Source organism: Oncorhynchus gorbuscha, linkage group LG11 (assembly GCF_021184085.1).
Source record: "Oncorhynchus gorbuscha isolate QuinsamMale2020 ecotype Even-year linkage group LG11, OgorEven_v1.0, whole genome shotgun sequence".
NCBI lineage: Eukaryota > Metazoa > Chordata > Actinopteri > Salmoniformes > Salmonidae > Oncorhynchus > Oncorhynchus gorbuscha.
The window spans coordinates 34,961,021-35,033,109 of NC_060183.1; the positions used below are offsets into that span (position 1 = coordinate 34,961,021).

General features: G+C 43.9%; 1 protein-coding gene across 2 annotated transcripts; it reads right to left on the reverse strand.

Moving 5' to 3' along the window:
- Positions 1 to 11,139: 11,139 nt before the first annotated feature.
- LOC124048545 (zinc finger and BTB domain-containing protein 7C-like) lies at positions 11,140 to 50,672 on the reverse strand. 2 transcript variants are annotated; one of them, XM_046369439.1, is made up of 3 exons: positions 50,477 to 50,672; positions 17,088 to 18,471; positions 11,140 to 15,199 (listed from the first exon to the last, which is right to left on the reverse strand). In XM_046369439.1, the coding sequence occupies exons 2-3, from the start codon at positions 18,449 to 18,451 to the stop codon at positions 14,518 to 14,520; spliced, it is 2,046 nt and encodes a 681-aa protein (XP_046225395.1). In that variant the 5' UTR covers positions 18,452 to 18,471; positions 50,477 to 50,672; the 3' UTR covers positions 11,140 to 14,517. The 2 variants fall into 2 exon arrangements, with proteins under 2 accessions (XP_046225395.1, XP_046225393.1); XM_046369437.1 differs by lacking the exon at positions 50,477 to 50,672 and adding an exon at positions 23,115 to 24,140.
- Between the last annotated feature and the right edge of the window lie 21,417 nt (positions 50,673 to 72,089).

Sequence of the window (72,089 nt, forward strand, 5' to 3'; positions counted from 1 at the left end):
TTACGTTACGTTGCGTTAAAAGAACGACAATAGCTGGCTAGCTAACCTAGAAAATCGCTCTAGACTACACAATTATCTTTGATACACAGACGGTTATGTAGCTAGCTATGTACCTAGCTACGATCAAACAAATCAAACCGTTGTGCTGTAAAGAAATGAAATGAAAAATGTGATACTACCTGTGGAGCGAAGCGGAATGCGACCGGGTTGTTGAGTGCGGAAGTTCTATTCAGTAGACGTTGGCTAGCTGTTGGCTAGCTAGCAGTGTCTCCTACGTTAAGGACGACAAATAGCTGGCTAGCTAACCTCGGTAAATTAAGATAATCACTCTAAGACTACACGCTCTAAACTACACAATTATCTTGGATACGAAGACAGCAAAGACAACTATGTAGCTATCTAACACTACACTAATCAAGTCGTTCAGTTGAGTGTAATAGTTTCTACAGTGCTGCTATTATATATATGCAGGCTACCCTGGGAGCACTTGATTAAGTGTATCATGCAGCCCTTACAAATCAAAAACGTCTAACACATTGTCTAACACATTTTATATTTTATTACTGGGCCGCTAACCTCGCGTTGTTACGTTTCTGTTGGATGACGTACTCCCGGCATCCAGCTGGCTTAGTATGGAGCGTGAGGAGTGTCACCCCTTCTCTATTGGCGCTGTGATTTTGTCGCCTGTCACTCTGGAGATGTCACTTTATTGTAACAATCCTATTATACATAGCACAGTCCGAATCTGGAAGCAAATTAAAGTCCACTTTGAGCTTAGACCAATGTCATTCATGCTCCCTGTCGCCAGGAATCCCTCCTTTGCCCCTTCTAACCTTGATAACACCTTTGAGCGATGGGGAGAGTTGGGGATAAGTACCATAGGGGATTTATACATAGAAGGGACCTTTGCTTCCTTTGAGTTGCTGAGGGAAACATATAATCTTCCCAGAAGTATTTTTTTCAGATAACTACAAATTAGAGACTACGTTAGAAAACACCTCCCAACATTTGGGAATGCTAAACCTTCCATGTTTGACGGATGCATAAAAATATGCCCCACCTCAGATAAACTGATATCGCGTCTATATGATGCTTTTCAATCTGTTAGCACACCTTCTACTGATGCCATCAAGGCAAAATGGGAGGAAGAACTAGGGACTGACATCTCGGTGGCAGACTGGGAAGAGAGCTTGTAGTATATCCACACATGCTCCATTAATTCCAGACATCGTCTCATACAATTCAAGGTATTACACAGATTACACTATTCCAAAACGAAACTGCATAGGATATTTCCTGACACATACTCCACTGCTTAGCCCTATGCTCTAGCTTAGCATGGTTATTGGTGTGGAATTTTTAGGATCCTCTCTGAAGTTTTGGAGACTTCAATAGATCCAGACCCGCTTCTGATAATCCTGGGAGTATCTGAGTCCCAAGATTCTGATTAACCAACCCCCAAAAACAACTAATCTCGTATGGTCTCATCTCTGCAAAAAAACAAATCTTGTTGTTTTGGAAAAGGAGGGAAGCGCCCTCTACCAAATTATGGCTCAGTGAATTGGCAAACACTGTACACTTAGAAAGAATTAGATATATTCTGAACAATAAATTATCAACTTTTGATCAAATCTGTCAGCCTTTCCTCTCCTACTTGGACGAGTCGGCGCTGTGAATTTGTACTTATTAACGCACTCTCAATTGTAATATTTTAATCTACCTTTGGGCAGCATGTGCTGGCCCTGCCACCCGAGCAGTTGGGAGGGGGGGGGGAATAGGGGATGGGGGAGGGCATCTTCCCTCTTTCTTTCTACGTGTCCTTGTTTTGTATTATTTGTTCTGCACCCAGAACTCTGGGTCTTGTTGTTCCTGTATGCTCTTTTATGTTTAGATAAGAATTGTATACCTGTCATGTATACCTATATACCATTCTTGTGTGTGTTTAATAAAAATATTAGAAAAAAAATAATAAAAAATTCTGCAGAAATGCAAAATTGACTGGCCTGATGAACACAGGATGGCCTGGCAGTGATAGTTGCTCCTGTCCATCGCTCGTTGTGTTGACTTCATCATGTCCATTCTTTGATGTTTTTTCACTGTTGAATCATATTGCAAGTGCACGTGCATTTGCAATATGGTTCAATGGGCATTTACCAGAAGAAATTTGACATGCTCAAAAATCCTGCAGAAATGCAAAATTGACTGGCCAGATGAACTCGGGATGGCCTGGCAGTGATAGTTGCTCCTTTCCATCGCTCGTTGTGTTGACTTCATCATGTCCATTTTGTGATGTTTTTTCACTGTTGAATCATATTGCAAATGCACGTGCATTGTTGTGCAACTGGTAACCCAAAAATAAAAATATGGTGATTTCATTATGTCCAATTGTTTATGTTTTCTTACTTTTGCAAAGTCACTGTGCATTTGCAATATGGTTCAATGGGCAGGTACCATCACGAATTTGTCATGCTATAACAATCCTGCAGGAATGTGAAATTGACTGGCCCGATGAACTCGAGATGGCTGGGCAGTGATTCTGGTTCATCTCAATGGCTCGTTAGGGTTGATTTCAGAATGTCACTTTGGTGATGGTACCTCACTGTTTAAACATATTGCAAATGGACAAGAGTCACCAGCAAGTCACCGTCCATCAGTCAATTAGATATCATTCTGACACCAAACTGATACAAACTGACACTAAACCCACTTTTTCCAACTCGTTCAGTAGCCAACTATCACATACTTCAGAGCTGGCCCAAAATTCACAACGCCTTCGGTTCAAACCATAAAAAAAACATAAAACACGTAGTTACGTTCTAGCTGCGGGCCCATTTCTTATGTTATGTGTAGGCCTAGCTGAGGCGACCCCGAATCCCATGTTTCGGCTCGATCGGTCATTTGGTGTCCGAGCAAAACCCTAATTGGTGCTGAAAATCCACTTTTTTCCATGACTTGCTACAGGGTCCTTGAATGAGCTATCGGACAGAAACGTTGGGGTCTGTCTATATGGGCCGAGACGGTCGCAATGCACCTAGTCTTGCGACTCTGGGACATTTCTAAATGTCGTCATTTTCGTGATGCAAAAATGAATTGAAGTCATTGCAAATGTACGAGGCTTTTTCTCGGTCCAAGAACCTTCTAGAGCCACGTAACTCACCACGCACTATCGACCTGAGGTCTAGAACAGGATTCTAAAGTTTCGGAACTCTAGGTCTGACCGTTCTTTAAAAGTTCCAACAAGGTTAACTAATGCAGGCAGTGTATGTCTCTACGCACCCCAATACGTCCCTCATTACAAGCTGTATGTGTGTGTGATTTAGTTTTCCTTTGAAATTTTATGTGAAAATGACTGATTTACAGTTCATGGGGGTTGCCTAATCACACATATGAAGTTTTGGACAGATTTGACTTTTTTAACCCCTGGAAACCCCTTCAGGTTGGCACAGGAAGCTATAAGTCAACACGTATCCTCATTGGGGTATGCATTTACAGAATCCTGAGTTTTAAGTCCTTACGTCAAGAACTGACTGATTTACACAGGGTTGAATGCACTATGTCTATCTATGTCTATACCTAGTCACACATATGAAGTTTAGGAAAGATGTGACTTTTTAACCCTTCAACACAGACAGTGTGACCCAATTAAAGGCACTTCCGGTTGGCACAGGAAGCTATAAATAAACTCATATCCTGATTGGGGTATGCCTTTACAGAATCCTGAGTTTTAAGTCTTTACGTTAAGAACTGAGTTATTTACCGAGGGTTTTGTGAGTGTGTGTTATTTCAGAAAATAATAGAAAATCACAGAAATCTCGCAGAGCTCCGCAGCACACTTTAAAAAGATTCGTATGTTGGAGAAAAAAACACGATGTACGATTTCTCTTAAATGACGATAGATAAATGGCTGGTTCTTTTTTTATTGACACCGGAGGCTCCTTGACTTTGACGTGATGTGGAAAAATAATTTCTCTATTTTCATTTTGGACCTTTAATCCCAGAGAAATGGCCATAACTCAAAAACCGTTGAGGCCTAGACGCCATCTTGTTCGGGGCCAACTGCCCATTATGCCAAACCTATGCTCACCAAGTTTCGGCTTCAAAATATTTTCCGTTTTCGAGATAAGTCCCCGTCGTGATTCGTGATGTTTTGTCCAATTGCAATATGATTGCTTATGCCCTCTTGTGGGATTTTCCGGGACAGTGGAAAAATGACCAAAATTTGATATTTTATAAAACGGAAACCGAATGTCCGACAAAGTTCATTTGATGACTTCCCGGTAGGCCGGCCCTGCCGCTCGGCCCGACGCCGCCCGCAAATTTTACAAACGTTTTCGGACGTCTAGTAAGGGACCGTACATTTGCAATATGGACTTTCTCACTAACCATACAGCAAATGTCAAAATGTTCCCTTAAGGTATGTAAGCAAACCCATACATCTCAACACAGCCAGCATGCTTCCTCCAATCAGTCTACATTAGAGGCAGCATGTTCTACCAGTTGCTGCTAGTTGAGGCAGGCCCACAACAATGGCCTAAATGAAATGGCCAGCACCTTATGTTCCCTGTACTCTATTTTTATTTTTCCTTTATTTAACCATGCAAGTCAGTTAAGAACAAATTCTTGTTTTCAATGACGGCCCAGCAACAGTGGGTTAACTGCCTGTTCAGGGGCAGAACGACAGATTTGTACCTTGTCAGCTCAGGGGTTTGAACTTGCAACCTTCCGGTTACTAGTCCAACGCTCTAACCTACCCCGCCGCCACATATATATATATGGTTAGAGCGTCAGTCTCTCTATATATATACCCCTGCTGTACCCCTGCTGTCTCTGGCTCCACACCTCCACATCTATATATATATATTATTCAGCCCCCTTAAGTTAATACTTTGTAGCGCCACCTTTTGCTGCGATTACAGCTGTAAGTCGCTTGGGGTATGTCTCTAGCAGTTTTGCACATCGAGATCCATATACACCTCCACATCTATATATATATATATATATATATATATATATATATATATATCTATATATACGCCCAATTTTTCAGTTTTTGATTTGTTAAAAAAGTTTGAAATATCCAATAAATGTCGTTCCACTTCATGACTGTGTCCCACTTGTTGTTGATTCTTCACAAAAAAATACAGTTGTATATCTTTATGTTTGAAGCCTGAAATGTCGCAAAAGGTCGCAAAGTTCAAGGGGGCCGAATACTTTCGCAAGGCACTGTATTGTCTATTTTTAGCTGAATTTAAAACAATAGCTGTTGATGACTTCACAAATGCTATATAGGCCTTAATAATATCATTGATGATTTATGACATTTCATTTGCTCGGTTAAACCTACCCTTTGGAATGACTTCGATAGCAACGTTGAATATATTTCATTTTTAAGAGATCTATCAATAATCATTCTCATGATAGCACATTTGTGGTCGTCAGTGACAAATATCAAAGCTGGGCATGGTTAAAAACATGTAAAGGAGACCAAATGGATAGCTGTAGATATATTAACTCTCCAGTAGGAGGTGCTGCCCAACCTATGGTATTTTCTCTTGAAGTGGATATAATGTTGAAGATCTCACATTGTTTCAAATTTACTAATTGACATTTCACCCTCAAAACAAAAATTGAAGACTTTTCCACATAGATTCCAAGTCACAATACGTTGAAAAATTACTTTGAAACAACGTTGATTCAACCAGTTTGTGCCCAGTCAGTATTCACAATTTCAATCTCAAGCTATCCAACAAACTCACCAACTCACCAAGCTTCTAAATCACACATGCATAGTACTAGGATAATTCTCTGATCCTTTGATTGGCTGGACGACATATCAGTTCATACTGTAAAAGCTTTGATTGGTTGAAAGACGTCCTCCGGAAATCGTCATAATTATGGAAGCGAGTGAGGAGCACAAGCCTTCTAGGTTTTGTATTGAAGTCAATGTAGCCAGAGTAGGACAGAAAATAGCTGTGTTCTGGCTACACCATGATGCTACCCTAGAGGATTGCAAAACACTGTGCTTTAATCAGGTATTTGATTGCTTGAAAATATTTAGTATTGTTTTCTCTAAAAAAGTATAACTTTTACATTTTTCTGAGATTCACTGTGTAGGATAGCCCACCCCTGTCACAGCTACACAGAACAAAAATATAAATGCATCTATAAGGAAATTCTTTAGACCCTAATCTATCGATTTCACATGACTGGGAATAGACAGATATGCATTTGTTGGTCCCAGATACCTTACAAAAAGTAGGGGCATGGATTAGAAAACCAGTCAATATCTGGTGTGGATATTGGCAGGAACTGGAACAACGCTGCCGTACACGTTGATCCAGAGCATTCCAAACATGCTCAATGGGTGACATCTGAGTATGCAGGCCATGGAAAAACTGAGGCATTTTCAGCTTCCATAAATTGTGTACAAATCCTTTTGACATGGGGCCGTGCATTATCATGCTGAAACACGAGCGATGGTGGCGGAAGAATGGCACGACAATGGGCTTCAGGATCTCGTCACGGTATCTCTGTGCATTCAAATTGCCATCGATAAAATGCAGATATGTTTGTTGTCCGTAGTTTAAGCCTTCCCATACCACAACCCCGCTGCCACAATGAGGCACTCTGTTAACAATGTTGACATCAGCAAACCGCTTGCACACACAACACCATACACACTGTCTGCCATCTGCCTGGTACAGTTGAAACCGGGATTCATCCATAAAGAGCACACTTCTCAAGCGTGCGAGTGGCCATCGAAGGTGACCATTTTCCCACTGAAGTTGGTTATGATGCCGAACTGCAGTCAGGTCATGATTCTGGTGACGACGATGAGCACACAGATGAGCTTCCCTGAGACCGTTTCTGACAGTTTGTGCCGAAATTATTTGGTTGTGCAAACCCACAGATTCATCAAATGTCTGGGTGGCTAGTCTCAGACGATCTCGCAGGTGAAGAAGCCAGATGTGGAGGTCCTGGGCTGGTGTGGTTACACGTGGTCTGCGGTTGTGAGACCGGCTGGATGTACTGCCAAATTCTCTAAAACAACTTTGGAGGCAGCTTAAGTTAGAAAAATCGACATTCAATTTTATGGCAACAGCTCTGGTCAACATTCCTGCAGTCAGCATGCCAATTGCACGCTCCCTCAAAACTTGAGACATCTGTGGCATTGAGGTGTGTGACAAAACTGCACATTTTAGAGTGCCATTTTATTGTCCCCAGCACAAGGTGCAGCTGTGTAATGATGATAATAATCCTGCTGTTTAATCAGCTTCTTGATATGCCACACCTGTCAGATGGATGGATTATCTTGGAAAAGGAGAAATGCTCACTAACAGTGACGTAAACAAATTTGAGAGAAATAAGCTTTTTGTTTGTATGGACATTTTTGGGGATCTTTTTCCAGTTCATGAAACATGGGACCAACACTTTACATGTTGCATTTACATTTTGTCCAGTATACTTTAGGATCTTTATTCACTCACTGTAAATAATAATAAGGAAATAGGTACCATGATCATGACTGGGAACCGGCCTCAAGGCTAACACAGACTCTCCCTGCTCAAAATAACAATCTACTGCACATACAGTTTTTGTGCTCTAGGTTCAGACAGCCTCACAGCAACATGTACCGTACTGGCATTCCTATAGTACCTGTTTAGTTTCATAGTGAAAATACAGAAGTCTCCTTTGGGACCACGTTTCTGCAACGGCAACTTAAATATAAGACACTGACATACATGTGGTTCCCCATAAAATGTTTTAAAGATGGGACTGTCAATGTAAAGACCCATGTCTTCACGGGTCTTTAGTGGGACAACAGTGGGACAACAGAAAATGATCTTCAAGTTCTGATATTGCTTATTCATACATTATTGTTAGTCAATTGACAACTTTTTTCATTTGTTTTTTTCTTTGCATCACTTATTCATGGCTTTACAGTGTGTTTCCTATGCCCTATGACCCTCAAACTCAACTCTGGACCTTGAAGCCAGTTCCACTGAATTTGTTCATTGTTCAACTCTAATCAAGGAGTGATAGTATAACACCCTCTAAAGGGGCAAAACTGCATCACAGTGGAGAGGTTGTGCGACAAACCTGTGCATTGAAACTGTAGTATAGTCAATCACCCAGTAGACGGCAGTGGAGAGATACAGATGAATAAAGTCAAGACAGTGAGAGGAAAATGTCTGTGTCTGTAAAAACATTGCTAGCCTCCCAACTTTGTGCTTGTCCACCAGGAAGACAAAACCAGACAGTGGACTGTAACTGATTGCCAAAAGTAGTTTTATTTCATAAATTTTCAACTGAACCAAAATTGTTTTTTAATTAAAAAACTTAGCTCTTCCTTCTCTTTTTCAATGTGGCTATTTTGATTCCACACACCCTATCTCTTTGCCAAAAGGTCCAAGATCTCTACGTTTTGAGGAGGCGAGGAGAGAGACTGTGAGGAATTGAGGAAAGATAAATTATGACCCACTGCTTCATGACAGGGAAGTATGCAGAACCTTCGGCTCCAAGGCCATTCTTTATTTTATATATTTTTTCTCATGCTGCGGTTGGGAGTGGGTGTTCAAACAGACGACTTTGGGATGAACATATTTTTGTTGTCCTGAAGATTATTTGGAAAGACCTTTCTGATTTCTATGCGTTAGACTACCTATTGTATTATATGCACATCTTTGTCTCATTATTCACACACTCTCAGAATTTGCTTCTTCAGCCTACCCCTCCTCTTCCAACTGGGTTTGCGAGATCACGTGCGCTATGTTGCCTATATTTGTGGTCTCAATGAAATAGCCTATGCATGGGCAGAGGATGACTTGGCAGTTATCTTTACAAGGAAATGTTATTAAATATGATTAGACCAGTGGTGTAGTGGAGGGTATACGCAGGCATACAACCTAGGCCTATAGCCTACCCACTTATTTTCTTCTGGGCATTGCGTATACTCACTTCTTAATCCCCACTGATCACACCAAAGTAGTTTAGTGGAGGTACAGGATTTTGGCTATAGACTAGTTTCAAGTAAGGTAAGACTTGCCTCCATAATATGAAGTAAAACATCCAGGTTTCAAACAATTAAGGAATAGAACAAATTTAGCAATACTAATGATAGGCCTAACCTTCTTCTGGTAAACCTTCTCTATTAAATGTTAACTACAATAGCTATAAAGTAGCCTATGCCTACCTGTCAGAATGATAACATGATTATTTGCATCACTACAGTTGCTATTTCATTTTCATACACCAACGCATGTGCTACAGAGGGTCTGAATGCTTATGTAAATAAAGTATTTATGTTTGTATAATCTTTTGGGAAAAAAATTTAAAAGCCTGTTTTTGCTTTGTCATTATGGGGTATTGTGGGTAGATTGATCTATTTAATCAATTGTAGAATAAGTCTGTAAAGTAACAAAATGTGGAAAAGGTGAAGGGGTCTGAATACTTTCTGAATGCACTGTAGCCCTGGACAACCATACCTCATTCAGTTCATTGAAGGCTAGTTGAATAGTTGACAAGTTGACTCAGGTGTGCTTGTCCAGGGTTACAATAAAAATGTGTACTGTTGGGGGTACTCGAGGATCAAGATTGGGAAACACTGATTTAGAAAATCAAATTTGGAAAAAAGTGTGACTTTGAAAGTGAAAATCTGTAAAAATTAAGAAAATATTTTCACATGTATCTGTTTCAATGGTAGGCCTACTATTAGCCTACTTGCACAGTATAGCTCGGGTTGGCCTGATGTGAAAGACCAATATGGGATTTAACATTTTAGGTAATTCAGAGTGTTTGTCACTGTTTCTCACACAGCACATTTCCTAAGCTGGGAGTTTGGAAATATTTAAGATTTTTTTTAGTATTCCCACTTCTCCAGGCTGCAATACACCACTGGATTGGACTATAGTTCAGTTAGTTTAGTTTAGTTTAGTTTACTACAGTGGCTGTAAATGAATATTGACAATGGAAAGAAAAGGAGGGCGCTCAACCAACGTGATTCGAGGTGCAAAAAAATAAGATAATCGTTGCAAAGTAAAAGGCCCTTTTCATTTTCATTCAATATTGGTTACCCATTTATTTGTCTCTGCCTGCAAATCATCCTCCTAAAAGGTAGGCTATATCCTATGAGCAAAATGTAGCTCAAAAGAAAGTGCAAGTGTCCTCTCTCATCATTCTTGTTGCTTCAAGTTCAGTAGCCCACCAATTCAACCTGATCAACCACCCTACTTTTGTTTTTGCCTTAAGTAACCATCTGTCATATGTAACCATACCAAACATAACATAACATCATACTAATTTGAGTGTCCCGTATGTACCTGCCCTATGTGGCCATACTGTGAGATCAGGTCTTAATTAAATAGAGTCTATAGCCTATGAAGATAACAAGGCAGTTATCTTTCCAACACATTTTTCTTCATAAATATTATTAGTCGTTTAGTTTACTACATTGCCTATGAATAAATATTGATCCCCCATATTTGTCTCCGTCTGAAAATCAGCCCACTCCTAAAAGGTAGCCAAAGAGAAAATGCAAGTCTACAACTCAGCTCTCAAACTGTGTCTATAATGGGACACGTGAGAATCTATGGTAATGTAACCTGTTTCTTAGGTTATCTTTGAGCATTTTAATATTGCCTATAGGCCACAAAATGGTTGCGACAATGGCTGCCAAGTGAGCTGTGTCACATATGCCTAAAATAACATTGCGGAACTGCGGTTGGTTTCTGGACCAGTCCTTGCGGTAGCAGTTAGGAGTCAGACAGAAAGCCAGTGGGTTTGGGCCTGCTGCGGTTGTGGGCGGAGCGATGAATTAAGTCAATCTGAAGTGGCCATACAGCATTTACTGCAAAGCAGCCTCCACAGACATCAGGATTTTCATACTTCTTGACCTTAGATGAGCAGAACAGCTATTGAGAAGGAAGTTGTCAAGGAACTCATGTGTTTGTAGAGGAGGTACAGTCCCAACCTACTTTCAAACCAATAATGGAGCTATATGGAGCACTCTGCATTGTTAAAGCCAATGTATGCTTGATCCGCAAATGTGGTCAGTGGCTCCATATGGAGGCATAAAGAGGCCAAATTAAGCTCTGTACTGCATTGCGGTGCGTTCTGTAATAAGTGCGCTGAGAGTCGGGAAGCAAGTTCAGGGAGTGACTGTTTTAATAAATAAAAGAAACAATGAACACGAAACACAAACAAAGCGCTGACATGAAAACAGAGTCAATAACACCTGAGGAAAGAACCAAGGGGAGTGACAGATACAGGGAGGATCATGAGGCGCAGGTGCACGAGATGATGGTGCCAGGTGTGCGGGATAATCAGCAGCCTGATGACCGAGAGACCGAAGAGGGAGTATAAATGACAGACTCCCAAATTTTGTAACAATGTGTAGGGCTCCATATACCCCCACATTGACATGTAGGTGGGGGCGGGAGGTCCTGTATGAACACAAACTCACTTCCTTCACAACAGCTCAGATCAACAGCTCTGCGCTGTTCTGCAAAGCACAAGAAGTATGAATGCCATAACTTCTGCAGAGCCCGTATCATCGTAAATGCTGCACTGCCAATGCAGATGTTAGATTGACCATGCAGCTCCTCTAATAAAGTTTGAGAGGCGCACAGGGATGCAGTATGGAGGTTGATTTGGTTTCTGCATGCTGGCGGAGGCTCCACAATTGCATCACACCCTCCATACTAAGCCTCTGGCCACATTTTTGGATCAATTATAAATTGGCTTTTAATCAGTCCTGCACAGACCTCTATAGGGAGTCACAGTTACATGCATATACAGTGAGATCACTCCAGGTTCAAGTCGAAATGTGATGTTTTTGAAGGTCCTCAAGACATAAGGAAACTCCCTGCAAAACCTTCCACTAGGGGCAAAAAGCTGGAATGGAACCCAGGTCTATAAAACAGGACTCTGCTGCTTAAGGGTTGGGCTACAGAAACAACTCTAGGGTTAACTTCAGGCATCCATTCTGATTGATTAACAACCCAGGCATTGATTCTGTTTGGTTAAATTAAGGATTAAGTTTTGGGATAGGATTAATTAACTTCAGGCATTAATTCCGATAGGTTAAGAATTCAGGCATTAATTCTAATTGGTTAACAAGTCAGGCATCCATTCCGATTGGTTAAATTAAGGATAGGATGGGATAGGATTAAAACATATAAACTCCAAGGTTCACTTTAGGCATTTATTAAGACTTGCCTTTCCAACTCAATGGTGAGCACTATTACCATCAAGTAGGCTTGGGTTTTTCTAGGACTCACTGTCCCAGTGACAGGCAGTGCGGTGTCAACGAACACATCAAAATTTGGAGAAACATGGACAAACATCTAATTTTGCAGTGAGACAATAAGAGCTTCATAGTATTTTTATTTATTTATTTATTATTTATTTTTTATTCTGTGCTATTGACTTGTTTATTGTTTACTCCATGTGTAACTCTGTGTTGTTGTCTGTTCACACTGCTTTGCTTTATCTTGGCCAGGTCGCAGTTGTAAATGAGAACTTGTTCTCAACTATCCTACCTGGTTAAATAACGGTGAAATAAAAAAATACAAATATAAGGGATGAACTTCTATTTGCACAGTCAAATAAATTCAGACGAAGAAGACCAGCTGTAAAGAACATTAACTAAAGTGTTCAACACAATACTGTTTTACAGCATTATAAACGTTTAATGCAAGTATATTTTTATCCAACAATCAAATAACATTCTTTAAATGTCAAAATTCCATAGCCCTAATTTATTTGGAAAAGTATACATTTATGTAAAATCTTTACAATGTCAAGGCATCCAATTTATTTGATGTTTCATGGTGATATTATCATCACCAGTTTATTTTGATAGCAACGTCGAGGTGTTGTGTATGCTTTTATGAAGACAGTGATTATAATATTGATGTTTGAATACAAGCTATAGCTCAATAGATGATTGAGGATGTTGAGTGTCGTTCTCTAAAATGGCATCCAAACCATATTTCCAGTTATGAAAGATTTGCACCAAAAGCGCGCTCTCTCACGCTCACTGGGCACACACACACACACACACACACACACACACACACACACACACACACACACACACACACACACACACACACACACACACACACACACACACACACACACACACACACACACACACACACACACACACACACACACACACACACACACACACAACCAGAATTTAAACTCCCAGACCCACGGGAGTACAACATTTAGTGTCTTTATAAAACAACATATTTGCAAAATATAGCCAAGGCTAATTTAAATATGCATAAATACCAAGAAAATAGTTTCCCATTTCAATTCAAATAATTGTGAATAACAACATTTACACACAGATCAGAAAGCAAACTGTATATGAAAATAGGGTAGAAACCCTTTTTAAATGTCTTACTGCAGCAATCAAATCACCAGCAGGTGACATAGCTAAAGCAATAATCTTTCTGTTTCACAAATTATTTACACAACATGGTCTTTAGAAGAAACACAGAACATACTGTATGCAATGTAACACAAGGCTTATTCAAGTTTGTGCAATATCAAACTCCACATCTTTGGAGGGGTTATCAACTATAAAAAACAACAACAAATATAATACAACAATAATCAACATAACTATGGTCAAATTATTTAAAACATTTGTATATATTTACAATAGTGCAGACAAAATCTGAGAACAATGCATTACAAGGGTAAAAACAAGTTTTCGATGTAGATTATTTTTGTCAAGTGAATAATTTCTCATGGTTTTGAATGTTCTTCGGTGGCTTACTACCCTGTTTATTAGCACTGTACCCAAAGTCTGAAACTTTGGGTACATTTGGAATCCGTAGTTTGTAGCTTATGAGTTTATTCATTTATTGACTGGGAATTTAGGAAACAACGTATTGCCATATGTTAGGGTAGGGTAGCTTAGTGGGGTAGCAGGGTAGCCTAGTGGTTAGAGCATTGGACTAGTAACCAGAAGGTTGTAAGTTCAAACCCCCAATGGTACAAATCTGTCTTTGAATAGGCAGTTAACCCACTGTTCCTAGGCTGTCATTGAAAATAAGTATTTGTTTTTAAACTGACTTGCCTAGTTAAAAAAAGGTTTAATTAATTACACTATGAATTACACGTTTACATTAATAATCCAAAAATAAACAGTTATTTCATGTCCTGAGAGTATAATGTTTTTCAATTTAGTACTTTTGGAACATATAAAATGTATTTGTCCAGTTTTACTTCTCCAAATTAAAAGTTTTATCAAAATCCTTGCGATTGTAAAGATGGCAGCTCAAAAGATTTTGATCTGAGATGTTTAACATCAACTGTTTTCCAAGTATTTACCCTGTTTTCTATATACTTATGTTCCCAGACATCACTCCCCTTAAATCTCTAAACAGCAGGTTGGAAATCTACCAGACAGAGAACTCTCTGTGTTCTGTGCGATTCTTAGAACTCTGAAATGAAGTGTCAGTTAGCTATCATTTGGAAGTGTCAGTTGGAAAATGTTTAGTTTGCCGGTTCAGGGATATTAGGGGTGTGGTTCTCCAGTCTCATGGTCCAGGGGTCAGGGATGTAAAATGGAGGGTGGGTAAGGACTTCCTCCCCAGGCCCTGCCAGGGCAAAGGTGAACACGCCCCTCTGTCTCTCCATCTCCACCTCGTCCAACACTTGCTTCCTGTCTGACCGGTGCCGAGCCTCCCGACTCTCCCTGCTCTCTCTGCTCTCTCTGCTGTCACTGTCCAAGTCCTTATAACTCAGCTTCTTACCACCCAGACCCAGGTCCTGTCTTTCTCTCTCCCCAAGGCTCAGACTTTGACCTCTAACTCCCCCATGGGAGGGCAGAAGCCGGCATCCGCCCGACCTCTCAGTCAGCATCTTGCCGCCCTCGTGGTGATTGGCCGAGCATGGAGGGCCCTGCAGGAAGTTGTTGACTGAGCGCCAAGCGGCCGGCTTGCGGCCCCGTCGAGGGCGTGAGATGCGGCAGCTCTGCCTCTTGATGTGGCGGTGCAGGTGGTCTGAACGTGTGAAGCTCTTGTAGCAGTGCTCACACTGGTAGGGCCGCACCCCTGTGTGGATACGCAGGTGGTTCTTTAGGTCATAGTTATGAACAAACTTGGAGTTACAGTGAAGACAGATATAGGGGCGCTCGCCTGTGTGCTTTCGCATGTGGATCTTCAGTTTGTCTTGCCTGGAAAGACAAAAAATGAGTTATATTCTGTGTTTTGAAAAATGTAAGAGATGAAAGCATAGGTATACTTTGGGGTACTGGATGGAAGGTGAAATTATCGTGCCATAACAGTGGCAGGAAATGAGAAACCATTAAAGGGGGTTTCCAGTTTCCACCTTTTAGGTCTCAACTCTCAAGTGGTATTCAGATGAGAGGATGAAAATAATTAGCCTGAACCACAAAAACACATTGTTCCCTTACCCTAATAACATTGCCCTTAAAAGATCTCAAACGCCGGTGTCAACATGATTGCTACACTCTTATAAAAAAGGTGCTATCTAAAACAAAAAGGGTCCTTTGGCTGAAGAACTATTTTTGGTTCCAGGTAGAACTTTTTTGGGTTCCTTATAGAACCCTTTCCATAGAGGGTTCCACGTAGAACCCACAAGGGTTCTACCTGGACCCAAAAAGGGTGCTCCTATGGGGACACCCGAAGAACACTTTTGAAAGCCTTTTATCTAAGGGTGTATATACAAGTAACATTGATTAAAAGATGATTGGGAAGCACTTTGTTTTACACATCCATATTTTGTATAGTCTATAGGGCTAATAAGACCTATTACTGTGCGAGGAATGTGCAGTGTCCGAAATCTGTCTTGCCTACAACCTACTGAAATAATACTGTGTATTAATCGCACTTCATACTTAAGCAGTAAGCAACAAGTATCAACATACTAGACTCATACTGAGAATGCATCAACTGATGCGGAATTTCCCACCATTCGTTCATTTTGATACAGCCCGTCCTCTTATCTCATTATCAGCTGCAGTCAAACACGTGGGTCTGAAAGACGATTCTCTTCCTCAATCGCATGCAGTGAATTCTACTAGATGAAAATCCGAAATGAGTATGAAATCCTGGCATTTAAAGCATATTGAATTTTCAAAGATTCACATACAGTGCCTTCAGAAAATACTGTTTAACATGATTGTTTTATGACTGCCTCATCTCAGTCAAGCAGTACATTTCAAACACAGATTCAATCACAAAGACCAGGGAGTGTTTTCCAATGCTGCTATTGGTCGATGGGTAAAGATAATGATAAAAACAGACATTGAATATCCCTTTGAGCATGGTGAAGTTTTTAAGATACACTTGTCCTTCCTAACTCAGTTGCCAGAGAGGAAGGAAATCACGCAAGGATTTCACTATGAGGCCAATGGTGAAGTTAATGGCTGTGATAGGAGAAAACTGAGGATGGATCAACAATGTTGTAGTTACTCCACAATACTAATCTAATTGACAGCGTGAAAAGAAGGAATTCTCTACAGCAAAAACAATATTCAAAAAAACAAGGCACTAAACCTAAACACCAACACACAAGGCCAAATCTACAAAGGAGTTGCTTACCAAGAAGACAGTGAATGTTCCTGATTGGCTAAGTTACAGTTTTGACTTAGATATACTTGAAAATCTATGGCAAGACTCAAGCAATGCTCAACAGCCAATGTGACAGAGCTTGAAGTATTTTTAAAACATCAATCCAGGTGTGAAAAGAGACTTACCCTGAAAGACTCACAGCAGTCATTGCTGCCAAAGATAATTCTAACATGTATTGACTCAGGGGTGTGAATACTTATGTAAATTATATATTTCTGTATTTCATTATCAATAAATGCAACAATTTCTAAAAACATGGTTTCACTGTCATTATTGTGTAGATAGATGAAATAAATGTAATCAATGTTGAGTTTGTAAGAACAAAAGGTGGAATAAGTCAAGGGGTATGGATACTTTCTGAAGTCACTGTATTTATACTATACATTGTTTTATTTTCTTAACCCAGAAAGCTACAATTTAAAACACAAGTATGGATATTTAGACACAGTGTATATGAATTTGTCATACCTGGTGAATCGCACCTCACAGATGGTGCACATGTATGGTTTCTCTCCTGTGTGGGTCCTCATGTGTCTGGGTAGTTTCCCTGCCCCCTGGATCACCTTGTTACATATAGGACACTGCTGGGAGGCTTTAGGCTTCATCTTCCGCTCTTCCTCCAGCTGCCAGGGAGGGAACAGCGCCCCCAGGTGGCTTGACGTGCTCAGGAAGCCCATGTAGGAGCGGAAGTCTGCCTCGTCCTTTATCTGGCCCAGATGGAGGTGAGACCCCTCGGACCGTACCACCCCCATCTCAACTCCCATCCCCGATAGGCCGGAATTCAGGAAGTTTTTCAGGAAGTCCCCATGCAGCATGCTGGGCGGGACTTCCTCCTTTAGCTCCTCCTTGATGATCTCTCGTTTCACAACTAGGTCTAGGGGTCTGTTGTCCAGCTGGGGCGGGTAGGAGGGGCGGGGAGTCTGGGCATGGTGGTTGGGGTCTAGAACCTTTTGGAGGAAACCTGGGAAATCTGCGGCCCACATGGGAGGGTAGAAGCCAGGGAGCAGAGGGGAAAAGTTAGCCCTCCTGTCCAGGACTGATGGCATTTTAGGGTATAGCCCTTCCTGTAGCAGGGATTCAATGGAAAAGTCTTTGAGGGCTCGGCTCTCCATGCTCTCATGCTCCTGCCGGGGTTTCTCACACTGAGAGTCTGTGTCCCGACACTTCCTCTCATTCTGCTGCAGCTCGTACTGCTGCTGGTACTGGGAGGTATTGGGTGGACTGAGAGCTGCTCCTCTCTCTGACCCGACCTGGTCCTGACTCTCTGACGACCTCATTGACCTCTCACTGGCATTATCCTCCTCGTTATCCTCCTGCTCGTCCTTCCTTGACTCATCATCCTCCTCCATGTCTTTATCCTCCTCTTCATCATCTTCCTCCTCTTCTTCTACATCCTCCTCCTCTTCCTCCTCTCCTCCTCCACCTCCACCTCCTCCCTCACCAGAGTCCATAATCTCCAGACACACGTTTATGATGCAGGGAATTTCCAGCATCTGAGCCGCTCGAAGGATCTCCTTTACGTTGGACGCCGTCACAGTCAGCGTGGATGTGTAAGCAAACTCCAAGATTGCAGTCAGCGACTCGGGGGCCACAAAGTCTATCTCAAACACCCCATGCTGGTCCCTTCCGTCAGAGGCCACGGTGAAGAGCTTCTTGAAGTACTGGCTGCAGGCGGCAAGGACCGAGCGGTGGGTACGGTACTCATGGTCTTGTACAACGAGGACTACATCACAGAGTAACCCGGAGCGGCGCTGCTCGTTGAGACAGCACAGAACGTCACTGCTGTGGTTGGGGAACGGAATCCCGATCAGGTCATCCTCTGTGTGGGCCATCCTCTCCTCTCCTTCTCTTACTTATTTACAACACATGGAGAGAAACACAATATCATTTATTTTCAATCAAATGTATTGCTTAAGCCCTTTTAACATCAACAGTTGTCACAAACTGCTTTACCCAGCCTAGATCGCAAAATAATCAGAAGCACAGTGCCAAGCAAGTGTTATTTCTATGGAGGTAGACATTTAATTTTATTAAACCAGGCAAGTTCATTTATAAATTAGTGATACAACAAAATCCCTTTGCAGAGCTGCACAGACCATAGTTGATGAAATATGAATATTCTTTAGATTAGAGTGAAGTGTTGAATGCTATCCTATGGAGGATCTTGTGAAAACGTGTTAATTCTCTAAGATGTGCTAAAAATGTTTTTGGCCGTTTTCTCGCCCTGTCTATGAATAGAGTAGCTGTCCGCTCCTCAGCGGTTACTGCAGGCATGTGGATAGATACTTTCAGATGGCTTCTTACCACAACCGCATTGTTGACTGGATCCAAATCGTCCACAGCTTCTGTTACGTTACAGTATAAAGCCAGAGTAAATAAGCTATGAGTTAATAATATCCATCTGCAGTCTAAAGTCCTGTCTAAGCCGGGGGGAAGATATTTTTTTTATTATGCTAATTGTGCTGATCAGTTACCAATTAAACATGTAATATTCTCGATCTTGTTGCTAGGGAACAGTTTCTATGATTATCATACAGAAACAGTATCTATACACAGTGGAAGATACCTATAGAAGAAGACCTAGGTTAGAGACCCCCTCTTTTTACACTGCTGCTCCTCTCTGTTTATCATATATGCATAGTCACTTTAACTATACATTCATGTACATGCTACCTCAATTGGGCCAACCAACCAGTGCTCCCGCACATTGGCTATCTGCATTGTGTCCCGCCACCCACCACCCGCCAACCCCTCTTTTACGCTACTGCTACTCTCTGTTCATCATATATGCATAGTCACTTTAACCATATCTGCATGCACATACTACCTCAATCTCTGTATGAACTTGAGTAAAAATTACTTGAAGAAGTAGAAAAATTACAGAAATTCTCCAAATGCCTTTTCTACTTTAAGTGGAATCACATTTCCGGAGCGTTTTGTACGTATAAAAATGTTTTTTTTGTCAGTTTTACTTTTCAGAAATAATTTAAATAAATACCCGATGAGAGAGAGCGAGAGAGAGAGGAGGGTGGGGGGAGACAGAGAAGGAGAGGGCAAGAGATATAGAGAGCCCAAAAGTTCCCTAACAGGTTGCACAAACATTAACGCTGTGAAGGACTAGGAGCCCATCCCTGGAAAACCCAGCCAAGTCAAACAATTGGTGCGGAGCTTAGAACAAGAGAGGGGCCAGGGCGGGCCAGGAGGGAGTCCATGGTTGGTCTCCAGAAGTATCCTAAATGGCACCCTATTCCCTATATAGTGCACTGCTTTTGACCAGAGCCCTATGGGCCCAGGTCAAAAGTAGTGCTAAGGAATAGGATGCCATTTGGGATGTAGCTATCTCCCCCACCCTGGGATCTTGTGCTGCAGGCTAGGCAGCAGCCAGCGCGCCTCTCTCTCTCTCTCTCTCTCTCTCTCTCTCTCTCTCTCTCTCTCTCTCTCTCTCTCTCTCTCTCTCTCTCTCTCTCTCTCTCTCTCTCTCTCTCTCTCTCTCTCTCTCTCTCTCTCTCTCTCTCTCTCTCTCTCTCTCTCTCTCTCTCTCTCTCTCTCTCTCTCTCTCTCTCTCTCTCTCTCTCTCTCTCTCTCTCTCTCTCTCACACCAGGGCTAATTACTATGTACTGGAGAGGATCTGAGGAGGATGTGCCACATGGACAGAGAGGGGAGGAGGGCACTGTTTATCCAAAGCAAGGTCCTGGATGGATCACTGTTTCATCACCCTTTCCCTCTCTCCCTCCCCTCAAAACAGTCAGGGTGGGGACTCCACTTGTAAACCTTTGTCAAAGGGCCTGATAACCCCTTATTTTTTTGTAATTTGCTCTGGCAGTCTCTCCCTGTTCTGTCTGTCAGCCCATGGAAAGACAACTTTGATCCTGTGTTAATACTAAATAGAACCCATAGACCACATCAAAGCTGTTCCACTTTGCTTTGTTAAAGAGTCCCAGATAATGCACCTATTAGAAACAACTATGTACAAAAGACTGTCGCTATTGTTTTGGATTAAAACATTTACTTTTACTTGATTCAATTCACGGTATATATTTGATAGTGAGCAGGAAGAACTTCATTTTATTTCTGACTTGTGTAACTCTTCTGCTTGGCTGGTTATTGCTTGTAATGATTTGTCTGCTGGGTGATGTTCTCAAATAATCGCATGGTATGCTTTCGCCGCCTTTTTGAAATCTAACACCGTGGTTGCATTCGCAAGAAGTCTATCTTTAAACCCATGTGTAACACTTGTATGTTTTCTGAATTTTTATAATCAGTATTTCTGTTTTTGAATTTGGCGCTCTGCAATTTCACTGGATGTTGGTCAGGTGTGATGTTACCGTCCTACGTACCCTAGAGGTTAATACACTGCAGAAGGATAAATGGCACAATGAGAGAGCAGGTTGGCCTGTCCACAGCTCCTCTTCTCCGACCCCTCACAGTGAGTGACTATTGCCCACTACCACTTGCCCACCCCAACTCTGTGTTACCACAACCAACACTGTGTCCTTGCTTGCCTCCAGTCCTGTGGTAGGCAGTGTCATCATTAGAGGCTGCCAGGGGCCAGACAGTGGCTAACTAGGGGGCTAACAGTAACACAGCCTCTCTCTCTCTGTCTCCAACCCCCACACCACCACGTCTGATTAGTGAACCCAGGCCCACCAAGGGCCATTGTCTGGGGAAATGCTGACCTGGGGCGTTAGACTAGTAACCGGAAGGTTGCAAGTTCAAATCCCCGAGCTGACAAGGTACAAATCTGTCGTTCTGCCCCTGAACAGGCAGTTAACCCACTGTTCCTAGGCCGTCATTGAAAATAAGAATTTGTTCTTAACTGACTTGCCTAGTTAAATAAAGGTAAAGCATTCAGAGCCAAATGAACAGCGTATAGTTATTTAAATTGAGTTGTTATGGATAGAAATAGCTCCACTGTCTGGGGGGGAACACTAGTTTAGAAAAACCTTATTCTACAGCCTGTTGTTTAGAATTAGATGCTTGTCATAACACCCATAGCGTGGCTCTAAAGACCCACACTGTGATATGTACAGATCTTTTCATCATTAAATTAATGATACAGTATACCCATTGATTCTTAAAGAAAATGATGAATGCCATTACTTTGCCACATGTTAAAGAAAATGGCCCTGGTATCTTTAAAGAAGCTTAAATTGTGATAACATGCCATTTCAATCTACACAGAATGTAGAGGAAAATCATTTCGAACTACTGTCTTGTTCATTATAATAGGGGAAAAGTACACCTGTAACAGTGAGTGATTACATTTAATAGACCGAGATTGAAAAGTAGTGAATTATTATGGGAGACAAATTATTACCTATAAGCCAATCGTACAGCAGTTTATTTTCGGGCCATCACTCAGTCTCCAGGGGAGCCTGAAGGTTCACACCATTATCTAGCTTAGACAGTACAGGTATTGTTTTTGTGGTTTATTAGGTCTCAGAGGTCAACCTTTGGTTTATTGATTCCATTTCGAAACATTCCATTATTGATTCTATTCCAATAACACTTTACAATAAGGCTATCTTTATAAAGGGTTCATAATTAGTTAATTGGCTGGCTATTATTAATTTATAGATACATTATATATCTATAATAAACAGACATGAATTTATATTCTTATGATTACGGGCTGTTCCTTTTTAATTCATGAGTTTAATTTAGACCACTGATGTTTTGAATTAAATTGTTGATGATCCCCAGCAGACTTTATAGTTTGGGAGAATTGTTGGTGTCTTCTTGACAACCACTTTTATCAAGCTCACCACCTCTGCTCATCTCATAGTTTTAGATATTTATACAAATGAATAATAATAATAATACATATCAGTAAAAGTCAGATAGCAGATGAGGCGGATACAGACATTTTTCTTACAAAATATATTTTCATTTTCATATTTGCTACTCTGTAAAACGAATCTATACAGCTAATTTTACTTGAACGTCTATTAGTACCCCCAAAATGTTTTAACTAGACAACAAGCAACCATTGTGAAACAAACAAGCCTAATCCTTATATTTTGTAAGCGGATGAGGCAAGAGTTTCATGAGATAATAAACAACAAGAGTGTCACAAACAATAGTCTTCTATACCACAGGTTCTCAATCTGTCAACACTCCAACTTTAACTTTAGTTCAAAAAACATGTATTTTGTTTCATGAATTACTTCAGAATCAGTAATAAGAGAACTAGTAATGTTTCATGAATTACTGCGGAATCAGTAATAAGACCACTGCATTTTCATGAGACTGCGTCTCATGGTGCTTTCCAAATAATTCAGAGTCATCAAATTACCATATCCACACACAGAGCTAAGTCTCTGTCAGAGTACACAAACACATACACACTGAACAGGTGCACTGTGCACATGTACTGTAGCACAGTTAGACTGATACACTGTAAGCACTAAGCAGACACACTCACATAAAATGACACATATAAAGATGAAGAATTTTCAGAATTCCAAACTATAATCCTCATAATCATGGCCTACCTTCTTAATTACTTCCTTTCCTTTTTCGTTTATTATTCCAAGTCTACCAGTGATGTCCAGTGACCTGCCACATTGCTGCTTCAGAGTAGAGTACCCAAAGATGATAGTCAGTCCGTCCTTCAGTCAGTCAGTCAGTCAGTCAGTCAGTCGGTCGGTCAGTCAGTACATTCACAGTCACAACTACCTCGCATCGGATGCCCATTCACAAAAACAGGGAATATCCACTCTTCCAACACCAATACAAAGATAAGGAACTGCTAGTAGAGTGGAACGGTAGAACATCGGAGCGGAGAGAAGTGTGGGTGTCCCTGTCAGGTTTAAACAGGCTGGTGAGCAAAGCAATAGTGGAGTTGAGCAAGAGAAGGCAGGCTTGTCAGATTCACAGTAGGGAGGGAGAGCAGAGCAGCACTACTGCAATGTGGAGATGTCGGGTTTTATAGCAGGGTGGGTAGCTAAAAGATAATAATACCCCAGCCCTCCTCCACAACACAAGTTAAGCACACTATGTAATAAGCTCATGGCTCAGACACCCTCTGATTTAGGTCAGACAAAATGACATTTTTGTTTTGTTACAGTACATTTCAGTATGGAGGGATGGAGGGAGTGGGGTGAAGCTGCTAGGGCTTGTTTAGGGAGAGAGAGGATAAAAAAGAAATAAGAAAAAACTAAAATATGTATTCTTTTTTTAAAGACTTCAAACTAGCCACTTAAGAATTCAACCGAGGAGAGATCAGAGATGAAGTGACAACGTTGCTGTTGATGAACAACTTTAAGATTTAAGATTAAAACCAAAAAACTAATGTTTTATTTGGTCGAATTGGACATGATACAGTACAGTATTGTAGCCCTTCAATGGCCTAAATTTCAACTCGGACAAATGTCTGCCATTCGATTCTTTCACACACTTAAAGGATATTGCTTACTTGTAGCTCCGTTTTTACCACAAACTCAGTCTGAGCTCAGTGTGGGCTGGGAGACAGACTGCTAATCTGAGTTTATAATCTGGAGCAGCTCTCCATTCTATTCTTTAACAACCTGTCTGTTTCCTGTTGATTCATGTCTAGTCAAATGTTGCTGCATCCTTCACCTGAATGTCTTGGATGGTTTTTACAATTTGTAATAATATTCTATTTTATTTTAATAAAAATAGAGATACATTTGTACAAGACTAAATCGAAAATAAAAACAAACCATTTGAATTTAGATATCGACAGTATATCTAATTATTTGACCTCTTGTTTGACTTCCTCTATATGATTCAAACTGAAGTTAGAAGGTTTGAAGGATCAGAGAGGAGAGGTGACAGATTCTTCTGTTTGAGTCAGTGATCACAGCAGTGGGAGTATATTATACAGCTCCCTCTGTCTGTAGAGGTCGAAGACAGCCTCTTTAGACCAGGGTGTTTACATAGAACAGAAAGGAGAAACAGAGAAAAGATGTGGTCGCCCTCCTCTTCAATTTAGAAAAGGAAATGATCAGTCTGGCATATGGACTTTGATAGGCGGGCGGGTGAGAGAGAGAGAGAGAGAGAGAGAGAGAGAGAGAGAGAGAGAGAGAGAGAGAGAGAGAGAGAGAGAGAGAGAGAGAGAGAGAGCTAGAGGCACTGAGAAAAAAACAACCATTTGCTCAGAGGGGTGGGCTCTCCTATGAACTTTAAGCTTTAAGACAATGAAAGCAGTTTTTTCTAGGTCTTATAACAATGAACCCAGTGTCTATGGCATCACAGCCAGTACTAACAGAACAATGTAAATCTCTCATCCTCTCCCAATGTTTCCCGACTCACATGACAGGACACTTTCACAGGATAGCTTCTGTTACTGACAGTCTGGCCCATTGGGACACTACGGATTTCCTACATGACATCAACACTATCGCTTATTTTGTAATGCTCAGCATAATAGCAGTTTGCACTGGGTCAGTTCTTGAAGTCACAGAAAATGTTCAAATGTGGTATTTGGCATAGCAGAGTAAATCTTATTAAACAAGCATGTATTGGTTAAATCAAATAAACTTCTATAAAATGCTCTTGCCAAAACCTAGATGGTTCTGACATGTTTAATGTGAATGGTTGTGTTATTGTAGGAGTAAGCATGTGTTATGTTAGTATTTGGCTGCTCACAAGTTTCTTCACATTCTGTAGTATGATAGACTTGTACTCATGCTTATAGGCCAACATCCCCTAGGGAGTATGTAGCGAGACCACAGCCTTATTCTTGGTGGTTGCAGTGTTTCGTAGTTGGCGAGAATTTAAGTATACTGAGATGGAGGTTGGTATATATAAACAGGGAAGCCACTAAATGTTAGCAGACCAGCCAGCCGGCTAGACAAGCAACAATCACAACCTATTCAGGCAGGTCCGTAGCTACATATGATGACACAGGTCCGGACCTCTGTATTTTTTGCATGTATTTCTACTCAGGGTGTCAACTTATTGTTGAGAGTTAGAATAGTAGAATCCACAAGGTGTAATTTCGAAACTTGGTCGTGCATCAGCAACATACTCTTGTTATATGTCACTCGCTGACATTCACTCAATTAGCCCATGTAGGCTAAACATTTTTAGATTGGTAAATGAGTGTAGTTAGTCTAGCCAGCTATCGAAACTTGTAGTAACCTAATCATGGCAGAATTACCGACCCGGCATGCAGACCCGGCACCACGAACTCTTCGACCCGGCAGCCATCACTCCCTGACCTTACCGACCTGGCACACCTTGACCTCCTGAGTGCCCCCATTTGATTTTGTTAATCACTCTCACTCAGATACATAATAACATGGCATAAGTCATGGCAAAATGTGTAGAAGTTCTGTAAAGGAAATGTATTTATTTAACTTTTGTTACGAAGACAATCCACTCAATTCCAAAACGTTTTGCATGTTAACAGTAAGGTTTTTAAGATATTGGACTTTCAAGAAGCAAAGTGTCACCGGCCACATCACCATGATGGGAATAATCCCTAAAACTCAGACACTGGCTACAATCCTTATCTAAATGCTTTGTCTGCTGTTGTCATATAAACTCTATGCAGGTTTCACTGTAATATACTGTAAATGTATAGGTATATAGGCACAATGTATAAGTGCAATAATCATGCTGTATGTACAGGTGAAGTCGGAAGTTTACATATACCCTAGCCAAATACATTTAAACTCAGTTTTTCACAATTCTTGACATTTAATCCTAGTAAAAATTCCCTGTCTTAGGTCAGTTAGGATCACCACTTTATTTAAAGAATGTGAAATGTAAGCATAATAGTAGAGAGAATGATTTATTTAAGCTTTTATTTCTTTCATCACATTCCCAGTGGGTCAGAAGTTTACATACACTCAATTCTTATTTGGTATCATTGCCTTTAAATTGTTTAACTTGGGTCAAACATTTTGGGTAGCCTTCCACAAGCTTCCCACAATAAGTTGGGTGTATTTTGGCCCATTCCTCCTGACAGAGCTGGTGTAACTGAGTCAGGTTTGTAGGCCTCCTTGCTCGCACACACTTTTTCAGTTCTGCCCACACAATTTCTATAGGATTGAGGTCAGGGCTTTGTGATGACCACTCCAATACCTTGACTTTGTTGTCCTTAAATCATTATGCCACAACTTTGGAAGTATGCTTGGGGTCATTGCCCATTTGAAAGACCCATTGGCGACCAATCTTTAACTTCCTGATTGATATCTTCAGATGTTGCTTCAATATATCCACCTAATTTTCCTTTCTCATGAAGCCATTTATTTTGTGAAGTGCACCAGTCCCTCCTGCAGCAAAGCACCCCCACAACATGATGTTGCCACCCCATGCTTCATGGTTGGGATGGTGTTTTTCGGCTTGCAAGCCTCCCCCTTTTCCAGCAAACATTTTAAAAAATCATCAGCCCAAAGGACATTTCTCCAAAAAGTACGATCTTTGTCCCCTTGTGCAGTTGCGAACCGTGGTCTGGCTTTATTATGGCGGTTTTGGAGCAGTGGCTTCTTCCTTGCTGAGCGGCCTTTCAGGTTATGTCGATATAGGACTCGTTTTACTGTAGATATATATATGTTTGTATATCAGCATCTTCACAAGGTCCTTTGCTGTTGTTTGGGATTGATTTGCACTATTTGCACCAAAGTATGTTCATCTCTAGGAGACAGAATGCGTCTCCTTCCTGAGCGGTGTGACGGCTGTGTGGTCCCATGGTGTTTACACTTGTGTACTATTGTTTGTAAAGATGATTGTGGTACCTTCAGGCATTTGGAAATTGCTCCTAAGGATGAAGCAGACCTGTGGAGGTCTACAATTTATTTTTCTGAGGTCTTGGCTGATTTCTTCTGATTTTACCATGATGTCAAGCAAAGAGGCACTGAATAGGCCTTGAAAGGCCTTGAAATACATCCACAGGTACACCTCCAATTGACTCAAATTATGTCAATTAGCCTATCAGAATCTTCTAAAGCTATGACATCATTTTCTGGAATTTTCCAAGCTGTTAAAATGCACAGTCAACTTAGTGTATGTAAACTTCTGCCCCCCTGGAATTGTGATACAATTAATTATAAATGAAATAATCCGTCTGTAAACAATTGTTGGAAAAATGACTTGTCTCGTGCACAAAGTAGATGTCCTAACCGACTTGGCAAAACTATAGTTTGTCAACAAGAAATTTGTGGAGTGGTTGAAAAATGAATTTTAATGACTCCAACCTAAGTGTATGTAAACTTCCGATGTTAACTGTAGATTTTAAAGACAAATAATTCCAATAATTCAAACTTAAGTTATTGTTGTCATAATCACTTACTATAGAAAAATGTTAAAAGGTCCAATGCAGCTGTTTTTATCTCAATATCAAATAATATCTTCTCTTGTTGGTCTATTAACTAATTTACTGTATGGTGCTGTCATGATGGAAAGTCCAAAATTCCATTCCAGCAAAACAGGTGGACATTTCAGACTGTCTTTGCAAACAGCTCTTACATTAAAAGTGCATTATCCTCATTTTAACAATTTCACAGTATTATTCCAACCTCATAGTGTGGAAATATATAAAATACAGAAAAATACAGTTTTTGACTGCATTGGGCCTTTAACACTAAAACGGTTTATTTCTGTAAAGGACGTAGCCCAGTGTTTTACCCAAAAGGCTCAAACTTTTCCGATTCCATCAACGCAGGCCGGCCCCTGTGTCGTAACCCTTTCTTGTAGTCAATGACCAAAAGCGCCCTGTTTGGCATCATGGGTGGAATGTTAATAATATTTTTCATGATTTCAATATTATTATTTTTTTTAAATTACGATGAAAATATGGTGTTTCTATGTCAGACAGTATTGTTAGATTTCAGTGTTCTGTGATGTGTAGAAAGTGTAATATTGGGATGCAATAGATTTCAACTCTATGCCTGAAATGGTACAGGTGTCTCCTTCTTTTTAAGCCCATAACCATGTGTGAGGTGTATACTTTTGTTTCAAAGCAGTTTTGTTTAAAACTACCTAGAATCACTTGATGGTTTAATTTCAGTTTGCAACAAATAATGCAAACCATTGGTATACACTACCGTTCAAAGTTTGGGATGACTTGAAAGAAAAGCACATTTTATGTCCATTAAAATAACATAAAATAGATCAGAAATACAGTGTAGACATTGTTAATGTTGTAAATGACTATTGTAGCGGGAAATGGCAGATTTTGAATGGAAAATCTACATAGGCGTACAGAGGCCCATTATCCGCAACCATCACTCCTGTGTTCCAATGGCACGTTGTGTTAGCATTTTAGAAGGCTAGTTGATCATTAGAAAACCCTTTTCTAATAAAACTGGCCTTCTTTAGACTAGTTGAGTATCTGGAGCATTAACATTTGCGGGTTCGATTACAGGCCAGAATGTCCAGAAACAAAGTAGTTTCTTCTGAAACTTGTCAGTCTATTCTTGTTCTGAGAAATGAAGGCTATTCCATGCGAGAAATTGCCAAGAAAGTGAAGATCGCGTACAACGCTGTGTACTACTCCCTTCACAGAACAGCACAAACTGGCTTGAATCAGAATAGAAAGAGGAATGGGAGGCCCCGGTGCACAACTGAGGAAGGGGACAAGTACATTAGAGTGTCTAGTTTGAGAAACAGATGCCTCACAAGTCGTCAACTTGCAGCTTCATTAAATAGTACTCACAAAACACCAGTCTCAATGTCAACAGTGAAGAGTCAACTCCGGGATGCTGGCCTTCCAGACAGAGTTCCTCTGTGCAGTGTCTGTGTGGTCCTTCTGTGTGGTCCTTCTGTAGCTCAGTTGGTAGAGCATGGCGCTTGTAACGCCAGGGTAGTGGGTTCGATTCCCAGGACCACCCATACGTAGAATGTATGCACACATGACTGTAAGTCGCTTTGGATAAAAGTGTCCGCTAAATGGCATATATTATTATTATTATTCTTTTTCTTGATCTTTTGTTTTTATTGGCCAGTCTGAGATATGTCATTTTCTTTGCAACTCTGCCTAGAAGGCCAGCAGAGGGGCTAATGACCTTGGAGACGGGGAAAGGGCTGATGAACCGAAGGGACAGTTTACGAGACTACTCCCGGAGGCGCAGATCCCGGGTGGACAGCCTTACCTTCTACATTTACATTTACATTTAAGTAATTTAGCAGACGCTCTTATCCAGAGCGACTTACAAATTGGTGCATTCACCTTATGACATCCAGTGGAACAGTCACTTTACAATAGTGCATCTAAATCTTAAAGGGGGGTGAGAGGGATTACTTATCCTATCCTAGGTATTCCTTAAAGAGGTGGGGTTTCAGGTGTCTCCGGAAGGTGGTGATTGACTCCGCTGTCCTGGCGTCGTGAGGGTTTGTTCCACCATTGGGGGGCCAGAGCAGCGAACAGTTTTGACTGGGCTGAGCGGGAGCTGTAATTCCTCAGTGGTAGGGAGGCGAGCAGGCCAGAGGTGGATGAACGCAGTGCCCTTGTTTGGGTGTAGGGCCTGATCAGAGCCTGGAGGTACTGAGGTGCCGTTCCCCTCACAGCTCCGTAGGCAAGCACCATGGTCTTGTAGCGGATGCGAGCTTCAACTGGAAGCCAGTGGAGAGAACGGAGGAGCGGGGTGACGTGAGAGAACTTGGGAAGGTTGAACACCAGACGGGCTGCGGCGTTCTGGATGAGTTGAAGGGGTTTAATGGCACAGGCAGGGAGCCCAGCCAGCAGCGAGTTGCAGTAATCCAGACGGGAGATGACATGTGCCTGGATTAGGACCTGCGCCGCTTCCTGTGTGAGGCAGGGTCGTACTCTGCGGATGTTGTAGAGCATGAACCTACAGGAACGGGCCACCGCCTTGATGTTGGTTGAGAACGACAGGGTGTTGTCCAGGATCACGCCAAGGTTCTTAGCGCTTTGGGAGGAGGACACAATGGAGTTGTCAACCGTGATGGCGAGATCATGGAACGGGCAGTCCTTCCCCGGGAGGAAGAGCAGCTCTGTCTTGCCGAGGTTCAGCTTGAGGTGGTGATCCGTCATCCACACTTATATGTCTGCCAGACATGCAGAGATGCGATTCGCCACCTGGTCATCAGAAGGGGGAAAGGAGAAGATTAATTGTGTGTCGTCTGCATAGCAATGATAGGAGAGACCATGTGAGGTTATGACAGAGCCAAGTGACTTGGTGTATAGCGAGAATAGGAGAGGGCCTAGAACGGAGTCCTGGGGGACACCAGTGGTGAGAGCGCGTGGTGAGGAGGCAGATTCTCGCCACGCCACCTGGTAGGATCGACCTGTCAGGTAGGACGCAATCCAAGCGTGGGCCGCGCCGGAGATGCCCAACTCGGAGAGGGTGGAGAGGAGGATCTGATGGTTCACAGTATCGAAGGCAGCCGATAGATCTAGAAGGATGAGAGCAGAGGAGAGAGAGTTAGCTTTAGCAGTGGGGAGCGCCTCCGTGATACAGAGGAGAGCAGTCTCAGTTGAAGGACTAGTCTTGAAACCTGACTGATTTGGATCAAGAAGGTCATTCAGAGAGAGATAGCAGGAGAGCTGGCCAAGGACGGCACGTTCAAGAGTTTTGGAGAGAAAAGAAAGAAGGGATACCTTCTGCACGAGACGATACCGGGAAGCCGGGGTCCGATGGTGATCTGCTTGTCATCAATACCTGGAGGTGTTCTTGAGGAGAGCTGATGACCCAATGAGGGTCTATGGGCAGTCCATGAATCCGGAAGACCTTGAGGTGGGCCGTCTCCTTGGCAGAGGGTAGTTTGGGGAGAGGAATGAAGTGGGCAGCTTTGGAGAACCAATCCACCATGGTCAAGATGGCAGTGTTGCCATCAGATGGGGGAAGACTCGTGACAAAGTCCAGGGAGATGTGGGACCAGGTATAGTGGGGGACTGTCATGCAGGTGAAAGAGGACCCAAACGCGACTTAACAGAAACAGAGTTTATTAAAGTCCAAAACGGAATAACAGAAATCCTCTAGATTTGTAGAGGGGAAAACAACTGGAGAAGCGGCCACAGACTGCAGGTCGCTTCGGGTAGGCGCAGGCCGTAGTCGACTGAGACACCTGCTCACACGCAGCATCTGATGAAGGCACAAAACACGACAGGACAGGGTGATACACAATCACGGCAAAAACACGACAGGACAGGGCGAAACGCAATCACAGCATGGTGAATACAATACAAGGAACCGACGGAACAGGAACGGATCACAAAGGAATAAATAGGGACTCTAATCAGGGGAAAGGATCGGGAACAGGTGTGGGAAGACTAAATGATGATTAGGGGAATAGGAACAGCTGGGAGCAGGAACGGAACGACAGAGAGAAGAGAGAGCGAGAGAGTGAGAGAGGGAGGGGAGAGAGAGGGATAGAACCAAACAAGACCAGCAGAGGGAAACGAATAGCATGGGGAGCACAGGGACAAGACATGACAATAAATGACAAACATGACAGTACCCCCACTCACCGAGCGCCTCCTGGCGCACTCGAGGAGGAATCCTGGCGGCAACGGAGGAAATCATCGATGAGCGAACGGTCCAGCACGTCCCGAGACGGAACCCAACTCCTCTCCTCAGGACCGTAACCCTCCCAATCCACTAGGTATTGGTGACCCCGTCCCCGAGAACGCATGTCCATAATCTTATGTACCTTGTAAATAGGTGCGCTCTCGACAAGGACGGGAGGGGGGGAGGGAAGACGAACGGGGGTGCGAAGAAAGGGCTTAACACAGGAGACATGGAAGACAGGATGGACGCGACGAAGATGTCGCGGAAGAAGCAGTCGCACAGCGACAGGATTGACGACCTGGGAGACACGGAACGGACCAATGAACCGCGGAGTCAACTTACGAGAAGCTGTCGTAAGAGGAAGGTTGCGAGTGGAAAGCCACACTCTCTGGCCGCAACAATACCTTGGACTCTTAATCCTGCGTTTATTGGCGGCTCTCACCGTCTGTGCCCTGTAACGGCAAAGTGCAGACCTCACCCTCCTCCAGGTGCGCTCACAACGTTGGACAAACGCTTGAGCGGAGGGAACGCTGGACTCGGCAAGCTGGGATGAGAACAGAGGAGGCTGGTAACCCAGACTACTCTGAAACGGAGATAACCCGGTAGCAGACGAAGGAAGCGAATTGTGAGCGTATTCTGCCCAGGGGAGCTGTTCTGCCCAAGACGCAGGGTTTCTGAAAGAAAGGCTGCGTAGTATGCGACCAATCGTCTGATTGGCCCTCTCTGCTTGACCGTTAGACTGGGGATGAAACCCGGAAGAGAGACTGACGGACGCACCAATCAAACGACAGAACTCCCTCCAAAACTGTGACGTGAATTGCGGGCCTCTGTCTGAAACGGCGTCTAACGGGAGGCCATGAATTCTGAATACATTCTCAATAATGATTTGTGCCGTCTCCTTAGCGGAAGGAAGTTTAGCGAGGGGAATGAAATGTGCCGCCTTAGAGAACCTATCGACAACCGTCAGAATCACAGTCTTCCCCGCAGACAAAGGCAGACCGGTAATGAAGTCTAAGGCAATGTGAGACCATGGTCGAGAAGGAATGGGGAGCGGTCTGAGACGACCGGCAGGAGGAGAGTTACCCGACTTAGTCTGCGCGCAGTCCGAACAAGCAGCCACGAAACGGCGCGTGTCACGCTCCTGAGTCGGCCACCAAAAGCGCTGGCGAATAGACGCAAGAGTGCCTCGAACACCGGGATGACCAGCTAACTTGGCAGAGTGAGCCCACTGAAGAACAGCCAGACGAGTGGAAACAGGAACGAAAAGGAGGTTACTAGGACAAGCGCGCGGCGACGCAGTGTGCGTGAGTGCTTGCTTAACCTGTCTTTCAATTCCCCAGACTGTTAACCCGACAACACGCCCATAAGGAAGAATCCCCTCGGGATCAGTAGAAGCCACAGAAGAACTAAACAGACGGGATAAGGCATCAGGCTTGGTGTTCTTGCTACCCGGACGGTAAGAAATCACAAACTCGAAACGAGCGAAAAACAACGCCCAACGAGCTTGACGGGCATTAAGTCGTTTGGCAGAACGGATGTACTCAAGGTTCTTATGGTCTGTCCAAACGACAAAAGGAACGGTCGCCCCCTCCAACCACTGTCGCCATTCGCCTAGGGCTAAGCGGATGGCGAGCAGTTCACGGTTACCCACATCATAGTTGCGCTCAGATGGCGACAGGCGATGAGAAAAATAAGCGCAAGGATGAACCTTATCGTCAGACTGGAAGCGCTGGGATAGGATGGCTCCCACGCCTACCTCTGAAGCGTCAACCTCGACAATGAATTGTCTAGTGACGTCAGGAGTAACGAGGATAGGAGCGGACGTAAAACGTTCTTTTAGAAGATCAAAAGCTCCCTGGGCGGAACCGGACCACTTAAAACACGTCTTAACAGAAGTAAGAGCTGTGAGAGGGGCAGCAACTTGACCGAAATTACGAATGAAACGCCGATAGAAATTAGCGAAACCTAAAAAGCGCTGCAACTCGACACGTGACCTTGGAACGGGCCAATCACTGACAGCTTGGACCTTAGCGGAATCCATCTGAATGCCTTCAGCGGAAATAACGGAACCGAGAAAAGTAACGGAGGAGACATGAAAAGAGCACTTCTCAGCCTTTACGTAGAGACAATTCTCTAAAAGGCGCTGTAGAACACGTCGAACGTGCTGAACATGAATCTCGAGTGACGGAGAAAAAATCAGGATATCGTCAAGATAGACAAAAACAAAAATGTTCAGCATGTCTCTCAGAACATCATTAACTAATGCCTGAAAAACAGCTGGCGCATTGGCGAGACCGAACGGCAGAACCCGGTACTCAAAATGCCCTAACGGAGTGTTAAACGCCGTTTTCCACTCGTCCCCCTCTCTGATGCGCACGAGATGGTAAGCGTTACGAAGGTCCAACTTAGTAAAGCACCTGGCTCCCTGCAGAATCTCGAAGGCTGATGACATAAGGGGAAGCGGATAACGATTCTTAACCGTTATGTCATTCAGCCCTCGATAATCCACGCAGGGGCGCAGAGTACCGTCCTTCTTTTTAACAAAAAGAACCCCCCCCGGCCGGAGAAGAAGAAGGCACTATGGTACCGGCGTCAAGAGACACAGACAAATAATCCTCGAGAGCCTTACGTTCGGGAGCCGACAGAGAGTATAGTCTACCTCGAGGAGGAGTGGTCCCCGGAAGGAGATCAATACTACAATCATACGACCGGTGAGGAGGAAGGGAGTTGGCTCGGGACCGACTGAAGACCGTGCGCAGATCATGATATTCCTCCGGCACTCCTGTCAAATCGCCAGGTTCCTCCTGAGAAGTAGGAACAGAAGAAACGGGAGGGATGGCAGACATTAAACACTTCACATGACAAGAAACGTTCCAGGATAGGATAGAATTACTAGACCAATTAATAGAAGGATTATGACATACTAGCCAGGGATGACCCAAAACAACAGGTGTAAACGGTGAACGGAAAATCAAAAAGAAATAGTCTCACTGTGGTTACCAGATACTGTGAGAGTTAAAGGTAGTGTCTCAAATTTGATACTGGGAAGATGACTACCATCTAAGGCAAACATGGGCGTAGGCCTGTCTAACGGTCTGAAAGGAATGTTATGTTTCCGAACCCATGCTTCGTCCATGAAACAACCCTCAGCCCCAGAGTCAATCAAAGCACTGCATGTAGCACCCGAACCGGTCCAGCGTAGATGGACCGACATAGTAGTACAAGATCTAGATGAAGGGACCTGAGTAGTAGCGCTCACCAGTAGCCCTCCGCTTACTGATGGACTCTGGCCTCTTACTGGACATGAATTAACAAAATGTCCAGCAACTCCGCAATAGAGGCACAGGCGGTTGGTGATCCTCCGTTCCCTCTCCTTATTCGAGATGCGAATCCCTCCCAGCTGCATGGGCTCAGTCTCAAAGCCAGAGGAGGGAGATGGTTGCGATGCGGAGCAGGGAAACACCGTTGATGCGAGCTCTCTTCCACGAGCCCGGTGACGAAGATCTACCCGTCGTTCTATGCGGATGGCGAGAGCAATCAAAGAATCCACATCTGATGGAACCTCCCGGGAGAGAATCTCATCCTTAACCACTGCGTGGAGTCCCTCCAGAAAACGAGCGAGCAGCGCCGGCTCGTTCCACTCACTAGAGGCAGCAAGAGTGCGAAACTCAATGGAATAATCCGTTATGGACCGTTCACCTTGGCATAAGGAAGCCAGGGCCCTAGAAGCCTCCCCACCAAAAACTGAACGGTCAAAAACCCGAATCATCTCCTCTTTAAAGTTCTGGAATCTGTTAGAGCAATCAGCCCTTGCCTCCCAGATAGCTGTGCCCCATTCTCGAGCCCGGCCAGTAAGGAGTGAAATGACGTAAGCAACCCGAGCTCTCTCTCTAGAGTATGTGTGGGGTTGGAGAGAGAACACAATCTCACACTGCGTGAGAAAGGAGCGGCACTCAGTGGGCTGCCCGGAGTAGCAAGGTGGGTTATTAACCCTGGGTTCTGGAGGCTCGGCAGGCCAGGGAGTAACAGGTGGCACGAGACGTAGACTCTGGAACTGTCCAGAGAGGTCGGAAACCTGAGCGGCCAGGTTCTCCACGGCATGGCGAGCAGCAGACAATTCCTGCTCGTGTCTGCCGAGCATGGCTCCTTGGATCTCGACGGCAGTGTAACGAGCGTCTGAAGTCGCTGGGTCCATTCCTTGGTCGGTTCCTTCTGTCATGCAGGTGAAAGAGGACCCAAACGCGACTTAACAGAAACAGAGTTTATTAAAGTCCAAAACGGAATAACAGAAATCCTCTAGATTTGTAGAGGGGAAAACAACTGGAGAAGCGGCCACAGACTGCAGGTCGCTTCGGGTAGGCGCAGGCCGTAGTCGACTGAGACACCTGCTCACACGCAGCATCTGATGAAGGCACAAAACACGACAGGACAGGGTGATACACAATCACGGCAAAAACACGACAGGACAGGGCGAAACGCAATCACAGCATGGTGAATACAATACAAGGAACCGACGGAACAGGAACGGATCACAAAGGAATAAATAGGGACTCTAATCAGGGGGAAAGGATCGGGAACAGGTGTGGGAAGACTAAATGATGATTAGGGGAATAGGAACAGCTGGGAGCAGGAACGGAACGACAGAGAGAAGAGAGAGCGAGAGAGTGAGAGAGGGAGGGGGAGAGAGAGGGATAGAACCAAACAAGACCAGCAGAGGGAAACGAATAGCATGGGGAGCACAGGGACAAGACATGACAATAAATGACAAACATGACAGGGACAGGCAGAGGTTGGAGAAGACCAGCCAGAGCTTGCTGAGGAGTCTTGTTCTGTGCACAAACTGAGCAAGCGGCGTCGAATGAGGACAAATCCGAGACTATGGTAGGCCACCAAAAGCGTTGTCGAACAAAGGCCAGGGTCTGACGGGTGCCCTAGTGGCAGACCAGCCTGGAGGAGTGGGCCCACTCCAGGACGTCGGAGCGGTCGGTGTCAGTAATGAACATGCGGTTATCAATGCTGCACCTCATGGACCTGCTTCCCTATCCCCCAGCTGAGTGCTGTCGCAAGGCATGAGGTGTGAAGGATGGTCTTGGGTTCAGGGGTAGTAGACATGGGGCTATAACAGTGGGACATGGCATCTGGCTTGACATTCTTGGATCCCGGCCGGTACGAGAGGGAGAAGTTGAACCATGTGAACAGCAGGGCCCATCTGGCTTGCCTTGAGTTGAGGCGCTTGGCAGTGCAGAAATACTCCAGGTTCTTGTGGTCAGTCCACACGATGAACGGATGTTCTGCCCTCTCCAGCCAGTGCCTCCATTCCTTCAACGCTTTCTTCACCACCTTCACAAACAGCTGACGAACTGGTTCAACATGTCATGGAGAACATCCTTCACCAGAGCTTGTAACATAGCAGGGGCATGGTGAGGCCAAAGGGCATGACCAGATACTCGTAGTGGCCACTGGCTGTGTTGAAGGCAGTCTTCCACTCGTCCCCCTCTCGTATCCACATCAGGTGGTAGGCATTCCGTAGATCCAGCTTGGGAAACACAGTGGCCCCCTGGAGCGGCTCAAAGGCCGAGGAGATGAGTTGTAGCAGGTAACGGTTCTTAACCGTAATGTCGCTGAGTCTCCGGTAGTCAATGCACAGGCTTGTTCTCCATGAAGAAGCCGGCGGGAGAGGAAGAGGGATGGATAAATCCAGCAGCTAGGGAGTCCCCAATGTAGGTGTACATAGCCTTGGTCTCCAGTCCCGATAGAGAATACAGACGTACCCGGGGCGGCGTGGAGCTAGGGAGAATGTAAATCCCGCAGTCATAGGGTTGGTATAGTGCAAGCGACATGGCCCGGGCCTTGCTGAACACCTCCCGGAGGTTCTGGTGCTCCGCGGGAATGGAGGAGGTCACGGGCACCTTCCGAGCCCCCAGAATACATCCTGGGTCAGATTGTGCTGACTTCATTCAATGGGCGTGGCAGAACGGGCTCCATCCCATAATGGCACCATTAAACCAGTTAATGAGGGAATTGTGTCGTTGGAGCCAGGAGAATCCCAATACCATGAGAATCAGAGGGGACTTGATGGGCAGGCACTGGATAGCCACGCTCTGGTTCCCTGACACCCGTAGATGGATGGGAATGGTGTAGTGGGTGAGTGTGGATGTTCAGCTCGGATGCCAGGGTGGCATCCAACAAACTCTCGTCAGGACCAGATTCAATGAGAAACCGGAGAGATTTGGACTGGTCTCTCCACAGCAGAATGGCATGAAAAGGGGTGCGAGCAGGGGATGCAGGAACGTTCTCCTTGATCCTACCGGTGAGCCTGGCTTCTTTAAACCAGTTAGAGCTAGGCAGAATACTGCCCCCTTTGGAGGAATTGCGTGCCCATAGTAAGCAGAAAAAAAATCTGTCCAAAATTGCTAATATATGCATACAATATTTATTATTGAATAGAAAACACTCTAAAGCTTCTAAAACCGTTCAAATTATGTCTGTATGTAAAGCGAAACTCTCAGGGCAGCCATTCTCCCAAACTCTCTCTGTCAGCAGTGAAGTTGGGCCAACTTTGACGTCATCGCCCCCACCCTTCCCAACCTGCTACGGATCTGGGAACAGATTCTATGTCTTCAGCGAGGTGTCTCCTTTCAATAGGGCATTTCATTGTGAAAATCGCGCGCTCTCTCACCCTTTGGCGGGCTAAAACATTCAGGTCACGCGAAAATACATGCACTCTCATGCGCACGTCGTGTCTGGAGATCCCTTTGTTCCAGGAATCATTACATGATGTGAGTTTGTCTGTTCGAGTTGAGAATTGTTTTGCACGTTTAGAACATCCTAAAGCTTGATTCTGCACTTAGTTTGACCAGTTTAGTCGACATATAATATGTCATTTTGAAGTTTTGATGCGCAACTCCTGGAATTTTGGCTGCATTTCAGCCGGAATTTGTCGCGTTTGATAACCCAAAGAGGCAGACTTGAAAGCCAAACGCTGTTTTTGGTAAGTATGACTCCATGCACGACTTCTGATCGAAGACCAGAAGGGAATATTTATGTAATATAAGGGAATATTTATGTGGTAATTTTGTGTTTCTGTTGACTCCAACATAGCGGAGAAATATTGCTAATGTCTGAGCGCCGTCTCAGATTATTGCTGAGTGAACGAATTTTGTAACGTTAAAAATAAATGTAACACAGCGGTTGCATTAAGAAGCAGTGTATCTTTCTAACTATATGTAGAACATGTATATTTAGTCAAAGTTTATGATGTGTATTGCTGTTATCTGGTGGAGTTACCATAATTTCTCCGGACATTTTAGTAGCATTTTTTGAACATATCGTCATTGTAAACAGAGATTTATGGATATAAATGGCATGTTATTGAAAAATACTTAAATGTACTGTGTAACATGTCCTATTACTGTCATCTGATGAAGATTTTCAAAAGGTTAGTGAATTCTTTTTCTTTTAATCCGGCTTTTGTGATTACATATTTTGTTCGACAAAATGGCTATTTAAATTAGCTGTGTCTTTGGTGGTGGTTTGACATAAATATATGTGCTATGTTTTCGCCGTAAAACATTTTAGAAATCTGACTTGCTGGGTAGATGAACAAGGTGTTTATCTTTCATTTGAGCAATTGGACTTGTTAATGTGTGGAGGTTAAATATTTCTAAGAATATTTTTGCATTCTGTGCGCCACTGATTCAGGTGAGTGGGGGGGGGGTGGTACCACTTGGGGAACCTGTACCGTTAACACGTTAAAGGCCAGGAGGACATGAAATGACCAAGAGTCCCGCAATACAGACAACTCTTCATGACGATCCTGTATTGCCATTCCGCTGGCGACAGCTCAGCTCTGCCTTGTGGCATAGGCTCAGGAAGCGGTGTCTCGGCAGTCTTCGGCAGCCCTCGGGGGAGGTCTGGAATCCTCGGATCCTCTCGGCAATTAGACCGTCTGGAGCTTCTGCGATGACTCGGAGGCAAGATGGGATCCCTGGGTGTGCGAGCGAAATCCAATTTCCTCTCCCTCCGTCATTCCCGTAATCGCCCATCGATACGGATGGCCAAAGTGATGAGGGAATCGAGCTACGTAGGTAACTCCCGGACTGCAAGCTGGTCCTTGACCTCCTATTAGGCGCTGTGCAAGAACATATCGAACAGCGCCTCTTGATTCCAGGCACTCTCCACTGTCAACTTGCAAAAATCCACCACCACAACTACACTGAGGGAGTCCTGCCGATGCTGGATTAGCTTTCGGGCGGCCTCACGCCCAGAGAACGGGGCTTCAAAGACCTTCCTCACTTCTCCCAAAAAACCCTCCAGACTAGCGCATATGGCCGGCTGTTGTTCCCACACGGCGGTGGCCCAGGTGAGAGCCCTCCTGGATATCAGCGTGATGAGGTAGGCTATCTTGGAGTGATCCAAGGGGAACGAGGAGGGCTGAAGAGGGCTAGATGGCAAGAAAAAGAGAGGCTAGGAAAAACCAGGAGCTGACAGGACAAACACCGGTAAGCTTGACAAACAAGACGAACTGGCAACAGACAAACAGAGAACACAAGTATATATACACAGGGGATTATGGAGAAAATGGGCGACACCTGGAGGGGGGTGGAGACAATCACAAAGACAGGTGAAACAGATCAGGGTGTGACAGGAGTGATGGTTGCTGATAATGTACGCCTATGTAAGTATTCCATAAAATATCAGCTGTTTCCAGCTACAATAGTCATTTACAACATGTCTACACTGTATTTCTGATCAATTTTATGTTATTTTAATGGACCTAAAATGTGCTTTTCTTTCAAAAACAAGGACATTTCTAAGTCACCCCAGACTTTTGAACTGTAGTGTATATACGCCTCACTCTCAGATAAAAAAGTAGCACTGCAAGGTTTTACACAGACAAATGTGACAAATAATACCTTTTATAATAAAGAACTATTCAAAGGAATCATCTGTGACATCAATATACAGTACAAGTCAAAGGTTTAGACACACCTACTCATTCAAGGGTTTTTCTTTATTTTTTTTAATTATTTTCGACGTAGAATAATAGTGAAGACATCAATACTATGAAATAACACATATGGAATCATGTAGTAACCAAAAAAGCATTAAACAAATCAAAATATATTTGAGATTTTTCAAAGTAGCCACCCTTTGCTTTCAGAGTGAATTTGCGATATGTTAACTGGATCGCAGATGTTCAAGTTCTCGCTAGCTAACCAAATGACACCTGCATCTCTAGCAGTGCATAGCCACCGATAATCTATATGAGGGAGAAAAGTAATTCACTGACTAACTCCTCCAATGACATGACATGATTCGTCCTAGCAGCTAAATAACTATCGTTAGACTACGTGTCTTAAGCTTGCTAAATAAATAGATATGCTAGCATATTAGCCACATTATGACTCACTTGTGATCCTTGCCCTTGCAAATTTGATTGCATTTACATTCCTAGCCTTAGTTACATTCATCTGTTTTTGTAATTTTGACTGATATTATGATTGTCTGTTTGTTTAATATCTGCAAAGTAGTTAAAACGCGGTAATTTCCACGTTAGGAACACCTTTCTACGCTTTGAGGCCCTCAGCACAGCCTCAATTCATCAGGGCATGGACTCTTCCCACAGTTATGTCAAGTTGGCTGGATGTCCTTTGAGTGATGGACCATTCTTGTTACACATGGGAAACTGTTGAGCGTAAAAAAAAACAGCAGCGTTGCAGTTCTTGACACCAACTGGTGAGCCTGGCACCTACTACCATAGCCCGTTCAAAGGCATTTAAATATTTGCATTGTCCATTCACCCTCAGAATGGCAGACATGCTGTACATAATCCATGTCTCAATAGTCTCAAGGCTTAAAAATCCTTCTTTAACCTTCATCTACACTGATTGGAGTGGATTTAACAAGTGGCATCAATAAGGGATCATAGGTTTCACTTGGATTCACCTGGTCAGTCATGGAAAGAGAAAGTATTCTTAATGTTTTGTACACTCAGTGTATAGTGTTTCGTGGCAAACCCCATTTTAATACACATCTAAAATCCATTAATTTAAAATCTGAGAACTTGAATATTTTACAGATATGTAAAAAATTGCAAAAATGCACTGAAGGGGGAAAAAGGTTGTGTATATGTGACTTGATTGAACCATATTATTGGGTAAATGTGCAGTGATTGGTTGTAATTGTAAGTCCTCTTTTTGTACTGCGGTGATGGATCATTATAATATAATATTGCAATGATTTGACTGTTTTATGCAGAAATAGTGCAGGGATTGGTGAAATTTGCAAGCCCTCGCATAATATGAGGGGAATTGTCAATTTTCGCAAAAGACAATTTTACAATCAAAGAAATGCGGAATCCTGGAAAGACTGAACATTGTACCATCAGTGTTGGATTTCCATATTACATACATAATGTTATCAAATATCAACTTCTCTACAATTCTATCACTAGACAGTTCCCATGCTGTAAGGGGTTATTAACTACTGGTCTATCTCAGTTTGATTTGTCTTACAGGGTTCGTTGTGCAGTCTGTTCTCACTCAGCTCAGGAGCAGGAGGCAGGAGACTGGGTCTGATTAAGTGTTGGGCACTGGTGTACCTGTTTGCTGCCACCCGCTGAGTTCACAGCATGACAGCTCAACCAGAGAACTCATCACTCATCGCTCCATATCTCTTACCCATGAGGAGGGGCTGGCAGAAAGGCACAGTCTAAAGTTAGTTAGGCAAACAGGGCTTTCTCGATCTCGATCATAAAACACCATTAACTGATTTCAAGGGAGATAAGGCCTTTAGACCAATAAGTTAATTCAACAACTGTATGTTTCTGCTGACTTGTAGGGGTCTGTGCTGTTTTGTGGGTAAGAGTAGACTAACCCAGAGTCTAGTCATTTTACCATTCCCCGTCCAATCCACCCACCTGCCACAACCCCCACTCTTCACCCTATGCCTCTTGTTGTCTGAAGGACAAGGTTGCTGTGGGAAAGAAGCTGCAGGCAGCTGCCGAGGCAGTGGAGGTACCCCCACATTTCAGCTCTGCCAGATATTATGCCCATTGTAGGTAGACCCACTCTCATCTTCCACCAACCAGGCTGACCTCCATAAAAAACATCTCCAAGGACAGCACACAGACAAACTTGCACACAGACACACACACACACACTTCAACAAGGTCAATATACAGCTCACCTCCGAGCAGCCCACCATTCAGGGTGAGTTGAGGTTCAGAGCTTTTTCTGCTGACATAATGTATCTATTTCTGCTCTGAATTCCTCTTGTTTTGTCTGTTTCTGAACATCCTTATCTGGACGGGAGGCTTCTGCCAGAGGGGAGGCACTGGCACTGTACATGCTCTTGAGAGATATTCTGTAAGACAGCATCTATTCACAACCATGATAAAGCATAGCCAGCCAGAAAGAGGTGGCACTACCTTGGCTGGATTATTTCACAGGTGGTCGCAGTTGCATAAAAACGTTTATGTAGAAGTGTGTGTGTGTTTACACTGTGTGTGTCTGTGAGCTTGGGTGCGTGTATGTGTGTGTGTATGTGTGTGAGGACATGTCCCGGCGCTGTTAGTGATAACGTGGGGGAGGCAATGCTGAGGCATGGAGGGAGAGGAGAGGAGAGGAGAGGAGAGGAGAGGAGAGGAGAGGAGAGGAGAGGAGAGGAGAGGAGAGGAGAGGAGAGGAGAGGAGAGGAGAGGAGAGGAGAGGAGAGGAGAGGAGAGGAGAGGAGAGGAGGGAGAACCTCTGTCTGCCCTGGGGCTCTCTGGCACCTCCTAATTAAAAGCAGCCAGGCTGCAGGGCAAGGGAGACAGATGGCTGTCACACCAAGGCACACACACAACTATGGAACATACACACAGAGACAGGTACACACATACAGAAAGAAAGACATAGACAGACAGACAAAATAATATGAATACACAGCTGCACAGATTTACACACACACATACACACAGACATCCATGCATGTATAATATATATATGCCATTTAGCAGAGGCTTTTATCCAAAGCGACTTACAGTCATGTACAAGCATGAACACACACACTCACATAGTGCCCCCCCCACCCCTCCCTCACACACACTCTAAAACAAGCATTCACACATACAGTATGCCTTCAGTTGCTTTTGGTCTATCAGTTACTGTACTGTACTGGATCGTCTTGTACATTACTGTATCTATCTTCAGACCATGTCCTCTCTGAGCAAGGGAATGTACAGTAATTTGCTTTCATGAACCACACAAGCTGCTGTGTGTCTGGGTTGGGTGGGTGGATCAATGCAGCCATCCGAAGTACAGCACGATACAGAGTAATGCTAACCCACACACTCATGTATTCTTTAAACTGCCATCTCCTACCCGCATCACACAGGTGGGTGGACCCACTTCTTCAACCCAGATCTTTGAAAGACATTACGAAATTAATGTGGTCTAATTTTCTGTTTCTGTTCTGTCCCTGGACAAAAAGATAAATAAATGTCTCTAATCTTAACATTCTACATCTGTTGTTGTCTTGTTAATTCACTTTGAGTTAATTTGGCTTGATCGTCTGAGTCGTGCCTGTGAAGGTATTTGTGTAATTTAGTGGAGGGAGGAAAGCTAGTAGAGGTGGAAAGCTCTGCTCAAGGGGTTGCCAGTGGTTACAAGGACTATTTTTGATGAGCTCGGTTGGCCTCACAGGAAACACCTACATAACTAACTCTCAAGGATGTACAGTATCACTATCACTTCAGATACAGAATGCTTTGTGTTTCAAAACAATAAAGGAGACATTTAAGAAGATCTTTAGATGTCATGTCATATATATTTGGAGTTTGAAATTCTACTGCAATTAAAATTATTATAAGTAGTTTACTGTATATGTCAATACCGATCTAAAGCCAATAAGATTATTTTTACCATACTATAACGACAGTCTTGGTTCACAGTTGTCTATTACCAAGTACAATCTTAGATGCATTTATCATTGGGGAAAAGACAGGGTTAGTTGAGGACAATCTCAAGTTATTGATTAGTAGAGAGAGAGAGAGAGAGAGAAAGGAAATAGAAAGTAAGAAGGAAAGAGAGGGAAATGAAAGAGAAAGAAAGAAGGAGAGAGAGGGGGAAGGGAAAGAGAAAGAAAGAAAGAAGGAGAGACCTCTGGGTGTGTGAGTGCATACCTGAAGGTTTAAGAAAGGCGTTTGTTCGTGAGTAACACAAAGTACACAAATCCCCCAAACTTGCTTTTTTGGCACAGATCAGGCCTCCCACCCACGATACCCTCTTACAAGCTTCCTCCCACCCTCTATTAAAGCTGCTCTGCTCTGTGATGGCTGTTTACACACACACACACACACACACACACACACACACACACACACACACACACACACACACACACACACACACACACACACACACACACACACACACACACACACACACACACACACACACACACACACACACACACACACACACACACACACACAACCTGTGTCCACGCTATGGTGGAGGAGGAGGATGGTACTCACACATACGCTCACTATCACACACTCACACAGTGCAGAGATGGGACAGTGGTAGGCCTACGGGAGCCCGTCTCTCTTCCCATACTGCATTACTCTTATTCTACCATGCAACTATTCCAGTGGGGCAAAAAAGTATTTAGTCAGCCACCAATTGTGCAAGTTCTCCCACTTAAAAAAAGATGAGAGAGGCCTGTAATTTATCATATAACAGACAAAAAAACCTAAAAACTATGACAGACAAAATGAGAAAAACATTTCAGAAAATCACATTGTAGGATTTTTAATGAATTTATTTGCAAATTATGGTGGAAAATAAGTATTTGGTCAAACGTGGTCAAAAGTATTTGTTGGCAATGACAGAGGTCAAACGTTTTCTGTAAGTCTTCACAAGGTTTTCACACACTGTTGCTGGTATTTTGGCCCATTTCTTCATGCAGATCTCCTCTAGAGCAGTGATGTTTTGGGGCTGTTGCTGGGCAACACAGACTTTCAACTCCCTCCAAAGATTTTCTATAGATAAAAAAAAGAAAGAAATACCCCTTTTTCTCCCCAATTTTTGTGGTATAGTAGCTACTATCTTGTCTCATTGCTGCAACTCCCATACGGGCTCGGGAGAGACAAAGGTTGAGAGTCATGCATCCTCCGATCCACAACCCAACCAAGCCGCACTGCTTTTTAACACAGCGCGCATCCGACCCGGAAGCCAGCCGCACCAATGTGTTGGAGGAAACACCGTGCACCTGGCAACCTTGGTGAGCGCACACTGCCCCCGGCCCGCCACAGGAGTCACTGGTGCGTGATGAGACAAGGACATCCCTACCGGCCAAGCACTCCCTAACCCGGACGACGCTAGGCCAAGTGTGCATCGCCCCACGGACCTCCCGGTCTGTTACGACAGAGCCTGGGAGTGAACCCAGAGTCTCTGATGGAACAGCTGGCGCTGCAGTACAGTGCCCTTAAACACTGCGCCACCCGGGAGGACCCAAAGATTTTCTATGGGGAGATCTGAGATCTGAGATCTGAGTTGAGATCTGGAGACTGGCTAGGCCACTCCAGGACCTTGAAATGCTTCTTACGAAGCCACTCCTTCGTTGCCCGGGCAGTGTGTTTGGGATCATTGTCATGCTGAAAGACCCAGCCACGTTTCATCTTCAATGCCCTTACTGATGGAAGGAGGATTTCACTCAAAATCTCACGATACATGGCCCCATTCATTCTTTCCTTTACACGGATCAGTCGTCCTGGTCCCTTTGCAGAGAAACAGCCCCAAAGCATGATGTTTCCACCCCCATGCTTCACAGTAGGTATGGTGTTCTTTGGATGCAACTCAGCATTCTTTGTCCTCCAAACACGACGAGTTGAGTTTTTACCAAAAATATTTTGGTTTCATCTGACCATATGACATTTCATCTGACCATATGACATTCTCCCAATCTTCTTCTGGATCATCCAGATGCTCTCCAGCAAACTTCAGACGGGCCTGGACATGTACTGGCTTAAGCCGGGGGACACACCTGGCACTGCAGGATTTGAGTCCCTGGCGGCGTAGTGTGTTACTGATGGTAGGCTTTGTTATTTTGGTCCCAGCTCTCTGCAGGTCATTCACTAGGTCCCCCCATGTGGTTCTGGGATTTTTTTGCTCACCGTTCTTGTGATCATTTTGACCCCACGGGGTGAGATCTTACGTGGAGCCCCAGATCGAGGGAGATTATCAGTGGTCTTGTATGTCTTCCATTTCCTAATAATTGCTCCCACAGTTGATTTCTTCAAACCAAGCTGCTTACCTATTGCGGATTCAGTCTTCCCAAACTGGTGCAGGTCTACAATTTTGTTTCTGGTGTCCTTTGACTGCTCTTTGGTCTTGGCCATAGTGGAGTTTGTAGTGTGACTGTTTGAGGTTGTGGACAGGTGTCTTTTATACTGATAACAAGTTCAAACAGGTGCCATTAATACAGGTAATGAGTGGAGGACAGAGGAGCCTCTTAAAGAAGAAGTTACAGGTCTGTGAGAGCCAGAAATCTTGCTTGTTTGTAGGTGACCAAATACTTATTTTCCACCATAATTTGCAAATAAATTCATTAAAAATCGTACAATGTGATTTTCTGGATTTTTTCCCCTCATTTTGTCTGTCGTAGTTGAAGTGTACCTATGATGAAAATTACAGGCCTCTCTCATCTTTTGGTGGCTGACTTAATACTTTTTTGTCCCACTGTATGTGGGACAGTACAGGGCTTGACACAAACTGCTTCAGCCACTTGTCCTTTAGACAAGTAGGACAGATTGTTTACTTGTCCGAAAGCTAAAGTCACTTGTCCAAAAATTAATAAAAAGGTTAAAAAAGGTGACTGAAAATTGTGTCACAAAATAACCTTCATTACTATCACTGGTATTGACTATGGAAGGCTGCTGGTCTCTGATCCCATATATTGTATCTCCTGACATTCTGACCTTGAGTAAGGCACTTAACCCCCTATAAAGTAAAATACTGCACTGAAAGGCTTCTGTAAAAAATCTGTGTGCTCTGTCAAACCTTAATCTGGAGCGCTACTGGGTGTGCAGGCTCGTTATACAACTCTGCTCAAACACAGCAGAGTCAGCTTTTCAAGGTCCTGTTGTGCAGCTGATTTTTTTTACAATGTGGTGTGTTCGAGCAGGTCTGGAGCAAAAGCCTGCACACCCAGTAGCTCTCCTGGAATCTCCTGAATGAGTGTTGGTTGCTCTGCAACATTATAATTACAACCATATACTTTTTATTGTCTTTATGAAATAATTCCCTCATTCAATAAACCAGGGAACAAATGGCTAAGGTGGATGAAGTAGCTAACTAATATGTTTATCTATTTGTAAGGTTATGACAGCATAAGTGTTACTTGTAAATTAGGCTACTTTAAGAATATTTTTTAACTTCGTAACTATTGAATAGCCAATTTTGAGTGCTTGAAAGACAGTTTTACAACTGGAGTGTGCAGCATTGGTTTCATCAACTGTGCACCTGTATCAACTGAGTGTTGGCCATTTGCGGTTATACATGAGTACATTACTTTTCCATGATTTTCATTGCTGACCAAACATTTATATAACTGGGCAAATAACGTCTTAGAAATTGTTATCAACAATTCTGCAAATGCGGCTCGCTTTGATCCAATAACGCATCTTGCGACTGCATGATTGAAAGATCGCTTGTGCCTGTCAATGCAGGCCTACAATAATTATACTCTGATATGCTGTGCAGAGATTGGGAGGATAGTGACAAAAACATTGCATCCGGAGGACACTTTGATCCAATTCTGATCCAATTCTGATCGCATAAGTGTTACTTGTAAATTAGGCTACTTTAAGAATATTTTTAACTTCGTAACTATTGAATAGCCAATTTTGAGTGCTTGAAAGACGGTTTTACAACTGGAGTGTGCAGCATTGGTTTCATCAACTGTGCACCTGTATCAACTGAGTGTTGGCCATTTGCGGTTATACATGAGTACATTACTTTTCCATGATTTTCATTGCTGACCAAACATTTATATAACTGGGCAAATAACGTCTTAGAAATTGTTATCAACAATTCTGCAAATGCGGCTCGCTTTGATCCAATAACGCATCTTGCGACTGCATGATTGAAAGATCGCTTGTGCCTGTCAATGCAGGCCTACAGGCATTGTGATTTTCTACGTGATAGTTTTTTACTTGTCCCGGGCAAGAGGACATGGATTAATGTCGAGTCCTGCAGTAACACTAACCGACTGAACATGAAGAGACTTGACATGATAGTAAAAATATTGTGATTTTGAGTCACAGCACCAGGGGAGTATGAGAGAAAGAGGCAGTGCCATTACCATGTGTGATGTTGGCACCACACTCACTCTAGAGTCTATATACTGAATGCCTGGGCATTGTGTTGTACTGCCTGTTGCATTGCCACACACCACACTATAGCTGTGCAAATAGAGGGAGGGAGGCTATTCCCAAAATGTTTGTGAACAAGCCAGAGTAAAAGTATCCAGTATGCCATAACAAAAGACTGCACGCAAGCACCCACCCACCCACTCACTGCTTTTGGGAGAGTGTGATGGTCCACTTTTGATTCACACCTTATATAACCATATATAGATATCTCTGGCCTTGACAATTGTGAGCAGGTTGGATTCTATCTGTTTCTGGGCAATTAGAGTTTTCTTTTATATAAAATCTGTTCATTTTATGTCATGGACACAAAACTCCAACTGTATAGAATGTTTTCCTGAAATAACATTTTGAATAAATAATTCCAAATTGGTATCCTGTCATTGTCTTAACGCAGTGTGTTACATATTCTTAAAACCATTCAAGTATTACATTGCTGATGCTCTTGGGGAAGTGTAACGACAATAAGAAAATGTCATGCCAGGTTATTATGTTACACAAAAAAACATTCATGTGCATGATTTAATTGTGTAATTATTAATTCATTACATAAATAACACACACAGTGCCAGATTTAGTCCATTGCAATCTATTCAAAAAGTCCTCATCATTTGAATGGTTTCCTAAATACAGTGAGACTTTTTTAGCAAAGTTGTTCAAGTCTCTCCCAGCCTCTCCTTTTACTAGAAAGTCACACTTTGGAAACATTTGAAAGCATGTTGAACTGATTGAAATGCACTCACTCTGTCAGTGTGTAGGAAAGGATTAGTGACTTGATACTGAGGCAAAGCACATAGTAGATGAGTCTGTATGCAGTGCAGACTCTATAATGTACAGTATGTAACTAACCCTGAGGGTATACCATGCATGATATATGAATATTGAATAGCCCTACAATCTCTCCACTAGAAATCTTGACTAATGAGTCTGTGAGAACTAATTTTTTTTAAACACAAGACTGAAATGAGAAGAAAAAAACAGAAATAGAGTTACTGACCTTTTAACAAAGACAGGTGTTTTGTATTTCAGTTTCTTCTTCTCACTCTACTCTCGGTCCCTGTCTGTCAGGAAGCAGAGTCCTGTCCTCTGTGGCAGGCATGCAAAAGTGAGAGAGAGATATATAGAGAGAGAGTGAGTAAGAGACGACAGAAGAGCTCAAATTTGCACTGAAGGTGTGTCAGCTTCGGCAGGGAGAGGAAAATTAACCTTACCACCAAACTGTTACATAAAAGACAAAACAAAAGTGCACACCCACCCAACAACCAACACCCCTCCTTCCCTCTAAACCAAAAGTATTTGGCAGCATACCCCACATGTCCACCTGTGCTGTGCTGAGGGGAGTGACACAGTCACAGGCAAAACTTGGTAACTAACCTGCTCCTTGGCTAGGACTCACACATTACCTGCATGGGGCTCGGGCTGGGGCTGGGGCTATAACTGGTTTTTGGTTTGGGATTTGGGCTATGGAACTGGGACTGTGACTTGGGCTTTTACAGTATCATCTTGGACTGGGTCTAGAACTGGGACTGAGCTTGGGTGTGGCTGTTGGAATTGATGCTGGGGCTGGGGCATTAACCTCTTAACAGAGATGGCAAGGCCTCAAGACAATACCTTTGTCACCAGGTAATAAGCTAGATAATTACAAAAGTAAAGAACAGAGAATGAGATAAGTGGGCTATCTACCTCAGTGTGTTGGGTCAAGGTGTGTGCTGTGGTGTGGTGGGCTATCTGAGAGTGTGTGTGTGTGTGTTGGGTGTGGGTTGGTACCTGCCTGGTAGCACGTAAGAACACACACATCATTGTGAAGGCTCTATAGAAACATAATGAGAATATAATAATGTGTGATCAGTGATGTTAATGCCAACTATAGACCTATTGTATACATACAGGTAACTGCCAAAATAAAGGAAACATTTGAGTAAATGAGGGATAGAAAGTATATTGAAAGCAGGTGATTACACACAGGTGTAGTTCCTGAGTTAATTAAGGGTCTCAAAAGTGTATAGGGGGTTTAAAGGGTGTGTGTGTGTGTGTATGTTTCAGTCAGCAGATCTCAACCGAATTAATCACTCATGGAGATAGTAATATTATTTTTATATATTTTTACCTCTTTTTCTGATATCCAATTGGTAGTTACAGTCATGTCCTATCGCTGCAACTCCTGTACGGACTCAGGAGAGGTAAAGATCCTCCGAAACACAACCCCGCCAAGCCTCACTGCTTCTTGACACACTGCTGGAAGCCAGACACACCAATGTGTCGGAGGAAACACAGTACAGCTGGGGATCGAAGTGCATGCACCCGGACCCCAGAGTGTGATTGGACAAGGACATCCTAGCCAGCCAAACCCTCCCCTAACCAGGACGACGCTGGGCCAATTGTACGCCGTCTCATGGCGACACAGCACGGGATCAAACCCGGATCTGTAGTACCGCCTCTAGCACTGCGATGCAGTGCCTTAGACTGCTGCACCACTCAGCAGGCCACTCATGGGAGATTCTGGAGCAGCGCCTGAAATATCGTTTTCCACCACCATCAACAAAACACCAAATTATGGAATTTCTCGTGGAAGTCTGGTGTCGCTTCCCTCAATAGAGTTCCAGACACTTGTAGAATCGATGCAAGGTGTATTTAAGCTGTTCTGGCAATTCGTGGTGACCAACGCCCTGTTAAAAGGTCCAATGCAGCTGTTTTTATCTCAATATCAAATCATTTCTGAGTATCAATTAAGACCTTACTGTGAATGTTTTTATTTAAAATTGTAAAAAAGATACAAGCTTCTTAGCAAAGAGAAATTTCTCAAGCAAGAATGAGTCTGAGCCTGGCCTTAGTGGGGAGGAGAAAACTGAAAACTAACTTATTGGCGGAGTGGTTTGGCCTCGACCGGGAGTCGCATTGGGCGGTGCACAATTGGCCCAGGGCTTTACTTGGCTCAATCCGCTCTAGAGACTCCTTGTGGCGGGCCGGGTGCCTGCAGGTTGACTTCCATCGTGAGTTGAACAGTGTTTCCTCTGACACATTGGTGCAGCTGGCTTCCGGGTTAAGCCGGCAGGTGTTAAGAAGCACGGTCATGTTTGAGAGGACGCATAACTCGACTGTTGCCGCTCCCGTGATCCAGCGATGAGGCAAGATTACAATTGGATATTACAAAATTGGGGAGAAAAAGGGCATTATCAGTATTCTCACATTTTCACAGTATTAGTCCAACCTTATTGTGTGGAAATACTGTACACTGTTTATAAAACACAAGAAAATCACGTTTTTGACTGCACTGGGACTTTAAGACATTGGTGTTATCTTTATTTTGGCAGTTATTCCTTGGGTCAACTGAGGACGGCCTTAGACTTTATGGAATGAAGTGATGTGTTTTAAGATCTCCCAAAATTGCATTTCATTTTACACAGTATTACAAGTGAATAAATAATACAATGGTACGTGAGAAATCTTTGCTTCATTTTATTCATTTTGTAAATTTGCCCAGGAATGTGTCTCTTGATTAATTAGTGAAATTACACCTGTAACCACGTTTCCATCCACAGTTTTTATGCGAGCCATACCGTATACAAAAATAAATCAGCTGTGATGGGAAACAGGAAGTTTCGGTACAATTTTATAAATGCCAACAGATCATTTGTTTGTTGGACATGCAGTTTTTTGTTTTTTTACGTGTTATTTCTTACATTAGTACCCCAGGTCATCCTAGGTTTCATTACATACAGTCGAGAAGAACTACTGAATATAAGATCAGCGTCAACTCACCATCAGTACGACCAAGAATATGTTTTCCGCGACGCGGATCCTGTGTTCTGCCTTACAAACAGGACAACGGAATGGATCGCATGCAGCGACCCAAGGAAACGACTCCGAAAAAGAGGGAAACGCGGCGGTGTTCTGGTCAGACTCCGAAAAAGGGCACATCGCGCACCACTTCCCAGTATTCTTCTTGCCAATGTCCAGTCTCTCGACAACAAGGTTGATGAAATCCGAGCAAGGGTGGCATTCCAGAGGGACATCAGAGACTGCAACGTTCTCTGCTTTACGGAGACATGGCTCACTGGAGAGACGCTATCCAGGGCGGTACAGCCAACGGGTTTCTCCACGCATCGCGCCGACAGAAACAAACATCTATCTGGTAAGAAGAGTGGAGGGGGGCGTATGCCTTATGACTAACGGGACATGGTGTGATGAAGGAAACATACAGGAACTCAAATCCTTCTGTTCACCTGATTTAGAATTCCTCACAATCAAATGTAGACCGCATTATCTTCCAAGAGAATTCTCTTCGATTATAATCACAGCCGTATATATCCCCCCCCCAAGCAGACACATCGATGGCTCTGAACGAACTTTATTTAACTCTTTGCAAACTGGAAAACATTTATCCGGAGGCTGCATTCATTGTAGCTGGGGATTTTAACAAAGCCAATCTGAAAACAAGACTCCCTAAATTTTATCAGCATATCGATTGCGCAACCAGGGGTGGTAAAACCTTGGATCATTGTTACTCTAACTTCCGCGACGCATATAAGGCCCTGCCCCGCCCCCTTTCGGAAAAGCTGACCACGACTCCATTTTGCTGATCCCTGCCTACAGACAGAAATTAAAACAAGAGGCTCCCACGCTGAGGTCTGTCCAACGCTGGTCAGACCAAGCTGACTCTACACTCCAAGACTGCTTCCATCACGTGGACTGGGACATGTTTCGTATTGCATCAGATGGGAATATTGACGAATACGCTGATTCGGTGTGCGAGTTCATTAGAACGTGCGTCGAAGATGTCGTTCCCATAGCAACGATAAAAACATTCCCTAACCAGAAACCGTGGATTGATGGCAGCATTCGCGTGAAACTGAAAGCGCGAACCACTGCTTTTAATCAGGGCAAGGTGTCTGGCAACATGACTGAATACAAACAGTGCAGCTATTCCCTCCGTAAGGCTATCAAACAAGCTAAGCGTCAGTACAGAGACAAAGTGGAATCTCAATTCAATGGCTCAGACACAAGAGGCATGTGGCAGGGTCTACAGTCAATCACGGACTACAAGATGAAATCCAGCCCAGTCACGGACCAGGATGTCTTGCTCCCAGGCAGACTAAATAACTTTTTGCCCGCTTTGAGGACAATACAGTGCCACTGACACGGCCTGCAACGGAAACATGCAGTCTCTCCTTCACTGCAGCCGAGGTGAGTAAGACATTTAAACGTGTTAACCCTCGCAAGGCTGCAGGCCCAGACGGCATCCCCAGCCGCGCCCTCCGAGCATGCGCAGACCAGCTGGCCGGTGTGTTTACGGACATATTCAATCAATCCCTATACCAGTCTGCTGTTCCCACATGCTTCAAGAGGGCCACCATTGTTCCTGTTCCCAAGAAAGCTAAGGTAACTGAGCTAAACGACTACCGCCCGTAGCACTCACTTCCGTCATCATGAAGTGCTTTGAGAGACTAGTCAAGGACCATATCACCTCCACCCTACCTGACACCCTAGACCCACTCCAATTTGCTTACCGCCCAAATAGGTCCACAGACGATGCAATCTCAACCACACTGCACACTGCCCTAACCCACCTGGACAAGAGGAATACCTATGTGAGAATGCTGTTCATCGACTACAGCTCGGCATTCAACACCATAGTACCCTCCAAGCTCGTCATCAAGCTCGAGACCCTGGGTCTCGACCCCGCCCTGTGCAACTGGGTACTGGACTTCCTGACGGGCCGCCCCCAGGTGGTGAGGGTAGGCAACAACATCTCCTCCCCGCTGATCCTCAACACGGGGGCCCCACAAGGGTGCGTTCTGAGCCCTCTCCTGTACTCCCTGTTCACCCACGACTGCGTGGCCACGCACGCCTCCAACTCAATCATCAAGTTTGCGGACGACACAACAGTGGTAGGCTTGATTACCAACAACGACGAGACGGCCTACAGGGAGGAGGTGAGGGCCCTTGGAGTGTGGTGTCAGGAAAATAACCTCACACTCAACGTCAACAAAACTAAGGAGATGATTGTGGACTTCAGGAAACAGCAGAGGGAACACCCCCTATCCACATCGATGGAACAGTAGTGGAGAGGGTAGCTAGTTTTAAGTTCCTCGGCATACACATCACAGACAAACTGAATTGGTCCACTCACACTGACAGCGTCGTGAAGAAGGCGCAGCAGCGCCTATTCAACCTCAGGAGGCTGAAGAAATTCGGCTTGTCACCAAAAGCACTCACAAACTTCTACAGATGCACAATCGAGAGCATCCTGGCGGGCTGTATCACCGCCTGGTACGGCAACTGCTCCGCCCTCAACCGTAAGGCTCTCCAGAGGGTAGTGAGGACTGCACAACGCATCACCGGGGGCAAACTACCTGCCCTCCAGGACACCTACACCACCCGTTGTTACAGGAAGGCCATAAAGATCATCAAGGACATCAACCACCGAACCACTGCCTGTTCACCCCGCTATCATCCAGAAGGCGAGGTCAGTACAGGTGCATCAAAGCTGGGACCGAGAGACTGAAAAACAGCTTCTATCTCAAGGCCATCAGACTGTTAAATAGCCACCACTAACATTGAGTGGCTGCTGCCAACACACTGTCATTGACACTGACCCAACTCCAGCCATTTTAATAATGGGAATTGATGGGAAATGATGTAAATATATCACTAGCCACTTTAAACAATGCTACCTTATATAATGTTACTTACCCTACATTATTCATCTCATATGCATATGTATATACTGTACTCTACAACATCGACTGCATCCTTATGTAACACATGTATCACTAGCCACTTTAACTATGCCACTTTGTTTACTTTGTCTACACACTCATCTCATATGTATATACTGTACTCGATACCATCTACTGTATGCTGCTCTGTACCATCACTCATTCATATATCCTTATGTACATGTTCCTTATCCCCTTACACTGTGTATAAGACAGTAGTTTTGGAATTGTTAGTTAGATTACTTGTTGGTTATCACTGCATTGTCGGAACTAGAAGCACAAGCATTTCGCTACACTCGCATTAACATCTGCTAACCATGTGTATGTGACAAATAAAATTTGATTTGATTTGGGATCTTTTTGTATATGTAAAATGTATTATGTGAGAAATGGTGGTGGAAATAACCATCATATCAAAGTAAACTTGGAGACATGCGATTATATGGTGAGTGGTCCTCCCACTACGACTCAGGAAACCATGCAGTACTACAGATAAAATAAATGATGATGAACTGCACAGGGTGGTGAAAGTGCAGGATCATGAGCTTGATGCTCCTTCCAATAAATATCAGGGGCCTTATTCTGGTGACCTGATGGTTGGTGCTTAACTTCCGTATGACAAACAGAAATAATCTTGCTCTTATCCATAATAGACTAGCCTACCCTTGAACAGGCAGTTAACCCACTATTCCTAGGCTGTCATTGAAATTAAGAATTTGTTCTTAACTGACTTGCCTAGTTAAGAGAAGATAAAATAAATTACCTGTGAAGCTCTGCGTCTACGTTCTTATCATAGTCAGACAACCTGCCACGACTGGGGCAACTTTAATTCACACAAATGTGGTTAATAGATACAGTATGACAGTGTTATGTCAAGGAAGAGAGGATTACAGTATGGGTGTGTACATACAGTTCAGGTTCAGGTTCACTATTCTGGAGATCACACAATGTACACTTGTTTTTACTTTGTTTTATTCAGAAATGTATGGAGTTGTCTATCTGAAGTTGACAATATTTTTGTTGCTATTGGAGTAGGGGTGAAAGCAGTAGAATTCACAACAATTCACAACAATATGTACTGGTATGTGCCATAGACATTGTCCCATGTACCATAGTCTCCATAGAACATGCTAAACAGGCCCTTATCCACCACCATGAGCAAAGTCTGGCTAGGAAACCAATGTAACACTTGTAAAAAATGAGAGGTGGAGAAAGAGTTTGTGAGAGAGAGAGAGAGCGCGAGCGCAAAAGGGGGGGGGAGTAGCGAGAAGGGGGGTAGAGAAAGAGAGGAGAGAGGGAGGGGTAGGATAGAGACGAAACAGTTCTCATTGAGGCAATGCCAAGGCTACACCCCTGGCGTGGTCGGACTGGTTCACACCGGCAGTTCTCTCTCTCTCTCTCTCTCTCTCTCTCTCTCTCCCTCCCTCCCTCTCCCAGCCAGGCCCAAAATCAATAGCATGACAAGACAGGGAGAGGATAAGAGCGTCTGCTAAATGACTTAAATGTAATGTAATGTAATGTAATGAATGTGATCTCACCACACACACTCTCTCCCCAAGTTATTACCTCACCCCCCTGCATCCACATCCACACCCTCCCCTGCCTCACCCCGCACCCATTCATACACCAGCCCTGGCACTCTCTCTCTCTTCCTGGTTCTCCCCCTCCCTCCATTCCTCCAATCCTCCTCTCTAATGATATTCCTGCCAGGCCGGAATGTTTTTCTTAGCCTCTCCTACACACTTTCACAGAGCTCCTCTCTCAACATACATCCTACCCACCCTGTAGCCGGAGGAGGGGTTGGGTGGGCAGCTGCAGGAGGGAGGGAGAGACAGAGGCAGGATAAGGATGGGAGGGAGGGAGGGAGGGAGGGAGGGAGGGAGGGAGGGAGGGAGGGAGGGAGGGAGGGAGGGAGGGAGGGAGGGAGGGAGGGAGGGAGGGAGGGAGGGAGGGAGGGAGGGAGGGGAGCACTTGCATCAACTTAACCCTGTCATTGCATAGGGTTGAGAGAATACATATATACCGGGGGTACCTTTTATAGTTTGGAGCGATCACAAGAATTTGGAATATATCAGAACCGCCAAGCGACTCAACTCCAGGCAGGCGCGGTGGGCACTCTTTTTCGGACGTTTTGACTTCTCTCTCTCGTATCGCCCGGGTTCCAAGAATGTCAAACCCGATTCCCTTTCTCGCATTTTTGACCATTCCGAACGCCCATCCACTCCCGAGTGCATCCTACCCGGGACCCTAGTGGTCTCCTGGGAGGTTGAATCGAGGGTCAAAATGGCCTTAGAAGGGGTAACGCCTCCGCCCGGTTGCCCGCCTAATCGGTTGTTTGTGCCGGAGGGGTGTCGGTCCGATGTTATTCGGTGGGGGCATTGCTCCAACGTAGCGTGTCATCCAGGAGTCAGCCGCACTAGCTTTTTGGTTAAGCAACGCTTTTGGTGGCCACTGATGGCTCGTGACATTCACAGTTTTGTCTTGGCTTGCTCGGTTTGTGCCACTGGGAAGACTTCTAATCGACCCCCAGATGGGTTACTCCAACCGCTGTCGGTCCCTTCGAGACCCTGGTCCCACATCGCGCTAGATTTTGTTACCGGCCTTCCGCCCTCCCAGGGCAAGACGGTTGTTTTGACCGTGGTGGACCGGTTCTCGAAGGCGGCTCATTTTATTCCCTTGCCTAAATTACCATCTGCCAAGGAGACAGCGGTAACTGTCGTGGATCACGTCTTTCGCTTACATGGCCTGCCGATGGACGTAGTTTCTGACAGGGGGCCCCAATTTGTGTCCAAGTTTTGGCAAGAGTTTTGTAGGTTACTGGAAGCGAGTGTCAGCCTGTCTTCAGGGTTTCATCCCCAGAGCAACGGTCAAATGGAGAGGGCCAACCAAGATTTGGAGAGTGTGTTGCGATGTTTGGTTTCTAAGAATCCCTCTTCCTGGAGTCAACAACTCTCTATGGTTGAGTACGCTCTGGTCGTTGCCAGTGGCAGCCACGGGTCTCTCTCCGTTTGAGTGTAGTTTAGGTTACCAACCACCTATCTTTCCCAGTACGGAGTCCGAGGTCACTGTTCCCTCCGCTCACGCTTTCATCCAGAGGTGCCGTCACGCATGGAGCAGAGCCCGTGAGACTCTTCTCCGGGTGGGGGCGCGCACCAAGGCTAAGGCCGATCACCACCGGTCGAAGCCTCCGGTATACGTCGTTGGCCAAAGAGTGTGGCTTTCTACTAAGAACATTCCACTCCGATCCGTTTCGAACAAGCATGCCCCCAAATTTATCGGCCCGTTCAAAGTCACCAGGATCATTAGTCCGGTGGCGGTCCGGCTCAAGCTTCCTCCGGCGTATAGGAGAATTCATCCTACCTTTCATGTGTCTAAAATAAAACCTGTGTTTCAGGCACGCATTAACCCGCCGGTCCCGGTTCCCCCGCCGACACGACTTGTTGATGGGGAACCCACCTTTTCTGTCAATCGTATTTTGGACTCTAGAAGGAGGGGACGCGGATTCCAGTACCTGGTGGACTGGGAGGGTTACAGCCCGGAGGAGAGAAGTTGGGTACCTGCTAGGGACATTCTGGATCACTCCCTTATCAATGATTTCAATCGACAGGTAAATTCGCCTGGGAACGCCAAGAGGCGTTCCTAGGGGGGGGGGGGGTATTGTCACGGTTCATGAATCCACTGCCTCCCTCTCTCTTTCTCTTTCTCTCTCTCTCTCTCTCTCTCTATCCCGTGTTTGTGTGGGCGTGGTTCCCAATCTCGGCCTGATTGTCTGCGCCAGCTGGAACCACTTATCTTCCCTTTATATGTTCTGTAACCAGTGTTTCTTGTTGTCAGATCGTTGTTACTTCCCTGAGGTTGTGTTGTGTGTCCGTGCTCATCTCTCGCCGCCCTTGTGTGGGTTATCTGCTGTGCTCCTTCCTACCCATCCGGACACGCTCCCCTGGGTTTCTCAGCACGCTATCATCGGAAGATGCGCCCTAGTTCCTGGGTTGGATTCCGTCTGAGTACAGTCTGTCTGTCCTGTTGCTGCTGTAAACTGTATTCATTAAACCATCGTTGCTTGCATCTTGCATCTGCCTCTGTATTGTCACACATACTAGGCCGAAACATAGAAATACCCAAATCATAGAAAAACAAACATAGACTGCCCACCCCAACTCACGCCCTGACCATACTAAATAATGACAAAACAAAGGAAATAAAGGTCAGAACGTGATAATCACATTCTTGTTTTTAGTTATATAGATTATATATTTTGGATGTTTTCAGTGTATTTTGAAATGCTTACAGACACTGAGACTAATCACAATAAAATAAATATTACAAAAAGTTAACTCTGACAGCCCTAATTCAATATCATCTCTTTGTAGAAAAGTATCTGTATCAATGCACAACCCAAATGCAGACACAGGAGGCCGATGATTTCAGTCTTACAATGTTTATTAATCCAATGGGGTAGGCAAGAGAATGGTCGTGGACAGGCAAAAAGGTCAAAAACAGATCAGAGTCCAGGCTCGTGTTCAAGGCGGGCAGAATGGTCAAGCAGGCGGGTATAAAGTCCAGAAACAGGCAAGGGTCAAAACTGGGAGGACTAGAAAAGGAGAATGCAAAAAGCAGGAGAACGGGAAAAACACTGGTTAACTTGGAAACATGCAACTGGCACAGAGAGACAGGAAACACAGGGATTAATGCACTGGGGAAAAGAAGAGACACCTGGAGGCAGTGGAGACAATAATGAGGACAGGTGAAACTGATTAGGGTGTGACAATGTGTTTACATTCATCCCAAAAGCAAACACATTCACACGTTTTCAAACAAAAACCAATGAACAGCTAAAAATAATAGAAGCTAAAAAAATGAAATTCTATCGCCTATCACTAAGCTAGCTAGTGGTTGACAATTAGCATGCGTCCATTAGATTCAAATTTGATCAAAAGTAGCCTTCTAAAATACATATCATTAGCGTGGTTCATCTGTACATATTTAAATACACTTCATGAGCCCTCGTTTGTAACCAAAATTATTTAAGAGCCAAAACATATATAATGGGGAAAGAAATCTGCCAAAAACTACATCTTGTTCTCATTGACTTGCATACAATAGTGTGCTAGCTAGCTAACTTAAACTCACCCCATTCCGTACAAATGTGCATAACCGCAACATTCAAACGAGGCTACAAAGAAAACTAATGGGACTGTAGCAACTGTGTTGACTTCAAAATCGGGGGTGTGAACTACGTTTCTATTCAAGCGTTGATTGACATGGTAATGGCTCTATAGTATTGGGGAAAAATTGAAAAAAACGGACCCTGCGTTACATCGTGACTTGTCATGCCGTACGTACAGCACGCATAAAGCAACTATTTCTGTCTTACAATCTCTCTCCACCAAGTGTAGCACTTCTCTCATCCTTTAAAAACAAGAAATGGACAGTGACGGGGTGGATACCTAGTCATTTTTTTTCGTCATCATTGCATGCGATCATCATTCTCAAAGCTGCTGTTTACTTCTAAGATCACTTTAGCACCGCCTTAAAAACCTGATTCAAATTCGACCCAAACCTTCAAATAGGTATGTAATGACACAAACTCTTTATAGTGTTTTATTTACATTTTAGAGGCGATAAGGTGATAAGTTGGACAGATTGAGTGAAAAAAAGCCATTTTCCCACACGACATCTCTCCTCACTACCACACATTAGTTTTGCTTCTACACCCGCCATTTTTAAAAAGACCCGATGGGGCTCATTGCCTTCTTGAATCATGCAGAAACAGGCAGCGTGGGGGTCATGTCATTGATTCTGTTGGAAAGCGGAGAAATTGTGCTTTACAATGGTATTGACATTACAGTTCATCTGGAAGTATTATGTTTTTGGGGTGCTAAAATAAGGTCAATTGTACGGACCAAGGCGATATTCAAAAGCGAGTGAGTTTACGTTTCACACCCACAGTTGCAATGAACATTTCATAGCCCATAGACTCGATTTCATTGGTAAACAGGATGAGGGCGGTGATTGGACAGGTTCAGAGACCCTCAACCAGGCGCGTGCCATCAAAAGACCGCAGAAGTCCCAAGTTATTTAGGAGATGTTTTGGTTAAACATTTTGAGCATGATAGTTGGATAAAGTACAACAATTAATGCATCGTACCTGTTCATTACTGGCTTGCACACCCATTATACAGTGAATAATCTAGGGGCAGCAAATGTAAGCCAATGTCGTCAGTAACTAAAACAAGATAAGAAAGAAAAGCAAGAATATCTTTTCTAACTAATGACAGACATAACACTCGCATTTGCCTGTTGGCTGTTAATATGTTTATTAATTAATGATCAGAAATTTGTTTATCGTTTATCATCATCGTTTATCATCATTGTTATTTTGTATAACTCCATTCCTCATAGCCGACTTCGCTGTCGGTTCTGCTCAGGTCATTATACCGCCGGGTGAAAGCGGAGGAAATAGAGTGTTAACTCCACCCAGGAAAGATTCTAGCACCTTGCTTACAAAAAACGTGCAAACTCAATATTTGTCCTCCAGACAAGTGCAGTACATCACCTGTAATGAGATGTAAGAGGGGGTTAATTGTAACCAGTAGTGGTGCAACCTATGTGTTGTGATAGAGTTTTTTGCTCTATAACCTGTTAGTTCATATTACTTGACACTGTGATATACTGTATAGGCCTAAGGCCAAGACAATAAGAAGACAGTGGCAGAATAAATTCAACCAAAACCAGTTTTGTGTTTCATCACAAACCCGGAGAGCAACAGGGGTCTGGTGAAGTCCACAAAACATATTGCATATAACAAACAGTTACATGACCTACAGCAAGGTCAAGCAAGTTCATGTTTCCAAAATTTTCAGACTGCTAAACATCTATTGATTTAGAACCACAGAGAGTTGCTGCAAGTCAAAGTAAACAGGTGCGTCCTTCACTATTTGCACGCCCAATTTTTCAGTTTTTGATTTGTTAAAAAAGTTTGAAATATCCAATAAATGTCGTTCCACTTCATGATTGTGTCCCACTTGTTGTTGATTCTTCACAAAAAAATACAGTTTTATATCTTTATGTTTGAAGCCTGAAATGTGGCAAAAGGTCGCAAAGTTCAAGTGGGCCGAATACTTTCCCAAGGCACTGTATGATCACTTGATGATGCCAGGGTAAGGCAAGAAACTATGCCTTTTTTTGCATCTTTTCGAATCACAGTGGCACACCTCATGTATCCTAGCCTATATGGCCTATATGTTTTGATAAGGTTTGTATCACAACTAAAGTGGTCACCCCGCTCCTCCGCTCTCTCCACTGGCTTCCAGTTGAAGCTCGCATCCGCTACAAGACCATGGTGCTTGCCTACGGAGCTGTGAGGGGAACGGCACCTCAGTACCTCCAGGCTCTGATCAGGCCCTACACCCAAATAAGGGCACTGCATTCATCCACCTCTGGCCTGCTCGCCTCCCTACCACTGAGGAAGTACAGTTCCCGCTCAGCTCAGTCAAAACTGTTCGCTGCTCTGGCTCCCCAATGGTGGAACAAACTCCCTCACGACGCCAGGACAGCGGAGTCAATCACCACCTTCCGGAGACACCTGAAACCCCACCTCTTTAAGGAATACCTAGGATAGGATAAAGTAATCCTTCTCACCCCCTCCCCCCTTAAAATATTTAGATGCACTATTGTAAAGTGGTTGTTCCACTGGATGTCATAAGGTGAATGCACCAATTTGTAAGTCGCTCTGGATAAGAGCGTCTGCTAAATGACTTAAATGTAAATGTAACTTATTCAAATTAAGCACATTGATCCGCTTTACAAGAGGTTTAGAGCCTGACTGGCATACATAACCATCGCGCGTGTTTCAAGTTTGGGGAAGATAATTTCATCATAAAAATGAACCTTTATAATAAAGGCATTACATGCGTAATCACATTTGTGGTCACTTTTGAAAATGGTGTTTTTGTGCTAATGGAACATTTGTGTTTAATAGCATTGCTGCACTTATAATGTGAAGAAATAGCCAAATAGTTTATCAACACTTTAAGCTAAACGTTCTGATCTGTTGCGTCAGCCTAATTTTTTTATGTTAGTGGTTGTATTAATTTGAGATCTATTACATCCGACAACTGTCCCAGACTATGTTTGGAATATTTCTTTCTCGCACCGAATAGAATAGGTCAACTCTTGTACTATGGGGGATAGTAGATTGTCAATGACAAGTGCTTTTGCTTTTCTTAGTCCGACTCATGTTGTTGTCTGACGAAAAGTACATGTTAACAATATCTTCAATATGCACCTCGGATAAGGACGCACGCAGTTGCGTCCCCAATGTGTCTGTCTTCCCTTGTAGCCTGTGAGAAAGGCCCAATCACATGATGGAGAACCATGTGAGTGAGAGGTGCTTCAGAGCACGCAGCACTCAGGGAGAAGGGAATTATCATTATTATATTTAGCGCAAGGGCAAAATGGCCACAGGCTGCAAAAGGCATGGATGTTGTTGTGGGTATTACGACCACAATAAGGGGATGCCACCGGGGAATTTGAGGCATTATCAGGTGCTTGTCATATTGTGAATGAGAGACTGATGAGGTGTGTACAGCCTACGCAAAAAAAAACAAAGCAGAGCTCAGTCCTTTCAAGCAACTGTTTTCAAATCCTCATTAGAGTCGCATCATGTAGCCTTACAATGTATTAAAAATCTAAACATGTAGCCTAACGTTTGTAGAACAACTAAAGTTACATTAATAACTCAAAAATTAAGCATATAGGAGTACCTATTTCTTTGTTAACTGCTCAACACAGAATCGCTGCATGTGCACACTCTCAGGCTGACAACATTTTAAGACGCCACAGGCCCTAGACTCACCCTACTTGTAGAGAAATGCTAATGCCATTCTCCTCTTTCATGTTGCCTAAACGGTCTATGACTATGTCATGATTTAGCACAAGCTTTTAGTGTTTGTTGTCCTAGGCTACCTGGTTAAAATTCCAGGCCAGCTAGTTAGCCTACTACATATAGCTACATATTGAACTTCCATCCCCTCAGGCCAGGGGCAACATGTACGTTTCTGGTTGGATCAGAATTTCCATTATAATCATTGGCCAGTAAGGAGGATTAACCACCGGAAGACAACAACACAACGATATGCAACAATTCAAGTTTTTAAAATATGAATTACATTTGGCTTTTGAGGTGATTCACAGTAGAAGTCAATCAGATGAGCTAAACACTGATTGGCTACATATTTTATTTTTATAATCAAATGAGGTCAAATGCTTGCTGGCTTTCCATGTATTCAGTGCTACGGGCGGCAACAATATCATATTATTTTTACCAGACAGAATCAGATAGATGGGCTTCACATACAGAGACAGAGGGGCGTTGTTTTGTTCGCTCGGATGCTATCAACACTCTTGCGAATTGAAGGATTATTGTATGTTTTTATTTTTTAAAATATTTTGGGGAAGCCTGGCTTTGCTTGGCACCCATGAATACATGACACTGATTGTAACAAATGTCTAATCTTAGTTTAATCCAAGAAAATACAACAATAATTATTGTAATCAACTATACCAATCAAAAGATGGGGAATGTTCCGCAGGTTAATAATCAAGAGAGAGAGGCAGCAACAATATTTAAAATAAAAACATATTTCGTCAATAACATTTGTTTTTTTTATTGATTTAAGCAAAACTTCCTAGGTATGTACAGTTGAAGTCGGAGGTTTACATACACTCTAGCCAAATACATTTAAACTCCGTTTTTCACAATTCCTGACATTTAATCCTAGTAAAAAATCCCTGTCTTAGGTCAGTTAGGATCACCACTTTATTTTAAGAATATGAAATGTCAGAAAAATTTAGAGAATGATTTATTTCAGGGATTTTGTCCTTCATCACATTCCCAGTGGGTCAGAAGTTTACATGCACTCAATTAGTATTTGATAGCATTGCCTTCAAATGGTTTAACTTGGGTCAAACGTTTTGGGTAGCCTTCCACAAGCATCCCACAATGTTGGGTGAATTTTGGCCCATTCCTCCTGACAGAGCTGATGTAACTGAGTCAGGTTTCTAGGCCTCCTTGCTCGCACATGCTTTTTCAGTTCTGCCCACACATTTTCTATAGGATTGAGGTCAGGGCTTTGTGATGGCCACTCCGATGCCTTGACTTTGTTGTCCTTAAGCCAATTTGCATGCTTGGTGTCATTGTCGATTTGGAGGCACCATTTGCGACCATATGTCCACATAATTTTCCCTTCTCATGATGTCATCTATTTTGTGAAGTGCAACAGTCCCTCCTACAGCAAAGCAGCCCCACAACATGATGCTGCCACCCCCGTGCTTCACAGTTGGGATGGTGTTCTTCGGTTTACAAGCCTCCTACCTTTTCCCTCAAACATAGCGATGGTCATTATGGCCCAACAATTATATTTTTGCTTCATCAGACAAGAGACATTTCTCCAAAAAGTATGATCTTTGTCCCCATGTGCAGTTGCAAACCATAGTCAGGATTTTTTATGGCGGTTCTGGAGCAGTAGCTTCTTCCTTGCTGAGCGGACTTTCAGGTTTTATATAAATATATATATATTGTCACGCCTTGGTCATTGTATCTTGTGTTTTTGTTATATGTTTGGGTAGGCCAGGGTGTGACATGGGTTTATATGTTGTATTTCGTATTGGGGTTTGTATTAATTAGGAGTGTGTATTAGTAGGGGTGTGTCTAGTTAGGCTTGGCTGCCTGAGGCGATTCCTAATTGGAGTCAGCTGATTCTCGTTGTCTCGGATTGGGAACCGTATTTAGGCAGCCTGAGTGCGCGTTGTATTTCGTGGGTGATTGTACCTGTCTTAGTGTTAGTCACCAGATAGGCTGTATTAGTTTCACTCGTTTGTTGTTTTCTTCTTCCGTTATTTCATGTACCGTATTAGCTTCATTAAAAGTCATGAGTAACCTACACGCTGCATTTCGATCTGACTTTCTACAAACAACAGACGAAGATCATTACAGAATCACCCACCACGATTCACAGACCGAGCAGCGTGTGAACTGGCAGGATCTGAAGGAGGACGATATGGATTATACTACGTGGGAAGAAATTGACAGGTGGGCGGCCGACCCAGGGCATGTGCAGGAGCCCGCCTGGGATTCCCTACAGCAATGCGAAGAGGGCTACAGGCGAATCGAATCAACGAAAAAGACACGCCGGGAAAAACGGAGAGGCGCTGGTTTAAACAGGCAGCGACAGCTGGAGCAGCAAAGGGAGGATGAACTATTTGGAGAATGGACATGGGAAGACGTATTGGATGGTAAAGGTTGTTACACTTGGGAGGAGATATTGGCCGGAAGAGATCGCCTCCCATGGGAACAGGTGGAGGCACTAAGGAGAGCAGAGGCAGCGGGAGATAGGAGCCGACGATACGAGGGAACACGGTTGGCAAGGAAACCGGAAAAACAGCCCAAAAAAATTATTGGGGAGGAGCTAGAAGGGAGAATAGTTATGCCAGGTAGGAGACCTGCGCATACTCCCTGTGCTCACCGTTGGGCTAGAGAGACCGGGCAGGCACCGTGTTATGCTATGGAGCGCACGGTGTTTTCAGTGCGGGAGCATAGCCCGGTGAGGCACATACCAGCTCTTCCTATTGGCCGGGCTAGAGTGGGCATCGAGCCAGGGAAGCTTGGGCAGGCTCGGTGCTCTAGAGCTCCAGTGCGCCTGCACGGTCCGGTCTATCCAGAGCCACCTCTACACACCAGTCCTCCGGTAGCAGCTCCCCGCACCAGGCTTCCTGTGCGTGTCCTCGCACCAGTACCACCAGTTCCAGCACCACGCACCAGGCCTCCAGTGCGCCTCGCCTGTTTAGCGCAGCCAGAGCTTTTCTCCTCTCCTGCGCTGCCGGAGTCTCCTGTCTGTCCAGCGCCACCAGTGCTCCCAGTCGGCCCAGCGCGTCCAGTGCGCATCGCCTGTTCAGCACAGCCAGTGCTTTTCTCCCCTCCTGTGCTATCGGAGTCTCCAGCCTGTTTAGCGCAGCCAGAGCCTTTCTCCTCTCCGGCGCTGCCGGAGTCTCCTGTCTGTCCAGCGCCACCAGTGCTACCAGTCGGCCCAGCACGTCCAGTGCGCCTCGCCTGTTTAGCACAGCCAGAGCCTTTCTCCTCTCCTGTGCTGCCGGAGTCACCTGTCGGCCCAGTGTCACCAGTCTGCCAGGATCCACCAGAAGTGCCAGTCTGCCAGGATCCGCCAGAAGTGCCAGTCTGCCAAGATCTTCTAGATCGGCCAGACTACCTTAATCATCCAGGTCCACCAGCCAGCCAGGATTTACCGGAGCCTACTACCTGCCTGAGCTTCCTCTCAGTACTGAGCTTCCTCTCAGTACTGGGCTCCCTCTCTGTACCGGGCTCCCTCTCTGTACCGGGCTCCCTCTCTGTACCGGGCTCCCTCTCAGTACCGAGCTTCCTCTCAGTACCGAGCTTCCTCTCAGTACCGGGCTTCCCCTCAGTACCGGGATTCCCCTCAGTACCGGGATTCCCCTCAGTACCGGGATTCCCCTCAGTACCGGGCTTCCCCTCAGTACCGGGCTTCTCCTCAGTACCGGGCTTCTCCTCAGTACCGGGCTTCCCCTCTGTCCCGAGTTGCCCCTCTGTCCCGAGTTGCCCCTCTGTCCCGAGTTGCCCCTCTGTCCCGAGCTGCCCCTCTGTCCCGAGCTGCCCCTCTGTCCCGAGCTGCCCCTCTGTCCCGAGCTGCCCCTCTGTCCCGAGCTGCCCCTCTGTCCCGAGTTGCCCCTCTATCCCGAGTTGCCCCTCTGTCCCGAGTTGCCCCTCTGTCCCGAGCTGCCCCTCTGTCCCGAGCTGCCCCTCTGTCCCGAGCTGCCCCTCTGTCCCGAGCTGCCCCTCAGTTATGTGGGGATCAGGGTGAGGACTATTAGGCCATGGTCAGCGGAGAAGGTGGATTATCCTAGGACGCGAAGGGGAGGAACTAGGACATTTATGGAGTGGGGTCCACGTCCCGAGCCAGAACCGCCACCATGGACAGACGCCCACCCGGACCCTCCCTATGCTCTTGAGGTGCGTCCCGGAGTCCGCACCTTAGGGGGGGGTTCTGTCACGCCTTGGTCATTGTATCTTGTGTTTTTGTTATATGTTTGGGTAGGCCAGGTTGTGACATGGGTTTATATGTTGTATTTCGTATTGGGGTTTGTATTAATTAGGAGTGTGTATTAGTAGGGGTGTGTCTAGTTAGGCTTGGCTGCCTGAGGCGATTCCTAATTGGAGTCAGCTGATTCTCGTTGTCTCGGATTGGGAACCGTATTTAGGCAGCCTGAGTGCGCGTTGTATTTCGTGGGTGATTGTACCTGTCTTAGTGTTAGTCACCAGATAGGCTGTATTAGTTTCATTCGTTTGTTGTTTTCTTCTTCCGTTATTTCATGTACCGTATTAGCTTCATTAAAAGTCATGAGTAACCTACACGCTGCATTTCGGTCTGACTTTCTACAAACAACAGACGAAGATCATTACATATATATTTATATAAAACCTGAAAGTCCGCTTGCGACCATATGTCCACATATGTATATATATATGTATGTATATATATATATGTATGTATGTATGTATGTATGTATGTATGTATGTATGTATATATGTATATATATATATATATATATATGTATGTATATGTATGTATGTATGTATGTATGTATGTATGTATATATATATGTATATATATATATATATATATATATATATGTATGTATGTATGTATGTATGTATGTATGTATGTATGTATGTATGTATGTATATATATATATATATATATATAGATATATATACACATACATATTGGACTCGTTTTACTGTGCATATAGATACTTTTGTACCTGTTTCCTTCAGCATCTTCACAAGGTCCTTTGCTGTTGTTCTGGAATTGATTTGCACTTTCGCACCAAATTACGTTCATGTCTAGGAGACAGAACGCATCTCCTTCCTGAGCAGTATGATGGCTGTGTGGTCCTATGGTGTTTATTCTTGCATACTAATTGTTTGTACAGAAGAACATGGTACCTTCAGGCGTCTGAAAATTGCTCCCAAGGATGAACTTGTGGAGGTCTACAATTTTGTTCTGAGGTCTTGGCTGATTTCTTCTGATTGTCCCATGATGTCAAGCAAAGAGGCACTGAGTTTGAAGGTAGGCCTTGAAATGCATCCACAGGTACATTTCCAATTGACTCAGATTATGTCAATTAGCCTATCAGAAGCTTCTAAAACCATGACATCATATTCTGGAATTTTCCAAGCTGTTTTAAAGGTACAGTCAACTTAGTCTATGTAAACTTCTGACCCACTGGAAGTGTGATACAGTGAATTATAAGTGAAATAATCGGTCTGTAAACAGTTGCTAGGAAAATTACTTGTGTCCTGCACAAAGTAGATGTCCTAAATGACTTGCCAAAACTATAGTTTGGTAACAAGAAATTTGTGGAGTGGTTGAAAAATTTGTTTTAATGACTCCAACCTAAGACTTCAACTGTATATATATATATATTTATAATACCGTTCATAAGTTTGGGGTAACTTAGAAATGTCTTTGATTTTGAAAGAAAAGCAAATTTATTGTCAATTAAAGTAACATAAAAATGATCAGAAATACAGTGTAGATATGGTTAATTTTGTAAATGACTATTGTAGCTGGAAATGGCAGATTTCTGATGGAATATCTACGTAGGTGTACAGAGGCCCATTTGGGTCATTGAACAAGCATGGGTAACAGTGTTTACACCCTTTACAATGAAGATCTGTGAAGTTATTTAGATTTTTATGAATTACCCGTGAAAGACAGAGTCTTGAAAAAGGGACATTTTTTGTTGTTGCTGAGTTTATATATATTTTGTTGGATTTGTTTTCTTCTTCTTAGTTTATCTTTCACTTACTTAGCTAATGCAGCTCATTTAGCCTACTCAACAACCTGACTCAAACAGAGAGGAATGCTTGTAATAGGTTTCCATAGCCGGGCAGCCGCACAACGATCACAATGTGCAATGCCAAGCGTCGGCTGGAGTGGCATAAATCTCGCTGCTATTGGACTCTAGAGCAGTGAAAATGCATTCTCTGGAGTGATGAATCACGCTTCACCATCTGGCAGTCCAATGGACGATCCTGGGTTTTTTGTCGGATGCCAGGAGAATGCTATCTGCCCCAATGCAAAGTGCCAACTGTAAAGTTTGGTGGAGGAAGAATAATGATCTGGGGCTGTTTTTCATGTTTCGGGCTACGCCCATTAGTTGCAATGATATCTTAACGCTACAGCATACAATGACATTCTCGATTATTCTGTGCTTTCAACTTTGTGGAAACAGTTTGTGTAAGGCCCTTTCCTGTTTCGGCATGACAATCCCTCTGTGCACAAAGCGAGGTCATTACAGAAATGGTTTGTCGAGATCGGTGTGGAAGAACTTGAATGGCCTGCACAGAATAATCGACCTCAACTCCATCGAACACTTTTGGAATGAATTGGAATGACGTCTGTGAGCCAGACCTATTAGCTCAACATCAGTGCCCGACCTCATGTATGGCGAAATGGAAGCAAGTTGCCGCAGCAATGTTCCAACTACATGAAAAGCCTTCCCAGAGGAGTGGAGGCTTTTATAACAGTAAAGGGGGGACCAACTCTATATTAATGTCCATGATTTTGGAATGAGATGTTCGATGAGCAGGTGTCCACATACTTTTGGTCAAGTAGTGTATTTGCGATGTTATCACAGGTGCAGTAAAATACTTGTGTTTCTTGCTCCAACAGTGCAGCAGTACCGAACTATACAGAGAAATCCAAAGTATACTATTTAATAAATATCAGAACGAGCCAATGTCAGAGTCCGGAATATAAATATATATGTATATGATGGTGTGTATAGACA

Bases quoted from the DNA above. Each gene is read 5' to 3' on its own strand.
- LOC124048545 (XM_046369439.1), bottom strand. From the start codon at position 18,451: ATGGCCCACACAGAGGATGACCTGATCGGGATTCCGTTCCCCAACCAC. The intron at 15,200-17,087 runs GTATGACAAATT...TTGTCTTTCCAG, and splicing joins TGTGAGGTGCGATTCACCAG to GCAAGACAAACTGAAGATCC.